The following is a 72,089-nucleotide window of genomic DNA, read 5'->3' as shown; positions in this document are numbered from 1 at the left end:
TTGATTCCCTCCTTCTCTTTCGGCCGGTCGCCTATTGTTTCTGAGGCGGGTGGAGGAAGGCAACCCGCCTCTGTCCTCAGACCCTTCTCCGGGGATGGCCTCGCTTCCCACGGAGGGGAGGAGAGAGACAGGGGTTTCTCTGGGGACAAACTTTTAAAGCCGACCCTGGATCGCGGTGGAATCGGCGTGGCTGCGCTTGACCCCACCTGGGGGGACGCGAGAGGCCTGTCCTGACCCCAGTGGGACCTGGGTGGTGGGGGCGCCAGGGGGCTGGCTGAGCTGGGCGACTCACGGCCGCTCTGGTTTAACCAGCGTTTCCCCTCTATGGAGGCCTCTCTCTGCAGGGGTCCTCACTCTTGCTTCATCTGTGCCTCCAGTCTTGGCGCCATCTACCCTCTCCCCCGATCTGGGAGTCCACCTGCCTGTCTAAGGTCTCCTCCTCCGGGAGCCTTCTCCCCTGCCCCTTACACCGCAGGGCTGTCCCCTTGTCCAGGGCTGGCTTGCACTGCAGGCTCTGCGCAGTGCCCCCTTCCTTTTACCCCAACCCAGGGTTATGGGCTGAAGGGCAGTCCCCACCTCTACCTGAACTTTGGAAGCCTTGGGGCCTGTCAGATCTGGGGGAGGGGCGCACGAGAGCCGCGCTCTCTCTCTGCGCGTCCTGAGTGCTCAGTGGCCAGTGTCTGGAGGGCAGAGCAGAGCCTGACAAGCAGGACTCTGCAAATGCCATTCTGAGATGAAAATGAGTTAGTCCACATCCTCTCCGTGCCGCTGAAAGCTGGAGTTTGTGAAGTAGCTGTGGCCCAGGGGAAGATAGGTGTGAGTGACTCTTCTGAAGCTCCTGCCGGGGTCAGGGCTGCTGACAGCTCACGCCTGGGAGCTTGGCTGGCTCCTCTACCTGGTCCCTGCTGTGTGGAGGGGACTGATGGGGGGGTCTGGGGGAGGCAGGGACCCACCTGGCCTGAGACCCATTTCTGAGTCTCCCTCCCCACCTGGACCACAGGACAGCTGTGAGGCCCACCCTCATCCCAGGTGGTCCCTTCCTCCACCTGCCTCAGGTTGTTGACAGGGCAGTGCCTGAACCAGTCAGGGTCAGGTCCAGCCAGCTTGGTGAGGTGTGGATGGGCATCATGTTATCCTGAGGGCATTGTCCCCTTTCTTCTATGTGGAAACTTCTCATAAAGGGACACACCTTTGGAAATTCCGGGGCGAAGGAAGGGTGACGTGAGAAGTGTCTGTTGGTGTGTCCAGCTCCAAATGGGACCTCATTCCAGATTCATATTATTTTTCTCTTCCCAGAAGGGGCCCTGGCCTAGCTAGTGTCGGGGGAGCTGCCTGGAAGGGCAGTGAATATCCCCTGGGGGGACAGCGGCCCTTTTGAGGGCAACATGGAACAGATGGGGGTGAACCCCCAGGACCATGGCGCTTGGGCCAGGGCACGGGGTGGTGAGGGAGGGTCTGTCCAGGGCCCAGCTGCCTCACAAAGCTGGGGGGTTTGTGGTCAGCACCCTCCACTCCATGCGAGGCTCTCAACCAGCTCGTGTCTCTCTGTCTCCAGCTCAGCTTGTCACCCCTCACGTAGTGTATGCCCCTCCACCGACTTCTCTGGGGGCCTCATGGGGGTGTGTTTCCCACTTGTGCCTCAGCTGTCCTTCTTGCCAGATAACGGCCTGCTCCTCCTGTCTCTGCCTGACTCTTTTTTTTTTTTTTTTTAACAGATTCTTCTGTTACTTTGGGCTGTTATTTAAGATTCACCCTCCTGATAGATTCAGGTTGGTGTGACATTTGGTTGATTTTTCTAATGGCAGCTTCTCTCCCTGACAGGCCCAGGGCCGTTAAGGGGCCTTGACCTGGGGTGGGAACATAGCAGTGGGGATGCTGGCACCTTTATGGAGAGGGCAGGGTGGCAGAGAGGGTCCCTGGGCTGCTGCTAGTGTGGGCTGCCTGTCCCAGTGGCCTCCAGGAGGGGGCTGGCCTGTCCTGGAGACTGGACCCTGGGAGGCATGGCCCCTCTGTTCCCCAGAGCCAGCAGCTGTGACCTGACTGGCCACGGTGCCTGCTCCCTGCTCTGTAGTGACCACCTGTCTCTCCAGATGGGAATGTTCTTCCATTCATTTTTCTCTTCCCTTCTTTAACCCCTTCCTCTACAGAGGAGTGTTTTGTGACCCAGGCCTAACTGGGCCCTGGCCGAGGGGTTCTGAGCAGCTAGTAGGCAACACCCCTCTGGGCACCACAAGAGGGATGAGGGTGCTCTTCCTGGCCACAGCATCAACTTCAGTTCTGTGGCTGCTGGGGGCAGGAGTGACGTTGTGGGTGGGGTGAACTGGGATACCCGCCTGGCTGAGGCCTGGGCTGTGGACAAGGTGGTCAGGAGAGGGGTCTGCTGCTGGCTCAAGCAGGCAGCAGAGCCTGGCAAGCACAGCACAGAGCCGCTGGCCCCGGGTGGTCAGCCTGCTTCTGTGCCCAGAACCAGCCCGACCAGCCTCTCAGGCAGCTTCTCATGGAATCCGTCAGCACCCACAGCAACTTTTCAGGCAAGTCTGGTTGTTGCCCCCATCTCTACAGATGAGGAAAGTGAGACTCTGGGAGGCCAGGCCAAGGCCACAAGGCCAGCTAGAGGAGGAGGCAGGCAGGGAACAGAGGGCTTTCTCTGCAAGGCAGGGAGAGGCTGTGCGTCAGATGAGGAGGCCCGGGGAAGGGGGCAGCCTGCACACCCTGGCTGCCCTGGGGCTGGGTAAGAGCCTCCTTGTGGGACTTTTGGCTTTTGGGTGACCAAGGCTTGGGACACTCCTTCCCTCCTCAGGCTGGTCCCTTGAGGCCCCCCTGGGCTGGGATCCCAAGGAGGAGGGTCTCCACCTCTGCCATATAAAAACAGTGGGGCTTCTAGGAATCAGAGTGCTATGTTCACTTCCCAGCTCTGTCCAACCAGCTATGTGACCCAGGGCAGGTTTCCTAACCTCTCTGAGCCTAGATTACTTCATAGGATTGTCATTAAGGAATAAGTGAACTAACATACATTAAGGGCTAAAGATCCCGGTAAACACTCCATTAAATACTGACCACCAGCTCCTCTCACATGCTGGCTTCCTCTGGACATTATCTTATTCAGTTCTCTCAGCTGCCCTATGGGCATCATTGTACCATGGCAGAGAGCGTCCCATCACAGATGGGAAAGTTGAGGCTGAACCAGTGTAAGCGCTTGGCCAAGGTTGCACTGTTCCCTTCCTGGTGAGAACTGTGGCTAAGGGTCCTGTCACTTTCCCAATTCTGGGCAGCCAGTCCTGGGAGAATTCAAGAACTTGGTTCTGGGTTGGGGTCCAGCCTTCCCCTCCCCCTGGGATGACCCAGCTCTCCCTGGCTTGGCAGGGTTTGGGACTTCCATGTTCCTACCCTGGGACTCCACTGACTGTGCCTCTAGTCTCTTGTTTCCCTCACACAGCCTCCATCGCTTCCTCATGGGAATAAGATGTTTTGAATATGTTAATACACCCATCTCATTTGCATCCTGTGGTCCTGACATCTCTCTCTTTTGCTGGAGGCATCCTCTTGCCTTGGGCAGTGTGGGCAGGAGGAATCTTCAGCTTCAGAATCCAAAGTGAGGCTTTCTGACTTTGCACCTGGCCAGTTGGCTTCATAGAGGAGAAAATGGCAACCCACTCCAGTATTCTTGGCCAGGAAATCCCAAGCACAGAGAGGCCTGGCTGGCTACCATCCTTGGGGTTGCAAAAGAGTAGGACACGACTTAGTGACTAAACAACAAACAAGTTGGCTTAAAAGGCAAACTTCACTGAGAGACACAGATGTTCTAAACCTTTTATCTTTAACATTTCAAGGTGAAAGGAGGTGTTTGTGAATACTGAGGTGTCTATGTGAGGGGCCAAGTTGCTTCAGAGCTGCTTGGTGGGGTAGTCTGCTCTGCAAGGCAGCCCGTGCCAACAGGGGCAGGCCCCCAGTGGGGTAGAATTTGTTCTCCCAAGGAGCCTTTGGTTTCTCTGTGGCTGAGATGGGGCCCAGAGGCTTCTGGTGCCCCTTCTAGGGTTATATAACTTGACTGTGTCCCAGAGCAGGGTAGCTTCCTGTGGGCCAAATGGGGCCAGGCTGTTTTGGTGACAGACAGGTCTGGGGCTGCAGCAAGGCCCATGACCATGCATGCGGGGTGCTCCACCAGCCTTCCGTTGGAGGACAATGGCCAGATCCACCCCAGCAGCTAGCCCACTTCCTGTGCATCTCATGTGCTCTCTTGCTCTGGGCCCTCCTAGACTCCTAAGAATTCAGAATTCTGAAAGAATTTACTTGACCCATGCCACGTAGAGATCAGGTTGTCCAAAGGGAGGGTTTGAGGGTCACAGTATGGTGAGAGACACAATTTGAATGACTTATGGAATTTGCTTTTAATATGCTGGAATATGCTTCTGTGGAGAGGGGGTGCCTATGAAACACGGTGGGTGTGGGCTGCTCTCTGTAGATGTTGCTAACTGATGAGCAGGTGCAAGTTCATTATACCATGCTCTCTACTTCCGTGTGAATTTCTACTTTTCAAAAACAAAAGCTAAAAATTAAAATAAAGACTTAACAATGATTGGATCAGACTAGAATGACCGGATGGGGCTAAATCAGGTGTTCTCTATTGTTACCCTGGCATGGGGCTGTCAAGCAGATTGGAGAAGATGGAGAAATCAAAAGCAATGCTTCATCCTCTGGTCTGGACCTGTTTCTTCCTACTGCTTCCTGCTAAGTACAGCTACAAACCCTGGAAAAGCACCGGAAACCACCTAAGGGAGATTCCGGAAGGTGGAAGGGGAGGGTAAGCTAGTGTGAGACCCCAGGACTGGAGGACAGCACAGGGGCAGGGCTGCATACAGACCCCATGTGATAGAGGAAGGGACCTGGGCTTGGTATTTCCTGCCCCAAGATTGGGAACATAGGAGCCTGGATGGGCTCATCCCGCCCCCAGAAGACTGGTGGTGCGGCTGAAATCACAGGTGAGCCAGGCAGCACCAGGAGGAGAGTTGGCAGGGAGGTCCCTGATGGTGAGTGGCCAGGTGAGATGCTCTCCTTTCCTGCTGGGCCTCAGCTCCCAGCTCCTCCCAGTCCTCCGCACCAGCCCCTAGTAAGGGAGAGCTCCACCCGCACACAAGACCCCGCCCTGGGGAAACCCCACCTGCCTGTCCAGCATCAGCAGGAACCAACGGGCGCTCCAGCAGCATGGGGTTTAACAGACCAAACTAGTCCCCTAAGTCTCTGAAAAGTAGATTCTTATTGGAAACCCAGGCCATAAAGGTAGACCAGAACCTCTAGGCTAAATCTAAATTGGTGACTGCTGTGGTGAAATGTAGGATCATATAGTTGCCAAACATAATAAGGGAAATGTCAAGAATATCATAAAAGTCAGGCATCATACAATGAATCAGGAAAATCACAACTTGAATATGAAAAAAAAAATCAAAGCCAACTCAGGATCAGATGTTGGAATTATCTGGCAAGGATTTTAAGGCAGTAACCGTAAGAATGCTTCAACAAGCAATTACCAAATTCTCTTGAAGCAAGTGAAAAAAATAGAAAATCTCAGCAAAGAAATCAGTTATAAAAGCTATACCTGGAAAGTACAATTACAGAAATTTTTTAAAAAGTCCACTGGTTGGGTCAATAGTATAGTTTGATGACAGAGGTTAGGAAATCAGTGAATGTGAGGACAGAACAATAGAATTCATCCAATCTGAGCAAAAGAGGGAAAATAGACTAAAATGAACAAACAAAACAGCCCAAACAAAAAGCCTCAGGGACTCATTGAACAGCAAGAGATCCAACCTTTGTATCATGCATCCTTGGAGTCCCACTGGAGAAGTACAGTAAGCTTCAGAGTACTTGGAGAAATAATGACTGAAACATCTCTTATTTGTCAAAATACAAAAACCTACAGGCTTATGAAGCTGAGTGAGCCCCAAATAAGAGAAACCCAAAGTAATTTGTGTCAAGATGTGTCATCATTAAACTTGTGAAAATAAAAGATAGTAAATTCTTTGTAGTGGTCAAAAAGAACCTTGCCTTTTTTTTCTTGGCATTTCCCTGAGACTCATTAAAAAAAAAAACACAAAAAAAACAATTTCCCTAGTTATTTTGGTGTGTCATTTGATTTTGAAACATTACTTCTAGACTACGTGAGTAATATATGGTGACTGCAAGAAAACTAAGCATGTTATTTACTAAAGAGATAACAATCACTATAACCCCACCACTCAGCAGACACCATTCGTGTTTTGATATTTGTATTTCCTGACACATGAACAAACATTTTAGCTAAAATATAATCATAAAATGCATATCATTCTATAATTTCCTTTTTTACCTTAAAAACATATTGTGAACATCTTTCCTTGTCAAGAAGCATGCAAGTATATTGTTCTTAATGTAGAATTTCATTGTATGAATAGACACAATTTCAATAACCACACATGTTGAAAGTGTAGGTTACCCTGTTTTATATTTTATAATATAAATATTAAGTATTTATATTATTTTCTCAACAGTAAATAATATTGTGATGAACATTTTTCTATGTATATCTTGGTGCATTCATCTGATTATTGCCTCAGGGTAAATTCAGAAATTTTGAATTTTAAAGTCAAAGGATACGTGTAGTTTAAGGCTTTTGATAAGTGTCATTAAGTTGTCCTCCAAAGAGTTTTGCCAATTAATTTTTCTGCCAACAGTGTGTGAGAAAACTAGTTCCAAGGAATTCAAGGTCTCTGACTTCATCATTGTTTGTTTCTCTTCAGTTCCAGACAGGATGGCTTTCCTACTGTTAGATTCTAAGTGTTCCTAGCACGTCCTGCCATCAGGGGCTGATCCCTGACTTGACTTGCTGATCCCTCTGCCTGAAATATTTTTTCCTCAGAAATCCAAACAGCCCTCACTGTCTTCAGTTCTCTCCTGAGATACTATTTGATTGGAAGTGCCTTCCCGATTCATCTTACGTAAAAGAGCCATCCCCTCTTCCCCATTATCTCCTTTCCTGCTCTATTATGTCTCCCTCTCTGTCACCTTGTCTTGCCCATACTAGGCCCTAAGTGCAGAGATTGTCAATTCACTCTTCAATTCCAGCTCCCAGGAGTACATACAGATGGTGTATGTAGAAGATGCTGATTTTTATTAAGATATTTATTAAATGAAGGACTCATTATTTTCAAACTGTAGTAGGTTGATAGGTGATAAATGGTATCTCACTGTTTTAATTTGTATTTATTTAACCACTATTTACAATGAGCTGTTTTCATTCTTTTTGGTCATATATTTTTTTCTTTTGCAAGTTGCCCATTCATTGAATAGCATTAAATACCGAAATAAAAAAACCCCAAAACAAAAATAAAAAACCTTTTCATCCCAGATCATACAAATATTAAAGTGATAATGAGAGAATATTGTGAACAACATTATGCCAGGAAATTCAACAACTTAGATGAAACTGACAAATTCCTTGAAAACTGCAAATTACTGAAACACACAAGAATAGAAAGTCTAAATAACCCTATGTCTATCATAGACATTAAACTTATAATCAAAAGCTTTCCTACAAAGAAAACTCTAGGCCCAATGGCTTCTTCAGGAAATTCTATCAAATATTTGTGGAAGCACTGTCAATCTGACAAAACTCTTTGGAGAAAATAAAGGAGGAGGGAATGTGTCTCAAATCATTTTATAAGGCCAGCTTGATCCTGATACCGAAACTTGACCAAAAATTATAATTAGACTAATATCCCTCATAAACATATATGCAAAAATTCTTAGCAGAATATTAGCAAGAAATCAACAATGGGTAGAAAGAATAACATATAATGAGCAAGTGGGATTTATGTCAGGGATAAAAAACTTTATCTCTTTAATATTAATTACAAAACAAATCAATGTGACTCACCACCATAAAGTGATGAATAAAGAAAACCAAATGACTAAAGGATAAACAATGTATCATTATTTTTAAAAATGCAGAAAAAATGTGATAAAATTCAACATATATTCATTATAAAAAAATCTCTGCTAGCTACAAATAGAAGAGACTGTCTTCAATCTTATAAAGGAGGCATTCTAAAGCTAAAAAAGTGAGATTAAAAATGCTCAAAAATAACATTAAAATACCTGTGAATAAATCTGATGAAAGATGAACGAGATCTTCATACTGAAAACTGCACAAACATTGTTGAGAGAAATTAAATAAGGGCCAAATTAATGGAGAGATACACCATGTTCATGGATCAGAGTTCACAGTATCAAGAAGATGCCAATTTTCTCCAAACTGGTTTATGGGCTTAGCACAATACCAAACAAAATTCCATGCAGTCATTTTGAAGAAAGCTGATTTGAAATTTATATGAAAAAGTAAAGGATATAGATGAGCCAAAATATCTTGTAAAAGAGTAACATGAAAGAGGTGCATACTTGGTTTTAGAACTTCCAACCGAGCTTCAGTAATCAGGGTGGTATAGGATGCCATAAGGATGGATGAATGGATACATGGAACAGAACAGAGAGCTGGGAAATATACCTACGTAATATGGTCAATTGATTTTTTAAAAAAAATTTACTCCTTTTCTCCATGCCCCAGACCTTAGTATTTGCTATTTCACTTTCTGTTACTATGAGTTTGGATTTTTAAAAGAATACACCAGATATAAGTGAGATCATACAATATTTATGTTTATGTGTCTGGCTTATTTCACTTAGCATAATGTCCTCCAGGTTCATATACAGTGTCACAAGTGACAGGATTTCCTTCTCTTTGAAGGTTGAGTAACATTCTATTTTATATGTGAAGCACATTTTCTTTATCCATTCATCTGTGGATGGATATTTAGGCTGTTTCCATATCTTGGCTGTTGTGAATAGTGCTGCAGTGAACATAGGAGGGCAAATGCCTTTGTCTTTCAATTGATTCTTTATCAAGGAGCTGAATTAATTCAAAGGGGAAAGGAAAACATTAAACATATGATGCTGAAACAAACTGGCTATTTGTAGAAAACAGTGCTGCTCAGAAAATAATTCAAAACTTCATCTAAATGTGGACTTAGAACCATCAGTCTTTTAGAAGGAAAACAGGAGAATATTTAAAACTTTGAGGAAGACGAAGACACTGACCGGATTAGCACAGAAAACATGAACCATAAATCAAAAAATAATAACTGGACATCATCAAGAGCATCTAAAGATCCTATTAAGAAAAAATTAGCAGGCAAGCTACAGATGAGGAAAACATTATCATGATATGGATATCTGATAAAGGATTCATAGTTATAATATGTGCTGAAGAATTCCTAAAAATCATTAATATTCAGACAACCCAAATTAAAATGGGCAAATAGTTGTAGACAATTCAGAAAAGAAGATATATAAATGGCCAGTAAGCACTTAAGAGATGCTCAATATTAGTAGTCATCCAGTAAAAGCAGATTAAAACCACACGGAGTTCCCACTATATACCTACTAGATTAGCTATACCTTCTAGATTAATATATAGTGGTAACTGAGGATATCAAGTGTGGAGTAACTGAAACTCTCATACATTATTCATGGGCATGTAAAATAGGATGGCAGTTCCTTATGAAGCTAAATAAACACTTATAATCCGGCAATTCCACTCCTAGGGACTTAAAAGCCTTGTACACAAATGTACCTTACAGTTTTATTCAAATTACCAAACACTGGAAACATACAAAATCCATTCACAGATGAATGAATTAAACAATTTTGTTATATAGTTTTGGAATGCTACTTACCAATAAAATGAACTATTGATATGCATATCTCTGTGGTTGAATATCAAAAATATGCTATGTGAAAGAGGCCAGATACAAAAAAGTTCATACGGTATATTTCATTTACATGAATGTCTATAGCAAGCAAAACTAATCTCTAGTGACAGAAATCAGAATGGTAATTGATTGTCAAAGTGTGTGTCAAAAATTGGCAGTAAAAGAGCATGAGGAAGCTTTCTGGGGTGATGGAAATATTCTGGAACTTGACTTCGTTGTTTGAAACTGTCAGAATTCTTGAACTGGAAGGTGAAGATCTGTGCATTTGATTGTATATAAAAGATACATCAATTAAAAGAACAGTACAGCCGAGAGAAATTTATATCTAGATACTTAATTTGTATTGCTGCTATAAATAGAATACTTGTTTTTTCTGTTGCAGTTTCTCATTGGTGCAGGCAATTTTATAGTCAAAATCTACCAAACTTTAGGTAAGTTGTTCCCATAGAATTTCCTTGATGTCAAAACTTGCTAAGGTCAGCACCTATGTGTACACGTGTGTGCATACACACACACACAGATGCACATGTGCATATAACTGTAGACGAAATTCACTTTTGAATGTAAGTGTAAAAACGATAAGTAGGAGAAAATTAAATCTAGTAATACTGAACCATGACAAAAAAGGATTTATACTAGGAATGCAAGGAGAAAAAGTTCATGATTCTCTTAAAACACAGTCAAAAACCTTCTGCAAAGGACATAATATAGGATGGTTAGGAGACAAGCTTGACATTTTGAGGTGAGTGAACAGGCACGGCCTCTCTGCTCACCGGGCGGGCTCCGTGGGACAGCACCTGGCATGTAGTAGATGCTCAGTCATCACTGATCAGACAAAGAAATAGTGTCAGCAATGGTCTCACTGTGACCACTAGGAATGCTGGGCCTCTGCAGCCTTTGTCTTCCCACCAGGTCATCTCTGTAGCCACATCCACCCTTTCCTCTTTCCTTTCTAAGAAAACTCTTAATCTTAGCCAACTGTGTTTGAAATCAGGCTGGTAAAGCAAAGGCTTTCCATGGTTCAGCTCGCTAGATCCATGTATGTGCCATCCCGCTGCTGGTGGTGTGGGCAATGCTGGGGTGGTCAGGGGTGCTGTGGTCACTCACCCTGGCTGTGTCTTTTTCACTGGCTGGAGGTGTTTCATGGAATGGAAACCCCACTCGCTGAGTGGTGGGGACCCTGGGGTAACTTGTCTAGAAGAGAACTAAGTATTTTAGGTGGTGAGACAGGTCATTGAGCACTTGCTCGGGTGGGCACTATGCCTAGCAGCCCTAGGAGCACCAGCCTTCACCATCCTCCCAATGGTGGCCCTTCTATTGTCCAGTTCAGAGAGGGGAACACCAAGGCTCTGGATGACCGGCCCACCTATGCAACTCTGACCACAGTACTGTTGCAAGGTCTTGGTTTTGTGTGAGGACGTGAGCTTGTACAATTGAGGACAGGATGTTGGGGTGAGGGGAGAGAGGGATCGTGGAAAAGTGGCCTTGATTCAGGCTTTCACAGGGCACATCCTGGGCTAGTGCCTGGGGTCAGGATGTCAGGACTTGTGGGGCCGCAGCCACTGAGCCTGCCACTCACCCTGCCTGTGTACCTTCTACATACCTGCCATGGACAAGCCTGGGGAGCAGGGTCATGGGACTCCCAGGGCACATGGGGTTCCCCCACCTATACTTCCACCACAGGGAAAGCAGCTCCCAGGCAGGGCTAACTGCTGATCTACCCCTCACTAGGTGAGTGGCCTGGGAGACATCCCTTAACCTCTTCTGTAAGTGGGGAAAACAGTAACAATCTAGTTACCATGTTTGGTGCTCACGTGTGCCAGCGATGATCTAAGTCTGAGCACAACCACACTCCTAAAATGTTGATATGGCCCACATGTTTCTTTCCTCTACCTAAATCACCAGAAGAAGAAATGGTGTGTGTGGTTAGCGGTCAGAGCTGAGGGCTGTGGGACCATGCCAGTTGCCTACTCAACAACCTCCTCCCATTTTACGGTCAGCAGTGATCAGTCAGCACTGATCAGACAAAGAAGCAGTGTCAGCAATGGTCTCACTGTGATCACTAGGCATGCTGGGCCTCTGCAGCCGTTGTCTTCCCACCGGCTCATCTCTGTAGCCAGGAATGCTTCCTGCATTGCTTTAGAAATAAGGGAACTGAGGCTCAAGGAGTCAGGGTGCCTGGCCAAGGTCACCCAACACAGCTGTTCCAGGACTCTCCGGGTTCCTCTACACCATCAGGTTGGGGAGCAGATCTCCACCCCTGTCCACCACCCTCACCATCTGAGCCTGTTGCCCGTCCCTCCAGGTTCTGATGACTACCTGGGCACCTGGGGCCAAACCCACGACCAGTTCGAAACTCAGGAAGGCCAGTGCCTGCATTTCCACCTGCACCTACTCCTTCTCTCCTTGCCAGCTCTACAGCCCTCTACCAGCCCCTCTCTGGAGCATGATCCCCCCTCTTGCCATCGGCAGGGAGATGCCTCTGCACCTCTTGTTTCACCCCCAGCGAATGGGGTCTTGCTGTACTCACCAGCCCTGGCACCACCCACTCTGGAAGAAATGCCCCAGCTCTTGGAGTTCCTCAGGCATACAGACTTGTAGCCATGGCCTCGAATAGCTGTGTTGATTGGTCTAAGTTGTTGGAAGTAAACGCAACACATCACCAACTGGAATACCACAAAATTTATGTTAAAAAATGGAAATAGTAAGGAACTGGAACATTAGTGGGTAAAAGCATGCAAATATATTTAAGTTGTAACATCTCTTTCTAACACAGACTTTCAGCATTTTCAGCCAGTGAGTTTTTCTCCTTGAACTTCATTTGCTCTGTCCTGCCTTTGATGGAGTTTATTCAGTCCTTTGTAAAAGAAAAAAAAAAATCAAACTGCTGTTTAATGACCCAATGGTTTTATCACTTAATTTCATAAAAATTCAGTGTTAAAGCTTTAGAGTCAGATTTCACCAAGGACTGTAGCCTAGACAAAAGGGTAGTGTGAACAGTTGCTCCTACCACCAATGATGCTTATGGATCATCAGCTTCTGGAACTTTCTCATGGTGGTTTTTAATATCAAACCTAGAATCAGCAAAAGCTTGTGACTTTGAGCCAATTCTGGTGGAATTTTTGACAAGTCTGAAGTATTAACTTTTTATAAAATTTTATTACTTTCAAATAAGGCCAACTTCCTTATATAAGCCAATGACCAACAGCAGACTTCTTACATGAAATTTTATATTAAGTTTGCCTTTCTACTAATTGTATAAATATTACATATGATTCATGCTTTCATGGTGATTGTGAACATGATTGAAGAGTGTGCCTTTATGAGCTGGTTAAATATTATCTCCCACTGTTTTACTTTTAATAATGCTTTTTATTTCTTTAGCAGGCCCCTAAATTCACCATTAGTCAAGAAACTTTCTGCCCATCCTCTGTTGTTACACACGAGTCTTCTGGAAGGAAGTTTCCCAGGGAGAAGAAGGATATCTGTAAGAGTCAGAGGAAATGAAGTGTGTGGGGATTATAGAAGACCTGTGATAGCCAGGAAAACTGCACATTGGCCTCTGGGGCCAACTGCAGGAGGGTGTGGCTTTATTTTCTATTTTTTAACTTTTTATTTTATACTGGACTGCAGTTGATTTATAACGTTGTGTTAGTTTCAGGTGTACAACAGAGTGTGGTGTCCTCTGCATATCTGAGGCTATTGATATTTCTCCTGGCAATCTTGATTCCAGCTTTTGCTTCAACCAGTCTGCCATTTCTCATGATGTACTCTGCATATAAGTTAAATAAGCAGGGTGACAATATACAGCCTTGACGTACTCCTTTTCCTATTTGGAACCAGTCTGTTGTTCCATGTCCAGTTCTAACTGCTGCTTCTTGACCTGCATACAGATTTCTCAGAGCCAGGTCAGGTGGTCTGGTATTCCCATCTCTTGAAGAGTTTTCCGCAGTTTGGTGTGATCCACACTGTCAAAGGCTTTGGCATAGTCAATAAAGCAGAAATAGATGTTTTTCTGGAACTCTCTTGCTTTTTCGATGATCCAACAGATGTTGGCAATTTGATCTCTGGTTCCTCTGCCTTTTCTAAATCCAGCTTGAATATCTGGAAGTTCACGGTTCACATACTGTTGAAGCCTGGCTTGGAGAATTTTGAGCATTACTTTACTAGCATGTGAGATGAGTGCAATTGTGCGGTAGTTTGAGCCTTCTTTGACATTGCCTTTCTTTGGGATTAGAATGAAAACTGACCTTTTCCAGTCCTGTGGCCACTTCTGAGTTTTCCAAATTTGCTGGCACATTGAGTGCAGCACTTTCACAGCATCATCTTTTAGAGTTTGAAATAGCTCAACTGGAATTCCATCACCTCCACTACTGTTTGTAGTGATGCTTCCTAAGGCCCACTTGACTTCGCATTCCAGGATGTCTGGCTCTAGGTGAGTGATCGATCACATCATCGTAATTATCTGGGTCATGAAGATCTTTTTTGTATAGTTCTTCAGTGTATTCTTGCCACTTCTTCTTCATACTTCTGCTTCTGTTAGGTCCCTACCATTTCTGTCCTTTATTGTGCCCATCTTTGCATGAAATGTTCCCTTGGTATCTCTAACTTTTTTGAAGAGATCTCTAGTTTTTCCCTCTCTATTGTTTTCCTCTATTTCTTTGCACTGATCACTAAGGAAGGCTTTCTTATCTCTCCTTGCTATTCTTTGGAACTCTGAATTCAAATGGATATATCTTTCTTTTTCTCCTTTGCCTTTAGCTTCTCTTCTTTTCTCAGCTATTTGTAAGGCATCCTCAGACAACCATTTTGCCTTTTTGCATTTCTTTTTCTTGGGGATGGTCTTGTCCCTGGTTCCTGTACAATATCATGAACTTCTGTCCATACTTCTTCAGGCACTCTGTCTATCAGATCTAATCCCTTGAATCTATTTGTCACTTCCACTGTATAATCCTAAGGGATTTGATTTAGGTCATAACTGAGTGGTCTAGTGCTTTTCCCTACTTTTTCAATTTAAGTCTGAATTTTGCAATAAGGAGTTCATGATCTGAGCCACAGTCATCTCCCGGTCTTGTTTTTGTTGACTGTATAGAGTTCCTCTATCTTTGGCTGCAAAGATTATAATCAATCTGATTTTGGTGTTAACCATCTGGTGATGTCTATGTGTAGAGTCTTCTCTTGTGTTGTTGGACGATAGTGTTTGCTATGACCAGTGCGTTCTCTTGGCAAAACTTTTGTTAGTCTTTTCCCTTCTTCATTTTGTACTCAAAGGCCAAATTTGCCTGTTATTCCAGGTATCTCTTAACTTCCTACTTTTGCATTCCAGTCCCCTATAATGAAAAGGACATCTCTTTTGGGTGTTAGTTCTAGAAGGTCTTGTAGGTATTCATAGAACCGTTCAACTTCAGCTTCTTCAGCATTACTGGTCAGGGCATAGACTTGGATTACTGTGATATTGAATGGTTTGCCTTGCAAACAAACAGAGATCATTCTGTCAGTTTTAAGACTTCATCTAAGTACTGCATTTCAGAATCTTTTGTTGACTCTTATGGCTACTCCATTTCTTCGAAGGGATTCCTGCCCACAGTAGTAGATATAACGGTCATCTGAGTTAAATTCACCCATTCCAGTCTCTTTTAGTCCACTGATTCCTAAAATGTTGATGTTTACTCTTGCCATCTGCTATTTGACCCCTTCCAGTTTGCCTTGATCATGGACCTAACATTCCAGGTTCCCACGCACTATTGCTCTTTACAGCCTCAGACTTTACTTCCATCAGCAGTCACATCCACAACTGGGTGTTGTTTTTGCTTTGGCTCCGTCTCTTCATTCTTTCTGGAGTTATTTCTCCACTGATCTCCAGTAGCATATTGGACAGCTACTGACCTGAGGAGTTCCTCTTTTAGTGTCCTACCTTTTTGCCTTTTCATACTGTTCATGGGTTTCTCAAGGCAAGAATACCGAAGTGGTTTGCCATTCTCTTCTCCAGTGGACCACATTTTGTCAGAACTCTCCATCATGACCTGTACTTCTTGGGTGGCCCTACAAGCCATGGCTCATAGTTTCACTGAGTTAGACAAGGCTGTGATCAGATTTGTTAGTTTTCCATGACTGTAGTTTTCATTCTATCTGCCCTCTGATGGAGAAGGATAAGAGGCTTATGGAAGCTTCCTCATGGAGAGACTGACTGAGGGGGAAACTGGGTCTTGTTGTGATGGGCAGGGCCATGCTCAGTAAATCTTTAATCCAATTTTCTCTTGATGGGAAGGGCTGTGTTCCCTCCCTGTTATTTGACCTGAGGCCAAACTATGGTAGGGGTAATGAACATAATGGCAACCTCCTTTGAAAGGTCCCATGCATGCATTTCTGCACTCAGTGCCCCCAACCCTGCAGCAGGCCACTGCCGACCCACGCCTCCACCAGAGACTCCTGGACACTCACGGGCAAGTCTGGGTCAGTCTCTTGTGGGGTCACTGCTCCTTTCTCCTTGGCCCTGGTGCACACAAGGTTCTGTTTGTGCCCTCCAAGAGTCTGTTTCCCAGTCCTGTGTAAGTTCTGGTGGGGTTAATGGTGACCTCCTCCAAGAGGGCTTATGCCATACCCAGGTCTACTGCACCCAGAGCCCCTGCTCCTGCAACAGCCCACTGCTGACCCATACCTCTGCAGAAGACACTCAAACACAGTTCTGTCTCAGTCTCTGTGGGGTCTCTTGGTCCTGGTGCACACAAAGTTTGTTTGAGCCCTCTGAGTGTCTCTGCGGGTATGGGGTTTGATTTTAAATGTGATTTCATCCCTCCTACTGTCTTTCTGGGACTTCTCTGCCCTTGGACATGGGGGTATCTCCTCAAAGTCGCTCCAGCTCCACGCAGCCACCACACCAGCGCCACTGTTTTTCAAATTCTTTTCCCATTTGAGTTGTTACAGAATATTGAGCAGAGCTCCCTGTGCTATATAGTATGTCCATGTTGGTTATCTATGTTATATACAGCAGTGTGTACATGCCAATCTCAAACTCTCTAAATGTCCCTTACCCACACCCTTCTCCTTTAGACTTCATTACAACCCTGGAACATCTGGGAGATGCCCCACATATTCAGGATGTCAGTGATTCAATATACAAGCTGTAGGGCTTGGAGACACACCTTGGGGGATATTGTGGAAGCTTGGATGTTGAGGGGGTAAGGAGAGTAGTTTGAAAACTCCCCCTTAAATGTTGATATGGCCCACGTGTTTCTTTCCTCTACCTAAATCACCAGAAGAAGAAATGGTGTGTGTGGTTAGCGGTCAGAGCTGAGGGCTGTGGGACCATGCCAGTTGCCTACTCAACAACATCCTCTTGTTTTATCTTTTCTTAAAGAGAAACTCAGTGTTGTTAGGGTCCAAGGCATGCTGGGCTCAGGTGACATACCCTTTCCCAGTCACCTTGGAGGTCAGTGATGAATGCAAATCGTGTTAATGCCAGTGGGGCACAAGCTATGACTTCTGTTAGGGGTAGTTGTGATGATGGTGGTGGTAAAGGTGATGGCAGTGGTGGTAATTGTAGTGGTGGTGGTGGTGGTTATGGTGATGATGTTGGTGTTGGAGGTGATGGTGGTTGGGGTGATAGTGCTGGAAGTGATGATGATGGTGGTGGTGGTGGTGGAGGTGGTGGTGGTGGTTGAGGTGATGGTGCTGGTGGAAGTGATGGTGGATGTGATGTGGAGGTGGAAGTGGTGGTGGCAGAGGTGATGGTGATGGTGGAGGTGGTGGTTGTGGTGGAGGTGATGGTGGTGGAGGTGGTGGTGGAGGTGATGACTGTGATGGTAATTTTAGTGGTTGTGATGGTGGAGTTGATGTTATGGTGATGAAGGTGGAAGTGATGGTGGCAGAGGTGATGGTGATGGTGGAGGTGGTGGTTGTGGTGGAGGTGATGGTAGCGGTTGTGGTGATGATTTTGGTGGTGATGGTGGAGGAGATAGTGGATGTGCTGGTGGTGGAGGTGATTGTGGTGGAGGTGGTGGTGGTGGAGGTAGTAGTTGTGGAGATGGTGGTGGTGATGATGGAGGTGGATGTCGTAGTTGTGGAAGTGGAGGCGGTGGTGGAGGCGGTGGTGGAGATGATGGCTGTGATGGTAATTTTAGTGGTTGTGATGGTGGAGGTGATGTTATGGTGGTGGTGGTGGAGGTGGAGGTGGTAGTTGTGGAAGTGGAGGCGGTGGTGGTGGTGGTGGTGATTGTGGTGGTGGTGGAAGTGATGGTGGTAAAGCCCACAGTGCCTTCTTGCCTGGGACAATCCCACAGGCCAGCAGCTGTGTGGACCTTATCACTGGCCCTTGTCTGCTGTGGTCCATCAGGGAAAGGGCTGCTGGAATCAATGCCAGGCCTCTCTTTGCCTGATTTGCTAGTGGTGACAGAGGGCCTAGGGGCAAAGGAGCCCTCCAAGCCGGTCCAGTGGGTGGAGGAAGGTGGCCAGGAGGGCAGACAGAAGAGGCTGGCACACTGGCCAACACATCGGGAGTTGTGGCTCTGGCTCAAGCCCATGTTTGCTCCTTTTTCTCTGCTTTCTCTTTAGGTCCTTTCCAGACTTGTTTTCTCTCAGTGTAGGGCCCATAGGCTGGACTCTTGGCTTCTGTATTTACATACAGAATGAGGCAGGTGTCCTAGCCAGTTGTCCAGCCTGCCCCATCTTGGGAAGTGACTGGAGCCCTTGATTATTGTGGTCCCTCCCACAGAGTGAGCCTTTTGTGGAGTTAGTCATCCTTGGCAGGTGTGGGCCAATCCAGGGGGCATTACTTGTGCCACTGACCCCTCACCTTGGTGCCTCTCCACCTGCCCCACGCCGGGCCATGCCTTGGGCCCTGGACTACAAGCCCTGGCCTCAGCTGGCCTGGGTGGAAGGCTGTGTGCTTTTAGGACCAGAAAGGCCCATCAGTGGGGTCTAGAGTCAAAGTCATAAAAAAAAGGTCCAAAGGCCAGGCTGTGGCCACCAGATTGCTGCCTCTTGACATTTTCTGTTTTCATTTTTCCCCAAGAACATCTTGACTTGAACATGCCATGTATGTGGGTCACCTCTGGCCTCTGTGTCAAGGCCACTTCCTTTGTGAGGGTTGGCCTCCTAGACCCCACGTTGCTCTGGTGTGGGATGTGAGGTGGGGTCCATGCAGACTGAAGCAGCCTTGGTGAAGAGGCTGGGGGATGGATCCTATATCAGCGTCCATAAATTATGTGGGGCCCTTCACACAAATTATTTCTTGAGTCCTCATCACTACTCCTTACTATAGATAAAACAACTATTGTTAAAAACTAACGGAGTTTTCCAGAGATCCAGCAGTCAAGTGGTGAAGCAGGTGTTGGACTCCACAGGTAGATTATGTCACGCTTGCCTCAGCCCTAATGGAGGGCCCTCAGATGCGTGTCCTGTTGCAAGACCCGGCTTCTCTGACAGGTACTGGGCCTGGTCTGCACACATGCATGTACCCAGATGTGCACATACTGGCAGGCACACTCACACGGACCTCTTGCACGTGTTCACACGTGCGCCCGTGGGCTCCCCATCTTGGCCTGCCTCTCCAGGGCTCTGTTCTCTGAGCACCTGTGCTCACTCCCAGTTGCCACCTCTGCCTCAGATGTTGCCTCAGAGCCCTTCCCCAGAGCCTGTTCCTTGCTCTGCCCCTTGGTGCCCAGCTTGGCTTTGGCAGGGAGTGGGGATTGAAAGTAGAGGGATAAAGAGAGATTTTTCCCAATTCGAACTGTGTCCAAGCCATTGTCTGCAGATGCAGCCCCATGGCCACCACATTTTCACAAAGTGTGCCAAGAAAAAGAGGTGTCTTGCCAGAAGCTGCAGGGCAGAGGAATACAAGGGAGGTTGTGCAACCTGGCAGGCCTGGCTTCTGCAGCCTCTAATGGGGACTCCAGCCAGAGCAGCATCTACAAGGGAAGAACTGCAGATATGGCAGCCTGGGCTGGTGGGCTGGTGGGATACAACCTCCTTCCAGGGTGGGCAACCCCACTCCTTAGGCCCCACAGTCCTGACTCAGCTGGGGGAGGTGCACCCTGCAGTGCCTCATTCCTTCTTTCCTTTCTTTCTTAAAACAATTGTTTTGGTTTTGTGACCAGGCAGGGTATTCATCGACTCAAATGCCAGGGACTGTGGAAGGCTCCAGTGAAGGGTCGCTCTGGTCTTATTCCTCCCACCCCATCTTCCTCCCTACTGGAACTGACGTCACACATTTCTGGGTCTTCTCCCAGAGATGTTCTTTGTATGTTTAAGCAAATATTGTGTAAATTTTTGTTTCTCCCAATTTTTGCAGAAAAGTCCGCCAGTCCACACACTGCCCTCTGTGTTGCTTTTATAGAGGAGTCTGCTCTGTGTCAGGACGTAATGTGGAGATTCCTTATTATTTTTGGAGTTCCATCCTTGTTCACAGTGTGGAAAATCATGATGAACTGAAACAGGCTTGTACCTAGTTTTCCAAACGCCTGTATGCAGCTCCCACCATGAGCCCAGCTGCTGTGGTGGGTCCAGAAGGAGGCGGGCGACCATAGGCCATTGGTGATATCATTTTGTGAAGAAGAGAGAATGCTGTGTGGGGAAGATCCCATGGTCATGTGGGCACAGGAAAGAAGGGAAGCAATGCTGGGTTAGGTGGGGGGTTGCTCTTACCTATTTTTGTTTTAAAAATGTTATTTATTTTTGTTTACACTGAGTCTTTGTTGTTGCATGCAGTCTTTCTCTACTTGTGGTGAGGGGGATGGGGGGCAGGGGGAGAGTGGGGGCTACTCTTGTTGTGCCACTTGGGCTTCTCATTGTGGTGGCTTTTGCTGCAGAGTGCAAGCTCTAGGCACGCGGGCTTCAGCAGTTGTGTTGCGTGGGCTCGGTAGCTGTGTTTCGTGCACTTGGTAGCTGCTGCTCACAGGCTGTAGATCACACACTCAGTAGTTGTGGCACTCGGGCTTTGTTGCTCTGTGACATGTGGGACTTTCCTAGACCAGGGGTTGACCCTGTGTCCCCTGCGTTGGTGGATGAATTCCTATCCACTGTACAACTGGAGAAATCCTCTTATCCACTTTCTTAAGAGCAATGTTGTCATGATGGCAAAGAAGTGTTTCCATAGGATGTTTGTAATTTTAACAAATTACATTTACAAATGTAAATGTAATTTACACCCTCTTGACCCCTCTGTCCCTGGAGCCTGGGGACTGTCCCTGCCCAGGCCCACGTGCCCAAGTCTGTGTGCTGGGCTTCTCTGCTAGGTCTCTTCATGCTCAGACATTCACTCCAACACCTGCCCCTCTGCCATCAGTGTCAGGGGGCTGACGGGTCCTTTTCACCCTTTGCACCCCTCACAAAACCCAGCCATCCTGTAGCTCAGTTCTTAGGCTCTTGGTTTTCCTAAGCAGAAGAAAGGGGGGAAACCAAGATTTAATAAGCACCTAACTGTGCACCAGCATGAAGGGAAAATAAGGACTGAATTACAGGGTGAAGTCAGTGCTAAATTGGTATCGGAAATCATGTCATAAAGTCTCATGCATTTTTAAAAGTGGGCAGCAAATTTGAAACTGAATTTCTTGCTGGCCAAAGCAGGTCAGATAAAAAAACACAGACCTGTGAGTGTATGTATTCTTGATTTGTGACAAAGCTAGCAAAGCAGTAGGAGAGGAAGTTTATTTAAATAAACAATGCTGACTATTGAGTATCTAAATGGAAAACAAACAAACAAGCAAAAAAAATCCTTGACCCCCATCTTGTATCATAAATACAAAAATCAACTCTATATGGTTTTACATGTCAAGAGGGAAGGCAAAATAATCTAGATGTGTCAGTCAGGACTCAACCAGAGAAGCAGAACCAGTAAGGGATCATATACATATGGATTGTATGGATTTAAAACACAGTTTATACAATTGTGGGGCGTAGCTGACAGGGGCTCATATCCAGCATATACAAAGAACTCTTACAGATCAGTAAGAAAACATGAACACCATAATAGGAAATTGGGAAAGGGACTTGAATAGATTCTTTGTAAAAGAGTTAATCCATATGGCCAGTAAGCACATGAAAATGTATTCAACCTCTTTAAGTCAGAGAAATGCAGGTTAAAACCACAATGAAATGCCTCTGGTAGTTTTAAAATCTGCCCACAAATTCTTGAATACTCCTCTTTTCAATAGGTAGAACTTAATTCCTCTGCCCTTGGGTGTAGGCTGGACCTAAGTGACTCACTTAAAAAAAATACACTACTATGTATAAAATGGATCCCTACATGGCTCAGTGGTAAAGAATCCGCCTGCCAGTGCAGGAGACATGGGTTCGATCCCTGGGTCTGGAAGATCCCCTGAGTAGGAAATGGCAACCCACTCCAGTATTCTTGCCTGGAAAATTCCATGGACAGAGGAGCCTGGGGGCTACAGTCCATGGGGTCACAAACAGTCGGACATGACTGAGCACAGCACAGCAACAGCAACGTGTATGAAATAGATAACTAGGGAGAACCTACTGCATAGCACAGGGAACTCCACTCAGTGCTCTGTGGTGACCTAAGTGGGAAGGAAATCTAAAGAAAGAGTGGATATATGCATAGGTACAACTGATTCACTTTGCTGTATAGCAGAAACTAACACAATATTGTAAAGCAACTGTATGCCAATAAAAATTAATTTAAAAAAATTTATTTTTTAAAATTTTATTGAAGTATAGTTGATTTACAATGTTGTTTTAATTTCTGCTGTACAGCAAAGAGATTCAGTTATACATATGTATATTGTTGTTCATATTCTTATCCATTATGGGGACTCACTTTTAATGGTAGGATATGGCGAAGTAATGGTATATTGCCTTCAATACCAGGTCATAAAAGACACTGTAGCCTCTCTCTGCCCGCCTCTCTCAGATCACTTGCTGGGGAAGCCTGATGCCATTTCCTGAGGACCATCAGGCAGCACTGAGGTAAAGGTGGTGGGGAACCAAGGCCTCCTGCTCTGACATGAAAGGACATCTTAGAAGCAGGTCCTCCAGCCCAGTCAAGACTTTGATGACCACAGCCCTGGCTGATGTTCTGATTGCAACCTCCTGAGAGACTCTAAACTAGAGCTACCTAGATAAGCCACTCCTGACACCCTGACCCAGGGAAACCTTGAGGTCATAAATGCTCACTGTTTTAGGGTGCTTTGTTATGTGGCAGTAGCTAACTAATATAACACCTTCACTCACCAAAATAGTTAACACTGAAAAGACTGACAATACCAAGTCCTGGTGAGAATGTGGAGTAGCTGGAACTCACACTGCTGATGGGAGTGTGAATGGGTGCAACTATTTTGGAAAATACTTTGGCATTATTTCTATTTCTATTATTTTCACATAATTGAAGGCCTCCATTTTCAATGACCTAGCAATTCTGTTTATAGGAATATACCCAACAAAAATGTATATGTATATGCTCATCAGGCTGCATGTCCAGAACATTCCTGACAGCACTCTTTGTAATAGCCCCCAGTGGGAAAAAGATCCAATAGTCAATTCATAGTTCATTCTCACAATGGAATACTTAAGCCATCAAAACACATGAATTATGGCTGCATGCAGTAACATGAATAGATCTCATAAGCATAATTTTAGGTGAAAGTAGCCTGACACAAAAGTACAAATTGTACAGGTCCACTTAAATGAAGTTATCTTTGGTGAGGTGAGGGCCTCAGGGACTTCGGGGAGTTGGCAATGTATTCTTTGCTTCTCTGGGTGGTTGTTACATGGGTGTTTACTTCACTGTCTGCACACTGTTTTTCTGTGCCTTTTTCTGGGTGAACGCGTACTTTAATAAAGATTGAAAACCCTCAACAAATCAACAGCATAATAACAACAGAATCTTATTCTCCTGGGGTCCTAACAGCCCTTAGCAGACAATGCTGATGGGCCAAACCACGCAGCCAGGCCTGCAGCTCTCTGATGGATGTGATCTCCAGGAGCCCACAGAATGTGTGTTCTCTGGGCAATCCTCCGTGAATAGTGCTCCTTTGACTGAAGCTGGAGAACAGAGAGTTTGAGGTCTGTCCTGACACACCGTCCATCGAAATGGCTGACCTGTGGTGTGACGATGGAATGGACATCAGCTTAAGGAGGCAGGGAACCTCACTTGTTCTCATCTGAGTCCACACCACTTCTCGCCTGTGATGGAAGCTGCCCAGGGTGTCCCAGGTTGTCAGCAGGGGCCTGAAAGCTTGCCACCATTGAGCATGGCTGTGGAGGATTTAGGCTGGACCATTCCAAAGCTAGAGTTACCACCTGCCTCAGAGAGACCTCTCAGCATGTGTAGACAGTATCAGTACTTCATTCCTTCTTATTGCTGAATAATAGTCCACTGCACAGATATGCCACACTTTGCTCATTCATTCATTGCTGATGGACATTTGGGATATTTCCACTTTTCAGCTATTAAGAATAATGCTGCTGTGAACATTTTTCTACAACTGATTGTGTAGACAAATTTTCATTTCTCTATTCATATGTACATACTATGAGTGGAATTTCTGGGTCAAATGGTGACCCTGTGTTTAGCTTTTTGAGGAACTGTCAGACTGTTTTTTAGAGCAGCTGAACCATTTTACATTTCCATCAGCAGTTCATGCAGGTTACAATTTCATCACATCCTCACCAATACTTGTTATTTTCTGGCTGTTTGGTTAGAGTCATCCTTGTTGGCATGACGTGGTATTTCACTGTGATTTGGGTTTGCGTTTCCCTTATGCCTAGTGATGCTGGGCATCTTCATGTACACTTACTGGCCATTTGTATATCTTCTTCAAAGAAATATCTATTTAAATCATTTACCCATTTTAAAATTAGTTTTTTAAAAAAAATGTTCTGAATATAAACTCTTACATGTTATATGAACTAAAACATTTTCCCTATTTTGTGGGTTTTCTTTTCACTCTCTCGATAGTGCCCTTTGATATACAGAAGATTTAACTTTGATGAAATCCAATTAACTTATTTCTAATTTTGGTCATGTGCTTTGGGTGTCATACCTAAGAAACTCTTGCCTAAGATCATGAAGATTTACTCCTGTTTACTTCTAAGATTTTTATAATTTTAACCCTAACATTTAGGATTTTAATCCACTTCAAGTAAATTTTTGTATATAGTGTGAGGTGAGTGTCCATATTGGGCCTTCCCAGTGGCTCAGCGGTAAAGAATCTGCTTGCAATGCAGAAGCCATGAGTTTGATCCCTGGGTTGGGAAGATCTCCTGGAGGAGGGCATGGCAACCTACTCCAGTATTCTTGCCTGGAGAATCCCATGAACAGTAGAGTCTGGCGGGCTACAGTCCAAAGGGTGGCAAAGAGTTGGACATGACTGAAGCAACTTAGCATGCATACGTGCCAGGGTCCATATTAATTCATTTTCCATGTGGATATTCTATTGTTCAAGTACCATTTGTTGAATTGTCTTGGCAACCTTGTTGAAACTCCATTGATCATATCTGCATGAGTTTATTTCTGAAATCTCAATTCTGTTACATTGATCTGTCTCTCTCTATAGAGCCTTATGCTCATACCATACAGTCCTGAATTACTGTAGCTTTGTGGTAAGTTTTGAAATTGGAAATTGTTACCCAATATGTTACCCAAATTTGTCCTTTTTTTCAGGATTGCTTTGGATATTCTAAGTCCCTTGCATTTCCATGTGAATTTTAGGATCAACTTGTCCATTTCTGTGAAAAAGATAGTTGGAATTTTGGTAAGGATTGTGTTGAATTCTGTAGAGCAATTTGGGGATATTAAGTCTTCCAATCCGTGAATGCCAAGTGTCTCCCTATTTGCCTAGCTCTAATTTTTCAACAATGTTTTGTAATTCTCAATGTACAATTCTTACATAATTGTTTTCTTATTTTCGTTTTTGGGTTATTCGTTGTTAGTATATAGAAATACAACTGACTTAGGTATATTTATCTTGTATCCTGCAAATTTTCTCAATTAGCTCAAAGAGGTTTTTTGTTTGTTTGTTTTAGCATGTATTCCTTAGGGTGTGTACAAGATAATGTCATTTGTAAGTAGATGGTTTTACTTCTTCCTTTCCAATTTGGATACCTTAAATTTCATTTTCTTGCTTAGTTGCCTGGCCTAGAACCTTCAGAACACTGTTTATTGGAAGGGCTTCATTTTGAAAGAAACTTTCTGGAAGCCCTGTCCAAGAACTTCTACCAATGTACCATTGGACAGAATTGGTCACATGGTCTCCTCTGGTGCAAGGGAGGTTGGGAAATGTAAATTTCCTTTTGGGCACATTGCTGTACAGAATCACATTTCTGTTTCTAAGAACAAGAGAGGAAGGAATGGATATTTTTGCGGGCATCCAGAGGTTCCTGCCCCATTGTCTCCTATAAGTAAAATTCAAGACCTCTGTTTTCATTTCTCTGTGATTCTCCTCTGTACTCAATTCTATGGCCAGTCTCCTCTCAGACTGATTTCCGTCACAGTAGCAAATGTCTGTTTCAATCCCAGGCCTTACTCCTACACAGTTACATGATCTAGAACTAGAGTAAGCCCCGTGTCTTAGAATTCATGCCCATGTACTACTCCTTCTAATCAGATGAACTTGGGGCACCTGCTCATACCTGAATCGATCACTGGGGCCCAGTGGGTGAAATGTGCTGTTTGGATCAGCCTAGGTCACATACTTTACCTCCTGGAGCTGCGGGCAAGCTGAGATGTAGGTCCTGCTGTGTTCACTCTGCTCCACTGCCCAGTGGACCCTCTCCTCTGCCTCCACCAGCCAGGGGTCTGCCATCCCTCTGACAGCCCCAGCCATCCTGCAGCTCTGGGACAATGGGGAAGGTTCACTGTGAATGAGGCAAGCCTTTATGGTTTTGCATGTACATCACGTATTTACTTGATGGAAATGGAATGGAATGCAATGGAAATCCCATTCTATTTTCCCCTTCTTCAGCTTTTTCAGAGGTGCATTAGTGTTGTTTCTGGTTGTGTGTCTGAAGCTAACAGGTTATCACACTTGATCTGCAGATCTTGGTGGCTGAGGGCTGTGGGGTCAGGTAGGCCTGAGGTGAATCCTGGCCCCACTATACCAGCTGGTGACTTTGGGCACATTTGTTTTACTTTGTTTTCAAACTTATACATATATCTATTATATACATCTAAAGCTGGGAAAGACCAAAGGCAAAAGGAGAAGGGGGTGGCAGAGGATGAGATGGTTAGTATCACTGACTCAATGGACATGAATTTGAGCAAATGAGAGAGTGAAGGACAGGGAAGCCTGGCGTGCTGTAGTCCATGGGGTGACAAAGAGTCGGACACAACTTAGCAACTGAACAACAACAAACGGGATGTGAGTCCTGCTTATCTTGTGGGGATTGGGAAAATTAGATGGGATGGTTTGTGTAAAAGGCACCTGACACATTTTAAAGTCAGTAGATGGGGAAGTGATGACAAAGATGAAGTGATGCTATGGCAAACATGTACTGTTTGTTCATCCATGCTTAGCTCTGAGCACTGCTAATTCCTCCTGTTCAATGATCTGATTCCTCATTTCCTCATTGCTGACTGTGCTTCTGCAAATGAAAATCTAATTTTTAATTATTGGTCACTAAAACCAAATCACCTTCACAGAGCTTGGGCCGAAAGGGCATTTACTGACGTTCGCCTGGGGCACCCAAGCTGGAGGGAGGGGAGGATGGCAGGGGAGAGGGCTCTGGAGTGGAGGATCTTCCATCCTAGAAGTGGGGGATGGGGAATTTTCTGGGCAGAGCATGTGAATAAAACAGGGACCAGTTCATCTGGCCCCTTGGGACCCAGGAAACCGGGCAGTTTGGAGTTTCTAGCTGGATGATCAAGAGGAATTTTTACTCTGTAGCCATTGCTTCCAGCACAGGGTTTCATCCTCAGTATTTCCTGTGATCTGGGGGCCCCGAGGCCCTGCCTCCCAGTCCCAGCTGGTTCATACCTCAGGGCACTTGTCCTTCCTCATGGACACCAGGTGTTTCTGCTGCTCTTTCATGGCCTGCAGAAACACCTGGTGTCCATGAGGAAGGGTAAGTGCCCTGGGGTATGAACCAGCCTTGGGACTGGGTGGCAGGGCTCTTTCATGGCCTGGGGCTTCCCTCATAGCTCAGTTGGTAAAGAATCTGCCTGCAGTGCAGGAGACCCCAGTTTGATTCCTGGGTCAGGAAGATCCCCTGGAGAAGGGATGGCTACCCACGCCAGTATTCTTGGGCTTCCCTTATGGCTCAGCTGGTAAAGAATCCGCCTGCAATGAGGGAGACCTGGGTTCAATCCCTGGGTTGGGAAGATCCCCTGGAGAAGGGAAAAGCTACCCACTCCAGTATTGTGGCCTGGAGAATTCCATGGACTGTATAGTCTATGGGGTTGCAAAGAGTCAGACACGACTAAGCGACTTTCACTTTCATGTCCTGGCACCTGGTCCTTCTTCCCTTACTGACCAGTGTGCTGGCTGAAGCCTCCCCTGGGCCTCCCGCTGTCTGTATCCTGTGACCCTTTCACTCCCAAGTTTTCCCTGTCTGTCTCCCACCAGATAGGGCAGGACAGCCTTGTTCTTCTTGGAGGTCCTAGTTCCTTGAGCGGAGCTGGGTTGGTGGGGGAGCTGGGTAAAAGCATGGTGAGCTGACCAGGTCAGGGAGGTCATGGGCCCACTGGGCTTCAGCCAGGCGGCTCCTCCTTCTACTGACTGGTCTCAGGGTTAGCGCCAAAACTCATGTCTAGCCTATCTGGCTTAGTTTGTTGCCTTCCAGAGAGGACTTCTCCGTTTAAATCATTCTTCCAGCTGCCAGCCTCCTGCTGCTCCATTTGAGGGGTCCTGTGGAGGACAGAGGCTCAGAGCAGACCAGGGCAGCTAGACCAACAGGCTGATCAGAGCAGATTCTGGAGGTACCAGGTCCCCTGACAGTTGAGCCCAGGCTCTTCAGCTGCTCCGGCCTCTGGCCAAGGGCCTGCTCCTCCTGCCTTTGCAGACCTGTGGTCACTTCACCCTCAGTCCTCCTGCTGCACTTTCTCTGCCCCGCTAGTGAAGTCCCCCTTGCTTGAGTCTCCACCAGGCACTCCCCTGGCAGGCTTGCCTGTCAGGGAACCAGGTCGTCAATTTCCTGTGTTCCGACTGTGTCCAGGCTGTCCTTTGCACATCTTTTGGTCAAGGTGATGTAGAGCAGCGGTTCTCAAACTTTTTGATCTCAGGACCCCTTTACACTCTTAAAAATTGTTGAAGACCCTAAAGAGCTCCTATTTATTGTGTTTTTTCCAAGACTGTGCTGTAATGGAGCTGTCTCTGACCAGCTGACTGGTGGTTGTAATCTCTTTTTCTGACTCTGTTCAGTGACATTACTTTGGTGGCTTCAAATGGGCCATGGTGAGAATATTTACAATATGGAAATGGCAAATGCTACATATCAGGGCTTTATTGTTCGGATACCTGGTTGTTTACCACTTATCAGCAATGCAGTTATATTTACCTGCATTCACCATCTCATAATTCAAAATTGGGAAATTTGTAAAACATAGAAATACACAGTATACATTTCACTAGGTATCAGAGTGGGGATGTTTTACATGTCATCAGGCTCTGAAAAACTCCTGGATGTATTTGTGAGAGAATGACAGTGAAAAAGGCAAATAATGTCTCAGTATTATTATGAAAATAATTTGACATTTCAACTCCCCTGGAAAGGTCAGCCCAGGGGTTCCCAGACAGCATCATAAATTTTACAATATCATGAATATCTGTCTCTTTTATGAATTGAATATTTGTATTTCCCCAAATTCATAACCTTCAATGTGATGGTATTAGGAGGTAAAGATGATTAGGGATTAAGGGTGGAGCCTTCACAAACAGGATTAGTGCCCCTTATAAAATGATGCAAGAGAAAGATGACACCAGGCTTCCCATCCCACTCAGCAATGTGAGGACATAGTGATGAGATAACCATCAATACAAGGAATTGGAGCTGCCCATTAGGAGAGCCCTGGGGGAGAAAGAGGGTCCTCCCTGGAACTTAGAGGGCCCTGCATGAGGAAGATGGGCCTTCCAGGCCTTGGCTGAGCAGGCTGATGCGTGCTCTGGCCTGAGCTTTGCTGAATAGGGAGAGGACTAATGAGGGACCATCCCCTGGAGTTTGCCCATCTTGTGAGTCACTGTGCCCCACCAGACACGGTGGCTTTGAGCCCTGTTGTGAACTCCCACCAGGAATGCTGGGCTCTGGGTGGGAGACTGCAGGAGCAGTTAGGGCACAAGTGGGTAGGGGCCTGTAGGACCACTCCTCTGACAAGTGCCCACACATCCCAGCAAGGCACCTTGTCTGGGCACCTCCTCAGAAGGGGAGGTGACACCTTGCCAGGGAGGCCCTTTCCCTCAGCTCTAATCTTCCAACCAGTCTGGGTGAGGGAAGCATGGCTAGTAGGATGAATTTTAAGAGACCAGATATATGGACACTTTTCTTTTAGATTGGGTTTTTTGGTACCAGAACGTGCTCAGAGGGAGATTTGACACATGTCTGAAAGTAGTGATTGGAGGAGAAATAAATGCTATTTGTACTCAAACCACTGACATCAGACTCATAGGTCAGCTCAGTGCAAGAACTTCCCCTCCTACACTTTCAAGCACAAATGAAGAATGTAAGGAGGGTCTCTAGTACAGGCGAGGATGCTAGAAAGAAGGCTATTGTCCAGTCAGCCATCTCCTCTCTGCACTCCGTCTGCTGTCCCCCATCTGCTGTGTCCTGTCTGTTGTCCCCTGTCTGCTGTGTCTCGTCTGCTGTCTCCTGTCCCTTGTCTACTGTCCCCCACCTGTTGTCACCCACCTGCTGTCCGCCATCTGCTGTCTCCTGTCTGCTGTCCCCTACCTGCTGTCCCCTGTCTGCTGTCCCCCACCTGCTGTCTCCTGTCTGCTGTCCCCATCTGCTGTCTCCTGTCTGCTGTCCCCCACCTGCTGTCCCCCCATCTGATGTCCCCCACCTGCTGTCTCCCATCTGCTGTCCCCCGTCTGCTGTCCCCCACTTGCTGTCCCCCATCTGATGTCCCCCACCTGCTGTCCCCGTCTGCTGTCTCCTGTCTGCTGTCCCCCACCTGCTGTCTCCTGTCTGCTGTCCCCTGCCTGCTGTCCCCCGTCTGCTGTCTCCTGTCTGCTGTCCCCTGCCTGCTGTCCCCCACCTGCTGTCTCCCGTCTGCTGTCCCCTACATGCTGTCCCCCATCTGCTGTCCCCCACCTGCTGTCCCCCATCTACTGTCTCCCGTCTGCTGTCCCCCGTCTGCTGTCTCCCATCTGCTGTCTCCTGTATGCTATCCCCCACCTGCTGTCCACCGTCTGCTGTCTCCTGTCTGCTGTCCGCCATCTGCTGTCTCCTGTCTGCTGTCCCCCCTGCTGTCCCCCACCTGCTGTCCGCCGTTTGCTGTCTCCTGTCTGCTGTCCCCAACCTGCTGTCCACCGTCTGCTGTCCCCCATCTGCTGTCCCCCCTGCTGTCCCCCACCTGCTGTCCGCCGTTTGCTGTCTCCTGTCTGCTGTCCCCCACCTGCTGTCCCCTGTCAGCTGTCCCCCACCTGCTGTCCACCATCTGCTGTTTCCTGTCTGCTGTCCCCCATCTGCTGTCCCCCCTGCTGTCCCCTGTCTGCTGTCCCCCACCTGCTGTCCCCTGTCAGCTGTCCCCCACCTGCTGTCCCCCCATCCGCTGTCCGCCGTCTGCTGTCGCCCGTTAGCTGTCCCCCACCTGCTGTCCCCTGTCTGCTGTGTGCTCTCTGCTGTACCTGCCTGCCATCCCATCTACTGTTGTGAGCCCACACTTGCTTGCTGGAGGTTGTCTAGCCCGGTCTCAGGGACATAATCTTTTCTTCAAAGTGGGCTCCTCTAAGAATGCCCCCAATGTCAGACCAGTTTCTGGGGGTTCATCAGGGGTGTGTTTCTTTTAGTGAGTTTGCCCTCTCTTTCCATTGGCCCCTAACTTCTCAGGGCCAGTGTCAGGAAGGATATTCTGTATGAGCTGAATTCAAAGATCTTAAGGGAAAACAGTTTGCCAGGTATCAGGAGGAGGGTGTCTGACTAGGGTTTCCACCCTCCCAACTTATGTCTGCTCCTTGGCCCCTCCTGACATTTCAGTGTGAAAGGGGTCACTGAAGACTGCATTATAGGGGTGACAGGGTCAGCATTCATCTTTGAAGCTGGCCCACTGGGCACGCAGGCAGCTTTGGGGGTCTGCGTGGGAAATCCTGAACTCAGTGGGGGTGGGGGGTGGGCACAAATTCCACCCTGTCTCTGGGAGGACTGGTGATTGGGGTAATTTTCCAGGCCCCATTCCCTACTCTCGGAGTCCCAGGAGGCCCGAGGAGCAGGCAGAGGCCTGAGACAGGGGTGCATTTTTGGAATTCCAAGCATGTCTGCTTCCTTTCCAGGCCTCTCTCAGCCTGGAAGTCAAGAGCTGTGCAAGCTTAGCTCCAGGCTCCTGGTTAGTCCCACCCCAAGGGCTGGGGGAAGGGGGCGTGGCCATTCCACACTGTTGTTTAATGGAACCTGTCCAGCCAGGCCTTCCCAGGTCATCCAGCAGCTTCTGCTCAGGTGCAGGCCAGTTCACCCATCTCTCCAGTGCAGAATGGTGGCCCAGGACCTGCCCCTACGGCATGGTGTACTAGAAAAAGGCTATGGAAAATGTTATCTCACTTCAGGCACCAAAATATGGTTTTAAAAAGAGATTTACATGGGACGTCACACTGAGATGTTTAATGTAAACATTTTTAAAGAGTGTAATTTTATCTTATTCTTATATTTTGGTTATGATTACTCTTGTGCAAAGATGATGATGATGTGTGTGTGTCTGTGTGTGTGTGTCTGTGTGTGTGTGTGTGATGTCACTGACAAAGCTGGCTCTCTGATACGATCACAGAAAGGGTCACTTTTGAAAGAAAACACTGCCAGCTCACCAGTTCACTTGGGCGTCTTGTTGGCTGGGTGCTGGATATTGTCTGGGGCCCCTACTTCTTGCTACGGAGGAGGGGTTCTCTTTCTTCAGCGGCTCACCTGTCCACCCTGCTGATCCCTCCTTACCAGAGTTTGGTGTGTGAGAACAGCAGCTTTTTCCTTCACTTTACCACATCCTGCCTTTCTTTTGGGCTCCCCAGGTGGCTTAGTGGGTAAAGAACCCACCTGCCAATGCAGGAGATGTAAGAGGGGCAGGTTTGATCCCTGGGCTGGGAAGATTCCCTTGGAGGAGGGCATGGCAACCCACTCCAGTGTTCTTGCCTGGAGAAATCCCAAGGACAGAGGAGCCTGGTGGGCTACAGTCCCTAGGGTCTCAAAGAGTCGGACATGACTGAGCCACTGACACACACACATAAGCATTTTTTCTCGCAAGATGTGCCACTTTCATCTGCAAAGTCTCTGTAGGGTGTGTACATGACTGAGACAGGGGGTTAAGACCGAAGACGCCTGCACTCGATCAGAAGGCATTCTCTTGTAGGGACTTCCCTGGCGGTCCAGTGGTTAAGATTCTGCACTCCCAAGGTAGAGGGTGCACGTTTGATCCCTGGTTGGAGAATGAAGATCCCACACACTACATGGCATGGCCTAAAAAAATAAAAATATAGAAAGGTCTTCTTGTGCAAGAGTTTTCCTGAAATGTGATCTTGGCTTCCTCATCCACCTATGGGGAAGTGGGGGCTGGAGACTTGGATGAAGAGGGCCACGGACCTGCAGGATTCCATGATCTCCATCCTCTGTGCCTGGTGAGGCTAGCGCCTGGGCTTGAATGCTGCTCCAAAGCCCTCCTCCGTCTCTCCCTCAGGTCAGCCAGGGAGTGGAGTCTCACTGGCTCAGTCCCAGATTCATGGGGCTGCTCTCCAGCTTAGCCGTTCTTGACAGCACCTTGTGTGGGGACTCTGATGTCCCCCTGCCTGCTGGAGGATCTGGGAATGGCTTACTGTGACTGAGATTGACCTTGCATTCCTGGCCAGGAACATGTCTTTAAGGGAGCTGTCCTGAGTTCTGCACAGTGGCCAGTCTGCTGTCTGGCCCTCCCCTGGGCTTCAGACTCTGCTCCTGTGAGCCTGCCCCACCTGTCCTGGGGTTCCCAGACTCTGGGTGGTGGCTCATCTGTACTCTTTTCTTGGACTCAGCCTGGGACCTGTGGGACAGCAGATGGCCACTCTTTCCTGGCCTTGTCCATGAGTTCTTCCTGCCAGCTTTGGCCTGGGTGTGGTAGACTGGGGGTCTCTCAGGTTCATCCCTTCACTGAGAAGGGACATTTGGAACTGTATTGGTTATCACTGGACAACAAGTCACCCCAAGATTAAGTAGTTTAAGAATAACAATAATCTGTCTTCTTCATAAATTTTCAATTTGGGCTGCTCATGGCACAAGCTGAGGGGTCTTGTCCAAGATGGTATATATGCATGGCACGTAGGTGCTGGCTATCAGCTGGGAGTTTGGCTTGGACTGTGGGCCTGGGGTCTTGATGCCTGTCCACAGGCTGCATGGGCTTCTTTAAAGCAGGGCAGCTTGTTTCCAAAAGTGAGTGTTTCTATAAAACAGGGTAGAAGCCTTAAAAGTCACACACAATCACTTCTGTCATTTGATATGGATTGAGAGTCTCAAGACTTCACCCAGGTGCCAGGAGAGAGGGCATTGACTCCGCCTCTTGGCAGGTGAACAGCAAGGTCTAGAAGAGCACCTGGGGTGGGAGATGCTGCTGTAGGAAGCTGAGATCTGCCACAAGGATGAGAATCTGGTGGGCAGCCTCTGAGATGGCCCCATGGATTCTTTCCTCCTGGGATCTGTGCCCTTGTGGAATCTCCTTTTGTATGTGGGTTGATTTTTTTGACTCACTTCTTTAAATTAGTAAAAAATCTTAATTTATTTACTTTTGGCTGTGCTGAGTCTTCATTGCTGCTTGCCAGTTTTCTCTAGTTGCACGAGCTTAGTTGCTCTGTGCCATGTGGAATCTTCCTGGACTAGAGATCGAACCCATGTCCCCTGCTTCAGCAGGTGGATTCTTTACTGCTGGACCACCAGGGATGTCTTCTTGGCTCACTTCTAATGAACACAAGACACAGCAGAAGTGATGGGATGTTACTTCTGAGATCAGATTACAAAAGGCTCTGTCTTGTGTGCTTTCTCTTTCTCTCTGCTGGGATATGGGCTGTCATGTCATGAAGAAATCCCATGGAGAAGCCCATGTGACAAGGGCCCGAGTGTGTCAAAAAACTGTGTGAGAGAGCTTGAAAACATAGCTCCCCAGTCAAGCCCTCAGATGAGACGGCAGCCCCCGCTGAGAGCTTGAGTGTGTGCACGTGAGAGACCCCCTCAGCAGAGGCCAAGCCAAGTCCAGATTCTGGCCCACAGAAACTGTGGGATAATACATGTATTCTGATTTAAGATGCTTGTTTTTGTGTAATCTGTTACATAGCAGTAGATAACACAAATTTTGCCTGTCCCATGGCTCCAAATAAACCATGGGTCAGATTGACAACAGCTTAAAATTGTTTGAAAAGTGAAGGAAGAACAATATTTTGGTGACAAGATTTCTGCATCAGGAAGGAGGTGTTTTTGCCAAGCCCCTGGCTCTCTACCAATTCCCTGGTTCATATGATCCTCCCAACATCTGCTGGGCACCATCCCTTGGCTGTGTAGTGCTGGGAATGAACCCATATTTCCCCAGTGCCGGTAGTGAGACAGATGGATGAGCATCCTGTGTGGATCAGGCAAGGTTGAGGGAGAATCCTGCCTGGCGAAAGTCACTGAAAGGAAAATGGGGTTGTCTTGGTGGGCCTGCGAGGAGTACAGATGTGCGTGGAGGTTGGGGGAGGAGAGTCAGTCTTGGGGCTGGTAAAAGACTCCCCACTCACTACTTGGCTGAGGCAGGTGGCTGAGATTTTCCCCACAGCTACTTTGCCTTAGCAGAGGAGCAGCTGGTGAGAGCTGGAGGCACGTTTTCTGGTGTACAGTAGAGGTGATGATTTTGGAGAGTTTTGGCGGCCAGACCTGGGTATTGTGTCAGAGGTTGTCATGGGTGAGAGAGGAGGCAGAGGTGCCAGGGCTACAGCTCCTGTTCATGGGCCAGAGGATGCTCTGCATGCTGTGGGGGGCACTGTGGGAGGAAGGCCAGTCCTGGAATTCCTCCCTGTCAGGAGAAGCCCAGACCCCAGTCTTGGCTAGGATGTCCTGACTCCCTACCCTGTGACAGCCTCTCCCCAGCCTCCAACACTCACTACCTGTCAGTCATCATGAAACTCCTGCAGTTCTTGGAGCAGTCAGGTGCTCTTTGTGGATGCTTCTCCATTCCTTGGGGAGTTCCTTCCCCAATTGTTACTGTGACCTGTCCAAGTGACTCCTCCCTTCTGAGGCAGAGGGGATGTCACCCCACTCCTCCCTGCCTGGCAGCATCTCCACCTCCTCCTACATCGCTAGGTCCTCCCTCCAAACTCCCAGCACTTCAGCTGGTGCTGAGACACCATGACAAGGCCCTCCTCAGCCCACTTCCCTGTGTCCGGATGTCTTACCTCTGCTCTGCAGACCCCCTGACCAGAGGGCTGATCACTGACTCATTTTGAGGCCCTTCTTTGCATGAACACAGTGTTCTGGAAATGGAAGCTGGCCAGAACTGAAATAGGCCTCTGGGTCCCCTGACTCCCTCCCCAACAGACCTGGAAAACAAACTCCTCTCTACTGTTGACATGTTTACTTTGTACCTTCCCTTTCGTGGTTTGGACCTTGAACCAGTGTCTGCATACTTCCGTATATGAGTCACACCTGTTTTGCTGACAGAGACTCCAAATTTTGTCCATCACCAAAGTTCACAGGAAATGGCAACCACTCTAGTATTCTTGCCTGGAAAATTCCATGGACAGAAGAGCCTGGTGGGCAACAGTCCACGAGGTTGCAAAAGAGTCGGACATGATGGGGTACGCACGCACAGCAAAGTTCACATGCCTGGAATCTCCCAAAGGGACGTTAATTCACGTTTGGAAAGATTCTAGGGGCCACTTGTGGAAGGTGCTACATGTAGGAGATATTCTTTTAAAAACTGATTATAGACCCCCCTCTTGAGACCTTGTAATTAGGCAACTGTTGATGAACTTGAGTAGCTGCAACTTTAATATCCAACTAGACTGTAATTAAGTCGAGCCTCCTGAAATCGGAGGCTCACAGCTTAGCAGTGGAGGAGAGGCGAATTCTACTCATTACAGGAATGTACTTGGATTCCAGGAACTTCGCCAATTATTTATTCTGTAATTCAAATGTGGTTTTAATCTCCCTCCTAGGTGAAAGGAAACGTCTTCATGTCTCTTTATACTTCTCTGGTTTTTAATTGGTCACAAATCCTGTAGCTGAAGAGTGGGGGTTCAGTTTGAACAGTCTTGGTTCAGTCTGTGTCCCAGAAGTAGACTCAGAGAGGACTTGTGTGGGGAACTCCTATGGGAGGATGGGTTGGTGGGTGAGGGGAGCCAGGGCCCAGGCATCTAGGTCCTGGGGCTGGCAGGACCTAGGCTTGATGCCCCAGCCCCAGTTCCTCTTCCTGGGCACACTTGGACTATACCTTTCAGCCTCTCTGGCAGTAAAGCTGGGGTCATATGACTATGATTTGGTCAATAGGACTTGGGCTGAAGCCAGGGGCATGCCAACCTTCAGGCCTGAAGAACCACATCCTGTGTGGTTCTCCACACTTTCCTGGATTGACCAGCAGATTGCAGGGAGTCCTGGGGAGGACCCCAAAGGCCCCCCAAAGACAGAACCCTCCCAAAATGGCTGGATCTGGCCACAGAGCAGAGCATCTGCACTGGGTTTGAATGAATAAGAAATGGTTTTTTTTTTTTGTATTAAGCAAGACTTTCTGGTTATTACAGCAGTCAGCCATAATAACCCTGACTCATACATGGAGACTTCATTTTCCCACCTGCAAAATGGATAGAATGGTACTTTCTCCAAACCACCTTACAGGGCTGTTGAAAGGGCAGACAATGGATGAGAAAATCCTCAAAGGAGGAATTGCTTTGAACTCTCAGAATTTGCATATACATGTTATACTTTATGTTCAAAATGGCGCTTCATGTATGGTTCACAGACTGGTCAGACAATGATCTGAGGCTTGAGGTTGGGGTTGGGGAGGGAAGAGGCCTGGGCAGCTGAAGCTCTAGGGTGTGTGGAGATAGAAGTGATGGCCACATGTCCCCTGGGGTGGGGGGACAGGGCTCTTCCACTCCCCTGATCTCTTTATCCATGAACCATGGTGTTAGCTGCTGATTGTCCATGAACCATGGCATCAGCTGCTTGGGGAGATCTGGCTCTCCCTTTTCCAGAAAGACCTAGAAGGCTTGTGGTCAGTGTCACAGAAGAGGGCAGGAGCCCCTGGGGGGGCTGAGTCCAGTCTTGAAGCCAACAGCTGTGTTTCTGATTGGAGGGCTGTGTGGTAACTTTGTTGAGGAGAATGTGAAAAAAGCCTGGTAACCAAGACTGTCTCTCTCTCCCTTTTCCCTCTGCTACTGCCTGGAGGTTCCATGTGAGTGATGAGGGCTGCTCCTGAACCCAGCACCCTCCTCAGCCAGGTGCCCAGATTCCCTGTAAGGGAACTTTCCCTGGCTCCTAGTCTTCACTGCATCCCTCCTTTGCTCCTGTTTGGCCCTGGCCATGTTCCCTTCCCTGGGCCCGCGGGTAGCACACACCCACAGTCAAGGTATGGGAGGGTGGGTCCTGTGGCTAGTGCTCCACTTCTGTCTCCCCCACCCTGCACCATCTAGGATCACTGCCCACTGGGCTCTGGAAATAGGGGTTCATGTCTGGTTCTTGGATTGCCTGATGGCCTTGGCTTCCTGGAGCCCCAGTTTCCTCACTTCCTGGGTTAATATCACTTCACAGAGTTTGAAACTGAGGCGGATGCTGTGGGGCCCTCCTGGGTACAAACGCTTTCTATGTCTCCTGTTTCTTTTTTGTAGGAAAAAGGCTTCAACCTTCTAGACCTTCCCTGAATACCAATAGGCAGGTTCAAACCGTTGCTAATCAAGGAAAGGAGGGGATGCAGAAACAAAAGAGGAATAGCCAAGAAACAATAGTGCAGCCTTGGAATAGTGTCTTGGTTCCCCCTCAAGAGATACTCATACCAATATCTTTGAGTTCTTCTGCAGGAACTAAGACTCCTACCCAGGTGGAAGATGGAACTGTATGCCGAGACCCCAGATTTCAGCCAGAAATCTCAATCTACCATGACTGAGATTTGTGGAAGCACTACCCTGTCATCTTACCACCAACCGATCAGAAGAAAGTCATATACCCTGCAGCCCTCACCCCAAATGTAGCCTATAAAATCTCCCTGAAACCATCAGGAATTGAGTACAAGCCACCTGTACTCCTTGCTTGGCCCTGCAACAAACCTTTCTTTGCTTCAAACTCCCACATTTCAGTTTATTTGGCCTCACTGTGCATGGGGCACACAGACTTGCATTTGGTGACAGGATCACAGGACTCTTCGGTGAGGCCACATGTGAAAAGTACTGGTACAGGAGCAGCATGACACGTACAATAGCAGCTAACAGTGTGCAGTGCCCATCTACACTGGTGCTGTCCTATGTGTGTGTTTTTTATATCCTCTGTGACCCTATGAATAGTACCCACCACCTCTGGCCCCATTCCAGACAAGGACCCAGAGGCACACAGCAGCAGTCACTGAGCTGGCTTTAGTCACCTTTACTCATTGATTGCTGCTGGTCACAGTCAGCACCATATAGGCTATGGCTGAGGCACCAGGGACTCACACAGGCCTGGGTCCTCCATTGGTGCCCCTAATCTTTGCACCCATCCAGGACACCAGGAGTTCCATCCCTCCATGGTGGGACAGAGGTGGGTGCCTTCAGGGCTAACGGCTCTTCTATGGACTGGATATGAGGGGTGGGAGACGGGCCTGGGTCTGGGAGCCCAAGGGCTTTTCTGAGAATGAAGAGATGAATTGGAGGCTCTTCTGAAGCCTCTGAGCATCTCTTACCTCCTCATACATTCTCAAGAATGAAGCTGTCCATCCTGCTGAGAGAGGTCATGGGCAGAATGAAGTTATCCATCCTGCTGAGAAAGGTCATGGGCAGGAGGAAGAGGCATGGTGTGGTAGGAGGCTGGGACTTCCCTTGGCTGCCAGAAAGGGAGTGACTACTCACATCTGCAAGGATGTTACAATGAGCAGTAGGAGCAGAGCTGTGGACACAGGGCATCCATTTCCTGGTTCTGATTGTCCAGTAATACATGCCCATCTACCCTACTTAGGCTAACCAAACACCATAGACTGGGTGTCTTAAACCACAGATGTTTACTTTCTAACAGTTCTGGAGTAGCAAAGTCTGAGCTCAGGGTGCCAGCACAGTGGGGTTCTGGGAGGTGTGTCTCCCTGGCTTGCAGATGGTGGCCTTCTTACTATGTGCTCACATAGCAGAAGAGAACAGAAGACAGGGAGGGAAGAGGGGAATGAGAGAGGGAGAAAAAGAGGGAGAGAGAGGGAGAGAGAGGGAAGAGCCCTTGTATGTCTCTTCTTATAAGGGCACTAATCGTATCAGACCAAGGCACCATCCTAATGACCTCATTTAACCTAAATTACCTCCTTATAAGCCCTATGCCCAAATACAGTCAAATGCAGGGTTACAGCTTCAACATATGAAGTTTGGGAGAAACCAATTTAATTCATAGCAAATGGTAACATTTTCATTAAAATAGGAATTAAAAACGTTACAAATAATTTCTAGACACTGTGGTGGTACCATGCCTGTGATCACTACATTCAGGTAAGGATCTGGGATCTGATTCTGAATCCATTGTAAACCACCACCTGTTTCTGACCCACTACTATAGACCCCTCCTGTGCCCATGACCCATCACTAATCCACCACAGAGCAATTTCAACCTGAACTGACAGGCAACCTTGGAATCCTCAACACTGTGCTCCAGGTAGCTCTGATTAACCAGCTTCAAGTGATCTCTGACTTAAAAACAACCTATTTCTCTTGTGTTAAAGAATGAGGTTTTTCAAGGCAGAGCAGGGTCTAACACTCTTCCTGGTGTGGGGCAGGCCCTGCAGAGGCTCTGGTGAATGATAACCTGGGGTGGAGTGGGTGGATACAGTCAGGTTTCTTACCTTTCACATGGTGAGGATAATTCTTGTCTTGTTGCACCAGATTGTGGGCAGAATCTAAGGTGGCAATGAAGCAGCAAATGCTCATAGTGGTAGCTGCTTCAAGCAAAGACTCAGGTGGGGCTCGATTCTGGTTTGCTGCAGGATGAAATGTGAATATTGAGAGCAAATGCATGGGCACTGACCATGAGACAGATGCTGCCTGAGCTCTTTTCTCCTTCATTCCTCTCTATGAGAGGGATTCTCTCGGTACATTATTTAGAGATTGGGATACTGAGGCCAGGAACTTGCCAAGGTCGAGCCGATTGGTAGGAGGGCTGGGACACTGGTGGTTGTGGAGACACCAAGGTTTGCCTCCTCCGAGGCCATCAAGGGCTCTCCCAAGTACCCGGACTTTTTTGAGCCAAGTGGTATGGATGCTGGCCTACCACTTAGCCCAGAGTCCAGGGACCAGGTCCAGGCTGTTTGGAGCTTTGAGGGGCAGAGGAGACTGCAAGAGGGTGCAGCTCTGGGTATTGGGGGGTTGGCAACGAGAGGATGGCTGAATGGGGGCAGCCAGCTGGGCCCTGCATTCAGGGCTGTGATTGGAATACTGCTTGGTTTCTTTGGGGGAGGTTTGTGCCTGCTCTTAGCACAGCATTTGTTCCTTAACAAGAAGGGCTTTTGATGTGGGTTCCCTGGGAAATCAGACACATTGAGGCTCCCTGCTGTGGGTCCATGTTCCCTGCAGGCTGTCAGGAGATGCCTGTCCGGTCTTAGTACTTGAGAACAACTCACAAACAAAACAACACAACAAAACAACCGTATTGTTTTCTGTCCTCACTGGAGTTGAACAGTAATGCACACTTTTTCTTCTTCCCCGCAGAACCTTTGGACACATACAGAAGAGAATAAAAAGCAAGTTAAGTGGTTGGTGAGCCCACCAGCCTGAGGAGCCTGTGCTGGCCTTTCTGGCCCTTTCCTCAGGGACAGCAGTGCTGACCGTGGGAAAACGCTGCTGGTGGGGCCTGGGTAGGGTGGCATTGTCCCGTGTCCTCCCCGCCCGTAAATCCTCCTCAGCCAGAGCCTGAAGTGTCTGGTGGGAAGATTGATGGGAACTCCATGACTGTCAGCCATCCCTGCCCTGGGACATTTGTGATTCAAGTCCCCCTACAGAGCCTCTGAAACTGTTCCTTGTAGAACCAATGACATTCCTGATCTGGAGAGGGAGGGATGTGGAGGATTTGGGGTCACCTCCAAGGGGACTGGTGAGGTCAGGGGTGGCCAGAGCCCGGAGCCTGCCCTGGATTTGCTTGGTAGGAAGCGCCTCTGAATAATGAAACATTTATCTTCTCGCAGTCATCCCTGTGGAGAAGGTCAAGGGGCAGGGAGGGACCCCCTCCCCTGCCATACATGTCTGAGCAGAATGAGCACCACTTCTCATCACACCCTGGCCTCCTGTATGTGCTGCTGCAGTTTTGGAAGAATTGCCTAGAATTTCAAGGAGTGAAAATTTGGAGATTAATAGTGACCCTGCCTTTTATCTCTGCAGGGGGAGAGCTGAGGAAGAGGCTTGTGCTGAAGAAGTGGCTGCTATAAGAGAAAGAGCCTTGTCTTTGGAGCCAGGAGACCCTCTTTGTGGGCCTGTCATTTTCCTGCCCTGTGGGTTTGCCTGATGCCTTCTCTCTCTGAGCCTCAGTTCTCTCACCTGTAAAATGGAAATAACTGTCATGCTGCCTGCGTGTAGGAGGCCATCGGAGAAGGCCTTTAGTAACCAGAGCTGCGATATTATCTGAGTCTCATGTGCAAACACAGGACCTGGCTTCCTCCCACCAGTGTTTATTCAGGATAGGAATTCTCATTTCCACCACCTGGATGGGGAGAACCAGTCTTGGAGGGGTTGAGCAGCTTGCCCGGGATTCCACGGTCAGTCTTGAACTGGGGTCTGGTCACTCAAGTCTCCTCCGGCCTCCTCATGATGTAATCTTACCTCCCTGCCTTCAGGTCCAGCCTGCCTGTGCTCAGAGCAGCAGCTGCCTCTGGCCAGTCTGGCCTCCATGACCTCAAGGGACCACCTCCTCCAGACTGACCCTGAAGAACCTTTGCCTGCTCAGATACTCCCAGCAGCCTGGCCACCTGCCGCCTTTCTTCAGTGACAGTCCAGCAGCCGTGCTGCCGGGTGTGTGCACTAGATCAAGACCACTGTCCTCATTTCTTCTCCCTCCGCCTGAATGTCCTTGCTGGCAGTGACTGGGGCCACTTCTCACCAGCTCCAGGCCTATCTGAGTGCAGGTGCTGGAAGGGCTCCCCAAACCCTGGTGGCCAGGGGCCGTGGACAAGCTCACAGCCTGCCCTGGTGAGATTCCTTCTCAGGCCTCTGGCTGAGTGTGTCTGCCTATATATGTGAAAAGTATATGGAGAGGAATCCTCTGCTTTCTGCTGGCTCTGAGACCTTTTCTTTATTATCTTTTAAAGTAAAATATTTGGTGTGTGCAACAGAATATACAAGGTGTGACCGTGACACAAACATGTTGCCAAGTACCATCACCTGATTGGTACCCAGTGAAGGGAGGAGCAGTTGGTGGAGGGTGTGGGGGTTATACAATCAGGTATGGATTTGAAACTCATCTTGACCACTTACCACTTGTGTGACCTTGGAAAGGTCACAGCCACTGAGACCTCAGCATGTTCAGCTGAAAATGGGGAGGCAGATGTCCAGGGTCCTGGAGGACCGTGTTCTGAAATGCCTGCAGACCTCTGACTTTACTTTTCCTCCAGCTTCCTGTGCCAAGGCTGACTGTGGATGCCCAGAGTCTGACCTGCAGACTCTGGGAGTGAGCCCTACCGTGCAGCACGAGGGGTAGCGGGTCACCCAGGTATCCACGGCTGCCCCGGCCATCAGTCCAACCTTGGTGACATCCCTGCCTCAGGGCCCTTAGGTTTCTGCTGCAGCGAGAAGGGTCTTGCTGAATCCCAGGGGCTTCTTGTGCTGGATGCCGTCACTCACTCGGTGGGCCCTGGGGCTGCTCGATGTCCCAAGGCTCCCACCTGTGCAGATGCGCATGTGTGACATTCACAGACCTCCTCGCACAAGAAGTGCATGTAGCACTGCCCCTGCCTGTCTCTCCTGACTCTGCCCCTGGGCCCATGTCTCTGTCACTGGCCGCTCCCCACTCTCCTTCAGAGCCTGTGGCTGCGTGGCCGCATCCTCACCAGGTGACGCCTCCTCGCAGCCACCTCTTAGCTCCTCACGGGCTTGACTCATCTTGCTTTGGCCATAAATTACACACATCTGGTAATCTGAGGAAAATTTATGAACTCCTCTTTTGGCTGTGAATACGCAACTTCTTTTCTCCTTCTTTTGAGCTGTGAGTGTGATGGGCTGCACTGGGCTGGGTGAATTCCTGGGATGACGTCAGCAGAAGCTGTCAAGATAATTGAAGATCCCAACGTGTAGATGAAAAATGGGGGAAATGTGGCCAAGGGCTGTTTGGTGGCCTTTCTCTGGCAGGGAGTGTGTGGGGAGGGGAGGGTGCAGTGGGCCTGGGGACACACCTGCTGCACAGGCTGCAGGGGAGCCCTGAGCAGAGCAGGCTTGTGGGGCTGCGGGGACAGATGGGTGGATCCAGCTGGACCCTGATGTCCCCAGCTGTGTGTCCTCCCCCATATGCCCCACCTCTCTGGGTGTCTCCCCTCACCTGTGGGCTTCTCACATGCAAGGCTGTCTTGAGACTGATGACAGCATCTGGGCAGGATTCTTGTCCTCTGGTGCAGGGCTGGGAGAGCCACTTGGTGATGATGCAAGGATCGGGACCCCTCAGACTCCTCCTCCCTGCCCATCTGAGTCACTCACACCCTTTTATCCTCAAGGCATCATGGCTCACTTTGGCTGCACACCCCGAGCTGGAGTTGTGTAATTCTCCCATTCCTGTGCGAGGGGGAGCTCTGGCCAGTGGGCAGAATGGTAGTTCTCTCTCTACGTGCCTGTGCATGGTAGCTGCCCAATGAACAGTTGTTTCCCTGGCGGGCTAAGATGTCAGACCCAGGTCCTCACCAACAGTGTCGTCTGGGGACCCTGCTGAGTCAGAGAACTCCCTTCCCCCTCTGCCAGTCTACACAATGCTGGCTGGCTAACTCTGCGTGCTTGAGACCCGGCTTGTGGGGCCACACAGACTGAAGGTGCATGGCAGGCCTTTGTTTGGAGACAGTCTTTCAGACCCTTCCTCAGTCTGCTTTTTCCCACTCTCTTTTGCATTTCCTCCTAGGCTGGGTTCCTCCAACTCTCCATGTCCCCTACAGGGATGTGTCTCAGTTTCAAATTGGAGCGTGTTCCTCCCCCAGGCTAAAGCCAACCTTGGCTCCACATTGCCCTCAGGCTAATGTCTGTACTTTCTTCCTAGCTGTAGGTCTTGGCTTTCCCTGTTTGCTCCTCACACCTTCTATACCATCAGGTGAGCCGTGTGGCCTCTGACCCTTTCCTTACACCATCCTCTCCTCCTGGATCCCATCTAACCTGCAGGTTCCTCTCTTGTCCTCTAATGAGGCTGTACTGAGCACAGACTCCGGGACACAGAGCCACATCTCTTCACTTGCTGGTCTCTCTCCCCATGGGGCTCTGGGTACGTCGAGGTGTCTGGCCTCCCTGGAGCAAGTCATGGGGCTGACAGGCCAGCTTGCTGGACAAAGAAATGGCCTGGACTTCCATCCCCTCTGGATTCTTCTCAGGGCTGAGCTCCTAGATGGTGCCCCCTCCCCTTTCCAGTTGGGTCTTCAATGGAAGATGCTAAGGGCTCACCATGCTGCTGGAGCCTGTGGGGAGGGGAGCCAGGAGGAGCAGGTGGGGAGAAGACTGAGGGGACTGGGGCCACACATCCGGACACGTGCATGAGGAGGTTTGCGGCTCCCTTGGCTTTGTGTGGTGACATGGGAGGAATTGTAAGTATGTGTGCCTTGTAAACACCAGGTACATTTAAGCACATGGCAGGTGTGCAAGAGCCCAGCAGGGCTGTGTGGCCTCCCTCTCTGGTCTCCTCAACTGGGGGATGAAATGTCTAACCTCTATCCTGGGCTCAGAGAGTGGTAGCTCAGGTGACAGCCTTCCTCCCCAGAGACACTGGGCATCTGGCAAATGGGGCAACCTTGCCCTGGCCTCCTGGGCCCCTGTATTGGCCAGATGGATATAGTCTGAACCCGATAGGGAACTCCATCTCTCACTCAACTGATGGGGAGGTGCCACGCTCCACAGCTTTGATGGGATGGAGATTTGAAGCCAGTGCAGGCCTTTGTCCTGCTCAAGGACTTGACTTCCGGTGGTGCTTTATCTGTCTCATGGAGAGATGCCCTCAGAGCTGGGGTTTGAGCCGCACCCCCAATGCTAAAGCAAACCCTCAAGAGGAAGGTGAGTCAGAGCTCTGAGCTGTTGGCCCAGCCAGACCCTGCCTCATGCAGACCACCAGGGCCAGCTGTGCATGGGTGCTGCCCCTTCTCTCTGAGCCTAGCCAGGCAGGAAGGGGGTTCTCCATGTCAGGGCAGGGCTGGGGGGAGTGGGGCAGGGATGGGGAGCAGGGCTCAGTACACCCAGGACTGCAGAGGACTGCTGGTGTGGGGGCAAGGGGCGGGGAATAGTGGGCTTTTACACTTCAGCCAGGCTCACCCTATTTCTCTCTGAGATGCAGATTCTCTCATTTTCACTCCAGGCCATTTCCTCCTTTACCTCTCACCCTGTGACCTGCTACAAAGTGTCGCATCAGCAGCCCTAGCTCAGGGGATGGGAGAGGGCTGAGAGCAGATGCCATGGGGCCCGGGAAACCTCATAAATAAATGATGGCAGCACACCCTCCATCTTGAGGAATTTGGAGGAAAAACAGATGGTTGTAGCTGGGCGACATTTACTTTACTATCTGTCAATATTTGAGAGGTTTTATTACTTTGCAGTTGCCAGGTTTTAGAATAAATTAAATGGCTAATGGAAATATTAACATAGAATTAACTTAACTAAACAAATAAAACAGGGTGGGTTGGTGTGCTTTGTTTAGAAGTTACTAAATATATTTTCAAGAGGAAGCCTCCGGAAAGGGGGTAATTCCTTACTCATTTGGAGGAGCCCAGCCAGTAGATTTCACCAGCGCTTTCTGGGTACCAGGACTGGGGCTGGTGTTGGCACAGAAGCCAGGCTGGCCTGGGCACGCCCGCCATCCAGAGCTCCCGGCCCACAGACCTAGGCGTGGAAGACAGACGTGGGCTGTGGCAACCATGCCCAGTGATTCCATTGTGTACATGGGGCTGGGAAGGAGGCCCAGGGGCGCTGGACTCTGTCTGCCATTTCTGTCCCTTCTTCCAATTCTGAGGTGCTTGTTTAGTGCCTGCATGCGTGCATGTGTGTAGTTGTGGCCAACTCTTTGTGACCTCATGGACTATATATAGTCCCGGAGGCTCCTTTGTTCATGAGACTCTCCAGGCAAGAATACTGGAGTGGATTGCCATTTCCTCCTCCAGGGGATCTTCCCAACCCAGGGACTGAACTCATGTCTCCTGTATCTCCTGCATTGCAGGTGGATTCTTTACCACTTGAGCCATTGGGGAAGCCCCTGCTCAGTGCCTAGTTGGAGGTTAAAGATTTAGGGAATAATCAGTCATACAGCTGCCGGCAGCAAGCTCCCAATTAGGAAGGGGAGCAGGAAAAGAGACAGGTAACACTGGCTTCTCCACTGCTCTCAGGGAGCCTGATTCTGCAGCAGCATCTCCTGCTGTTAGGCCTGAGTGGACAGCCAGCACTGAGGTCCTCAGCACTGCTGGCGCTGCTGGCCCAGTCAGAAGCTTTTAAATAACATGGTGCTAGAAATATGCACAGGGTGCCGGAAAAGTGTAAGGCAAAAGTTTTTCTTTCCTTCCCAAACGTTGATTTGGTGCGCATTGGAAGAAATGTGGAAGCAATTCTTTGCTCAACAGCACTTGACTCCCTCATGGCTCTGTCTCTTTGCATGAAATCGACCATTAGAAAGTCTTTTCTTGGACTAGAATGTTGCCTTCCTTGTGTGTCTTTTACAATTCAGAGATGACTAGTAATGCCCATATCCTAATGGCTTTCCTTAGAAACAGAAAAGTGAGTCTCTGAGGCTTTGGTTCTTGAGAAGAAGAAGGAAGCAGAGAGGCACGGGGCAGTCCAGGACATGGAAGAGAACTGGCCTTTATCAAGGACAGTTCACAGAATCTTTATTTAGCACTCATAACTTTCTGGATTGGGAAGCCAGGCAGGATGCAAGCCAGGCAGAACTTTGAAAGCCATACCCTGCCTTTGGATCTCATTCCACAAGGACGGGGCCCCAGGGAAAGATAAGGTCTGGCCTGTGCTTTAAGACGACGGCCTTGGTTGCGGTGGGTGGATGGAGGGGTCTGTGTGGGTGTAGAGAGCCTCTGTGTCTGTCCTGGTCAGGGGAGCCTGATTTAGGCAGGCAGGTGGAGCTGAGATGAGGTAAATGAGTGGGCAGTGTGTGTGGCCTGGGTGGAGGAAGGAAGGGTTTGTACGTTACCTCTGAGAGGTGCAGAGAGGCCCAGTGAGGTGGAGAAGAGTCTGGAGACAGGCCTGGGCTGCGGATGTATTTGAGAATCATCACATAGAGAGGACTGGCTGGCAGCAGGGAGCGTTTGGAGAGAAAGACAAGGGTGTGGCCTATGTCCTGGGGCCCCAAAGCTTGGAGGTGGAGACCAATAGGCCAGTCCAGGGACCCTGTGGACCCACTGTGAGCTGTGCTGGGATGGGACTCTGCTGGTCCCACACAGCCCACTCTGACAGTGGGACACATTCCTAGAATCAATGTCAAACAGTCCCAGAGTGCCTGGCTTTCTATCTCCCCAGTACACAGTGAGTGTCTCTAGGTCCCCTGGGAAAGGACAGAGGGAGATGGCTGACTGTCCTTGCTATGGGCTTCAGGAGACTTCCTCCCAGAGGTGTGTTCTCTCCTCCAGGCAGTGGTTCTGGATTAACGCTGGTTTAGACCTGACACTGGGCCTGGGATTGGAGCTTGTTAGTGGAGCCTCTGTCCTCAGCCTTTGATCTTCCAACCCTGATTTATTCTGATTGTATAAACTGAGCAGTCTCTAGGCCTGTCTCTCTTGCCTCTGAGAACTCTGTGTCCTTTAACTGTCTCCATAACTCTGCTTTGGGTGCTGTGGGCCACCGCTTGGATCTTGTGGCACCTATGTGCACACCTGGCTTCTGATGTTGGGTGCTGACTCACGGCCTCTGTCGGGTGGACTCCTGTTTATCTGCGGCTCCCAGGGAGCCTGATTCTGCAGCAGCCCCTCCTGTAGTCAGACTGCATGGACAGCCCACCCTTAGTTCCTCCGTGGTCCTGGCCACTTGCATCTCAGTCCTTCTCTGTCATGGGCCGGGTACCCAAGCCATCCAGGTGACCCAGGCACCCAGCAGACTCCCCCTGGCAGGGGAGTGCAGGCAGAGATGGGTGTAAGAGAGGATGTGGGCAGAAACCTGGCTGCAGTGGAGGCCTCATCTCACCCTCTGGGTGAGGCAGCTCTCTGTGGCTGGGAGCAGTGACTGGTGGGGAGGCAGCTCCAAGCCCATCCTCCCAGCAGCTGTCTAGTCATGCTGGCTCTGGGGAGGAGCTCCGCTCTCCGGATGCTGGGAGAGTTGTGAGCTTCCGGGAGGAGGCAGGGGTGTGTTTGGTTTAATGCTGCTGAGGGCCAAGTGACAGTGTGGACAGGGATCTGTCCCTTGCTGTCGGGGAGTGGTGGGAACAGGCTCCCAAGTAGGGAGGAGTGAAAACTTGCCTTTTGAGTAAAAACCCCACTGGAGTCTGGGAGTAGCCATCGCACGCCCTGGGGAGAGCTCCCTGGGCCAAAGGGAGGCGGGAAGTCTAGTGGTGCGGTGTGCCTTAAGCAGGGCCTTTCTTTGAGCTTGGGCTTCAGGAGACATGACAGCTGTTCCCTTTCATCTCTGTGCTCCTTTCTGTCCACGCCAACATGCTCCGAGAAGGTCAGAGAGGAGAAAAGGAAGAGGAAATCACAGCACCAAGGGAGAGCTCAGTGGGTTTCCTCACGGCCTTCAGGGAGGTGCCATCTGGGGAGGGGTGACTGAGGATCCATGGCCTAGTTTGTGAGTGCAGGCAGCTCACTCTCCCTTCATGGAGCTGGTTCCCAGCCTGTCTACCAAGGATGGCACTGCTCCAGCTTTTATTAAATCAAGAGAGGAAAACATTTTTGCAAGAGGCTAAATAGAACTTAATTGGCCATGTGGTTGGAATCAACAGAGGACACTTCCCGCCAGCCTCTGAAGGCTTTGGTGGTGGACAAGGCCTGGCTGTCTCCACCATGACCCACAGCTTGGTTCAAAGTCTCGACACTGAGATCTGCGGACTGTCCCTGACTGGGTTGGAGCCTGCACAGCACATCCTGGGTAGATGTTCAACTTCAGGGGCTGCACTGAGGGCTCTGTGGAGCCCCGGAGAGCCTTCCTCTTCTCATTCCCTCCTGGAACTCAGTGGAAGGTGCCCTGAAGTTCACAGTGCAGGGGCCCAGGGAAGGGTGGCGATCTGGCTGGGAGAACTCGCTGGGGGCTCAGCCAGCTTCTCTGCTCCCTTCCTCCACATTCTCAGGTCTTGTGCCCAAATATCTGGTAGCCATGTGAAGTAGAGCTTGTAGTGTGGAGAAGGGGCATGCTTAGTGGAGAGCACTGCACTAGTGTTAAAATTCTTCAAATACATTAGAAATGTCCATGGTGGTCCAGTGGCTAAGACTCTGCACTCCCAATGTAGGGGTCCTGGGTTTGATCCTGGTCAGGGAACTAGATCCTACGTACCGCAACTAAGTACAGAGTAGGAAACGGCAACCCACTCCAGTATTCTTGCCTGGAGAATCTCATGGACAGAGGAGCCTGGAGGGCTCCAGTCCATGGGGTCGCAGAAGCATTGGACACAGAGTGACTAACATAACATTACCGCATCTAGAGATTCCCCATGCTGCAACCGAGACTCCATGCAGCCAAATAAATAAATATTAAAAAAGCTAAATGACTAGAATTCTTTAAGTATTCTAAAGCTGCACGGTATTTCCCCTGGGGACGTACTATAACACACAGATCAACCTCTATTGTTGGGCGTTCTAGTTGCTTTAGTGCCCGATCTTGTCACCTCTCAGGCCAAGTCCTTGCTGGAGGCAGACACGATGGTCACTCCCTGTGCGTCCCTGTGCAGGCTCGTGCCCTGGCTTTGCACTCTCCACTGCGGCTGCAGGGCCCCATCTCCAGCCCCCCTTCTGCACCTCCCCACCCGCAGGAGCCCCTGGGGACCTCTTGTGTACCCGTGCAGGTCCTATTCCTGTCCTTGCCAGACGACTGCTGCTGGCACAGGCTGTGTGGAACTGTGGACCTTGGTGAACTGCGGGCCCTGGAGTGTGGGCGCCATCAGCAAACTCCCCTGCTCCCAGCTACTTTGTCACACAGGAGAGCCACACCGTGCCTCTGGGGCACAGCCGTCCTGGGGAGGGGGCTCCATGAGCTCCAGAGTCGTGACAGCTGGTGTCTTCATGGTGAGGATGCGGCCACAGCCCAGCCAGCCTTGCGAGCTCCTGCCTGCACAGCACTTCTCACTCTGGCTTTGAAAGCTCAGCGGTTCAGCTTCTCATCTGTAAAATGGGTAAGGGAGTCACAGGAGGATTAAAAAACAAGGGACAAGTGTGACTTCCCCTCTCTCCTCCCTCTGGTGATGCTCTGGGTCCCTGGCAACGCACCCCACCCCCGATCCTTTCCCCCCTTCCTGGTTCCTAGGGCTCTCACGATGCTGCTGCCCTATTCTGCAGAGGCTGAGCTTCCTCATGGCTCTGCACAAGGGTCCCCAATGGCTCTGAGTGTGTAGGCCTCTCTGGGTGGGGGGGGGAACCTCTTAGACACAGATGGTAGATCTTGTTTGAAACTGGTAAGGACCCTCTAAGGTAAGGCTTCCCAGGTGGGAACCCACTTGCCAATACATGAGAGGTAAGAGACTTGGATTCTATCCCTGGCTCAGGAAGATCCCCTGGAGGAGGAAACGACAACTCGCTCCAGTGTCCTTGTCTGGAGAACCCCATGGACAGAGGAAACTGGGCAGCTACAGTCCATGGGGTCCTGAAGAGTTGGGCGCTACTGAAGTGAGTTAGCATGCATGCACGCAAGCATCACTCGAGATAACCCTTCCTTAAACACCGGCTGTGTGCAGCACCAGCTGACTAATTTAAAGCGTGGCTTTGTCTGACTTAGTTCCCACAATGATATGACCAGGTACCTATTATCCTTCCCATTTCATGGATGAGAAAACCAAAGTCCAGAGAGGTTGAGGGACTTGCCTAAGGCTGCACAGCTACTCACAGGTAGGGATGAGATTTAAATAGAGCTGGTTGTTGTTGAACAGGATGCTCCATGGTGAGATTCAGGAGCTTCTCAGGAGCTCCCAGGGCATGTCCAGCCTGTATTTCATTTAAGAACACATCTTTGAACTTTGTCATCGTGATGCCATCATGATGTCATCAGTGCCAGGCCGCCTTCAGAGTGTGGGCCCTGGGCTGGACCAGGGTTTGGAGCTGGATCATCCTGACACTAGCTGTGTGCTCTTGGGTATGTGACTAAACCTTTCTGTGTCTCAGTTTCCTACCCCAGGGGTTACGTGACTTAATACATATGAAGTGCTTACAGGAGGACCTGGTACATGAAAAGCCACTGTTAACACTAGTCCTTCTTAGGTTTATCCTTTAGCTCCAGAAACTTACGATGTTTTTTCAATAAGCAAAAGGGCTTCTGGCTATACTAATGGAGCTCCTGATGGTTTGAGTTGAACAAACAGGTGGGCAAAGCTGGGTAACAGGTGTGCTCTGTGAGTAGCTGATCACATATGGAGGGTTTAGGTGCAGCATCCTCATGGGCTGGTGGGGAGTGCCTGGGTGGAGGCTCTTCCAGATGTGTGCCAGGAGGGCCAGATGTGGCGAAGCCTTCTCTTCAGTTGCCCTTTTATTTTTAAAATGTTTGATTTGCTTTATTGAACAATATATTGTACAGTTTTCTCATATGCTAAATCTTCTTATTGTTGAAAAAATTTCTGTTGATAAATATTTTTTACACATTTTATACGTTTATATTAAATTTTTTGGCTTAAAAATATTGTTTTTAAAAATTTCTTTGTTCTATTTTGAATAGGGAATACTTAGATGTTGTGAAAACAATTGCATGACAGTCAGAAGATGGTAAGTCTCCCTCTCACCCTGACTGGCAGTTCCTCCCGTCTGATGCATCACTGTTGCCAACTTCTGTGTTATTCCAGAAGTATTCTATTCCTATGTAATCCAACATGTTCTTCTTTCCCATTTTCCATATGCAAGGGGCTGCACCTTGCTTTTTTCACTCATCAATAGATCTTGGGGACAGACACAGATAAGCACCCAAGGAATGACTCCTATTGTAGTGGCTGCCAGCTTCCCAGTGTTGAGATGACTATATAATTCAATTTGCCTGCCCTTCACAATGGTGTTTGGATTGATGAGTAGTTAAGGATAGCATCTCTGATTCAATGAACATGAGTCTGAGCAAACTCTAGGAAATAGTGAAGGACAGGGAACCTTGGCTTGCTGCGGTCCATGGGGTTGCAAAGAGTCAGACAGGACTTAGTGACTGAACAGTAACAGTAAGGAAACATGATGGTAAAGATACATCCCGAATCACAGTGGCCTAATACAGGGGCAGTTATTTTTCAGTCACCGAGGGTCCCAAACAGCGATTTGATCAGCTGTTGGCTCCTGGCTCAGATGGTGAAGGATTTGCTTACAATGCAGGAGACTCAGTTTCGATCCCTGGGTGGGAAGATCACCAGAGGAGAGAATGGCTACCTACTTGAGTATTCTTGCCTGAAGAATCTCCTGGACAGAAGAGCCTGGTGGGCTACAGTCCATGGGATTGGAAAAAGTAGGACACGACTGAGCAACTAACACTTTCACTTTCACTCAGCTCCTCTCCAAGGGAGGGGCTTGGGGCCTTCCATCAGTGCTCTGCCAGCATGTCCATGTGGCAGCTTCCACAGAGTCATGGGGGGACAGAGTTGGGAGGGTCAGAGCAGGGGTGTTTGGGGCTGCCCACATGGTCCTGCCAGGGTTTGCTATCTGCCAAGAAGCAGACTTGAATCTGGTTGCATGCTCAGAGCAAAGAGAAAGGTGTTTGGGGATCAGCTACCTCTCTGACCAGTGGTTCTTGTTCTTTTCTCTAAAACCAAGGCTACGGAGTAAGATGGAAACACCCCAACTTCACAAAAATATGTTGCTGTCATGTTTTTTAGGCCATGGTGTGGATCTGAGCTGACATGCTTGCATTCCTCTGCTGTGGGGGTTGCTGGGGTCCGAGGGTAGGTACACGGACATCAAAGGGCCTGGGAAGCCTAGTTTTAAGCAACGATCCATGAGAAACCAAGGTGTGCCCCCAATAGAGAGGAGGTGGGAGGTACATTCTGTCTCTCTCTGTTCTGCTCTCACCCGACCTCATCTCAACTCTTTTTACACATGGTGCAAAGCTCTTGCCTAGGTGTAGAGGCCCTGAAGGTGAATAAAATAGGTACCTGTGCTCCACAGGTGCATACCTTAGGGCCACTCTGGGGGCACAGTAAAATCACCTGGGTGTTTTTTAAACACTCCTTTAGACATGTTGATTCCTTTGATCTGGGTGGGCCTAGGTGCTGGCATTTTTCTAGGAGCCTCTAGGAGAGCCCGTGATGATCCTAACATGGGCCCAGGCTGGGGACCACTCTAGGAAGAGAGGTGACCACCAGCGGCTCCATGTCAAAGTGGGTGACAGTAACCGTCATAGTGGCAAGGCCACTAAAAACCCACAGGGACCTGCAAGAGGGGGAGGGGACCCTGATACCTGCCAGGCATTTTCTCCATGCCAGGAAGTTTATACATCATCTCATTTGATGGGCACCCTGAGAGGATCGTCCCAGTGTACAGACTGAGGAGACTGAGGTCCAAGAAGCCTAAGGGCGTGCAGGTTGGATTTGAACTTAAGCTGGCCTGACTTCAGCGTTGGGCTGTCATCATGCCAACCTGTCCCAGGTGAACTCTTTGGTCTGGGATTGGGCTGTATTGCAGTGGCCCTGGTGCAGTGGGATTTTGACACAGCTGAGCCCACCTAGCTTTGGATGAAGGGTAGATTGGAGATTGTGTGTCTGAGTCAGTGTGTGTATGTCTTTGTGTGTGTGTATGTGTGTTTGTGTGTAAATGTATGTGTGTGTGTGTGTGTGTGTGTGTGTGATGTCTCTGTCTGTGTGTGTCTGTGCATGTGTGTATGTGCTCACCCAGGGTGTCCGTGCATGTGTGTATGTGCTTGCCCAGGAATCCTGTGGAAAATCCAGATTCCCGAGCCCTCCTATGGTTCTGATTCTGAGGTCTGGGCAGGAGAATCTGTATTCTGAGGCAGATGGTCTGCTGAGCCACGTGGAGATCCCTGAGATCTTCCTGTCTCTGAAAGACAAGGGTTTATTATTAACCAGACCAGGGCGGAACAGTCTGAATCATGTCCTGGGACAAAATCATTTTTTCAGTCAAGCCTGATGGAACACAGGGATGGCAGATCGTGGGAGTCCTGGGGTGGAGGGGTTGGGGGGGAACTCATGTTTGCTGAGCACTTGCCAGGAGCCAGCTGCTGGGCTTGGCACTGACTGTACCTTACCTTATGGATCCCCACAGCAACCTTATGAGGAAGGTACTATTATTTCTCCCCAATTTCCTGACAAAGAATATTATTCTAGTTATATCTTGCTACTTAACAGCCCATTTCAAACCTTAGTGACTGAAACAAAACCATTATTCATTTTACTCAGGAATCATCCATTTGGGCAGGCTTCCCTGATGGCTCAGATGGTAAAGAATCTACCTACAATGCAGGAGACCCAGGTTTGATCCCTGGGTCAGGAAAATCCCCTGGAGAAGGAAACGGCAACCCACTCCAATATTCTTGCCTGGAGAATCCCATGGACAGAGGAGCCTGGCAGGCTACAGTCTATGGGGTTGCAAAGAGTTAGACATGACTGAGTGACTAACACATTTTTACTTTCAGCCCTTTGGGCAGGGCTCAGCTGGGGTGGCTGATCTCTGCTCCCTATAGCTCTGGCTGGAGTGGCTCGGCTTGGGAATACTTGCAGATGGCTCAGCCTCATGGCTGGTGAGGTTGATGCTGACGCTTGGCTGGGGTAGGGGTTGATGGTCCTGCTTCTTCTCTATGTAGGCCTCTCTCTCCCTGCAGCATGGTGGCTGGGCCCAGAGGGCAGGACCTTCTAGTGACTGGCATTTTCCTGACACAGCCTTGGAAGTCACACAGTGTAAGGTTCACCACTGCTTGTGGCAGTCCCAGAGATCTGCCCAGAGTTTATGGGAGGGTGATGGAGACTCACCACGATCTGATGGGAGGAGTGTCAGGATCACAAGCCAAGATGAGCATATGGGGCCAGGGATAGGTTTGCAGTGTTTTGGAAAAGACAACCTGCCACATGAGAAAATGTGGATGAGTTCCTGACTGTCTAAAGACACTGGCTTAGGGAAGGCAGGTCCAATGACATGGGAAGGTTTCCATGCTGGGCTTCTTGTTAGAGGAGGTCCCAGATTCACCGGTCAGAATTCATGTTTTATAATCCATTTCTTTCTTTCTTTCTTTTTCTAAAGATTTTTTGATGTGGACCATTTTTAAAGTCTTTATTGACTTTTCTTACAACATTGCTTCTGTTTTATGTTTTGTGTTTTTGACTCTGAGGCATGTGGGATCTTAACTCCCCTACCAAGGATCAGACTTGCACCCTCTGCATTGGAAGGCGAAGTTTTAATCACTGGACTGCCAAGCAAGTCCCTATAATCTATTTCTATCCTACAACATGCCTGGGTTGGTATTCCACAGTTAATATTCTCATTGGAAAGTGGGTTGATAATGCCTGTTCTTCTCAAATGTTTAATTCTCCCAGAAAAGCCAAGGCATGGGAAAGACACAGCATGATGGGGTGGGGCTGGGGGTGGGGAGATGTCCGCTGTATCATTTGCAGCTTTCGGCAGTTTCTGAATTCAACCATGACTGATTTCAAGCAATCAAAGGTTTTACAACAGGCTTACAAGATTCCTGAATATTTAACATCACCAATAAACCCCTGGCTTTTATCACTATGAAATGAGGATAAGAGAGCAACCAGATGCAGGTGGGAGCTGCCCATGAGCAGGCTGTGTCCTCCGGTCTTTGTCCTTCCTGTTCTCTCCGCTGGGATCTTTGTCCTTCCTGTTCTCTCTGCTGGGAATGCCTCCCCCACTTGTCCGGCCGCCCTTGCAGCCCAGCTTACAGGCTGCCTCCATGGGAGGCTGGCTTGGGTCATGCTCCCCACATCCAAGTGCACTTCCCTTAAAGAACCAGGGATACCCTCCTCAGTGCCTGAAGTACTTTGGGTGGAAAGTGTTCTAGTGCATCCAGGTGAACTTTTCGGGTGTTTAGCGTATTAGGGCTATGCTGGGTTCTGGGAAACAGTGAACTCCTTGGGTGGGTATCCATTGAGTGAATGTTGGATGACAGGCATCATCAATGACTGGGTTGGCCAGGGCAGGGCCATGTAGGGAGGCCTTTGCAAGTCCTGAGGGTCAGCCAGTAGGAAAGAGAAGCTCCTTGTGGGGAATGAAGCTGGGAAGTCGGAGTCCCTGGAGCCCCAAGGGCACAAAGAGGGCCTAGCTGGGAGCCAGAAGAGGCCACAGAGGGGGCTCGGATCAGCTTTGGTTTCAGCGGAAGGACCCTGCAGCTCTGAGCAGGGAGTCTTGGCTCCACTGCAGCCTGTGGTGAGAGATCCCCTTCCTGGGGCTCAGGATGCAGATGAAGGGGATGGGGCAGTGGGCCTGGGTGTCCACTGCAGAGGTAGATACAGCTATCAGAGGAGGGGCAGTCCTGGGAGAAGGGGCTGTGGGCAGGTGACATCTGTCCCCGCACTGTGGCTCCCCAGTGTTCTGAGGCGTCTTCCCAGGATTACTCATTCATACTTTTCCTGGTCTATTAACAACAGCAGCAACAACAACAGTGGACTTCCCTGGTGGCCCAGCTGTTAAGATTTCACTCTGTCACTGCAGGGAGCACGGGTTTGATCCCGTTGGGGATGCCTCGTGGTGTGGCCAAAATGTAACAACAATAACAAAAATAAACACTTGTTTGGATGTTGTGGTCCCATTGAGCAGCACAGTCCTTCAGTCTCCTTTATCCCTGATGGGAAGGTCTGGATCTGCAGGGCCACCCGGCCAGGCTGCCTCATTCCTAGCTCTAGCAATGTCCCCCACTTTTGATCTATTCCTACTTTGTCTGTATGTGATTTCATATTATTTTACGTCTCTTTGTAAATTGACTTAAACCCTTTAGGGTGTAAGATGATGAAATAAAACTAGTTGAATGTCAGCTATTTGGTTGTACTTACTGGTACTGGGAAGTACTGACGTGTGTGTATATTTGCATGTGTGTGTTTGTGTGTGCCCACCCACACTCATACATGTGCTGAGGTCATTCTCTTGGGCCCAGGGTGTCTAAGGGTAGAGGAAACAAGGCTCTGTCCTCAGCTACTCCTGGACTGGGTGGTGGATTCCAGTGAAGTTCATTTCCAAAGAATCTAGGTCACAGAAGGCCTGGGTGACTGTCAGGGGGTATCTTTCTGGTACCAGACTATCAGACATCACACCTGCCCCCAGGCATGTGGAGAGCAGAGATAGGGATGACCCAGGGCAGTCCTCTACACCCTGTCTGAGAACAAGCCTCAAGCGTAGAGCCTCACCTTCCAAACTCACTTTCTCTATCCCACATGCTACTACGGACAAGAGAAATACTTTGCATTTAATACAGTACAATGCATATGACAGTACTTGGGATCAACTAGGGATAACATCTTTGCATTTTATAACGTGTTCACATATGTCTTATGTCTAAATTTAGTCTGCCTTGGGCTAAGTCTCCCTGGGAAAATAATTTCCAACTTGTGTTTCAAAATGGTGGACTAGGCATGAGATTTACCCTCTAGATTGCTGGGCTTCCCTGGTGGCTCAGAGGTTAAAGCGTCTGCCTTCAGTGTGGGAGACCTGGGTTCGATCCCTGGGTCAGGAAGATCCCCTGGAGAAGGAAATGGCAACTCACTCCAGTATTCTTGCCTGGAAAATCCCATGGATGGAGGAGCTCGGTAGGCTACAGTCCACGGGGTCGCAGAGTCAGACACGACTGAGTGACTTCACAGAGAACATTCATTACCCTCCAGAAAGTATAGAAAAAGATATTTTAAAAGGAGACTAACTAAATGTGTAGCTGTGTTAAAAAAGAATGAGAACTCTCAGGGGACAAGAAATTGTGAGAAATCTGTGCAAAGAGGAAGCAGACAGGAGGATTGAGTAGGATCCATGAGCCTGTGGTCTGGTGATTCTAGTGTGCAGTCAGGACTGAGGGAGTGTGATCACAGGTACACATGACAGGGGAGAGGGATCAGTGCAACCTCTAGGGAATTGGGAGCACCTACTGGGAACACTCATCTCACAAAGTAATGGCAGCAAAGTAATGCTCCAAGATAGGCTTGAACAGTACGTGAACCAAGACCCTCCAGATGTTCAAACTGGATATAGAAAAGGCAGAGGAAGCAGAGCTCAAATTGCCAACATCCGCTGGATCATTGAAAAAGCAAGAGAGTTCCAGAAAAACATCTACTTCTGCTTTATTGACTATGCCAAAGCCTTTGACAGTGTTGATCACAACAAACTGGAAAATTATTCAAGAGATGGGAATACCAGACCACCTGACCTGCCTCCTGAGAAATCTGTATGTGGGTCAAGAAGCAACAGTTAGAATCTGACATGGAACAATGGACTGGTTCCAAATTAGGAAAGGAGTACGTCAAGGCTGTGTATTGTCACCCTGCTTATTTAACTTATATGCAGAGTACATCATGAGAAATGCTGGGCTGGATGAAGCATAAGCTGGAATCAAGATTTCTGGGAGAAATATCAATAACCTCAGATATGCAGATGACACCAATCTTATGGCAGAAAGTGAAGAGGAACTGAAGAGCCTCTTGACGAAAGTGATAGCGGAGAGTGAAAAAACTGGTTTAAAACTCAACATTCCAAAAAAGAAGATCATGGCATCTGGTCCCATTACTTCAAGGCAAATAGATGGGCAAACAATGGAAACATTGACAGACTTTATTTTTTTGGTCTCCAAAATCACTGCAGATGGTGACTGCATGAAATTAAAAGACACTTGCTTTTTGGAACAAAAGCTATAACAAACCTAGACAGCAGGTTAAAAAGCAGAGACATTACTTTGCTGACAAAGGTCCGTCTAGTCAAAGCTATGATTTTTCTAGCAGCCATGTATGGATGTGAGAGCTGGACCATAAAGAGCACCGAGGAACTAATGCTTTTGAGTTGTGGTCCTAGAGAAGACTCTTGAGAGTCCCTTGGACCACAAGGAAATCAGACAAGTCAATCCTAAAGGAAATCAGTCCTGAATATTCATTGGAAGGACTGATGCTGAAGCTGAAGTTCCAATACTTTGGCCACCGGATACCAAGAACTGACTCATTGGAAAAGACCCTGATGTTGGGAAAGATTGAAGGCAGGAGGAGAAGGGGATGACAGAGGATGAGATGGTTGGATGGCATCACTGACTCAATGGACATAAGTTTGAGCAAGCTCTGGGAATTGGTGATGGACAGGGAGGCCTGGCGTGCTGCAGTCCATGGGGTCACAAAGAGTTGGACAGGACTGAACGACTGAACTGAACTGAACTGGGAACAGCTGGAAGGTCTGAGCTCTGTGTTTTGCCCTCCTCTTGATCCAAATAACAGTGATGGAGGGGCGGAGTCTGACACCAACTGAGAACAGGAAATGAAGGTCTTGGGTTAGAGACAAGTTATGCCCCAGGCGCATGAAGGAGCCTGGGCAGAACAGTGTATTAGTCTGTTTGAAAAGTGAAAGTGAAAGTGAAGTTCCTCAGTTGTGTCTGACTCTTTGGGACCTTATGGCCTGCCAGGCTCCTCGGTCCATGGGATTTTCCACTCCAGAGTGGGTTGCCATTTCCTTCTCCAATTCATCTGCTTGGGCTGCCTGAATAAAGGGCCACAGATTGAGTGGCTACAACAGCAGAAATGTATTGTCACTCAGTTCTGGAGGCTAGAAGTCTGAGATCAAGGTGTCAGAAGGGTTGGTGGGAGAGCTCATGCTCCATGCCTCTCTCCTGGCTTCTGATGGCTTGCTGGCAATCTTTGGTGTCCCTTGGTTTGCAGAAACATCACCTGATTTCTGCTTTCATCTTCACATGTCTTTGTCCTTGTGTGTGTGTCTGTGTTTAAATTTCCCCTTTTCATCAGGAAGCCAGTCATATTAGATTGGGGCCCACTCAACTCTAGTATGCCCCCACTTTAACTAATTACATGTATAACAATTCTATTTCCAAATAAGGTCATAGTCCCAGGCACTGGGGTAGAACTCCAATATACAAATTCTGGGGAGGGGGACAAAATTTAACCCATAATAAATAGGGATACCCAAATTTAGAAAATGAGCTGTACAACTATGGAAGACAGTATGGAGAATCCTTAAAAAACTAGGAATATATCTATCATATGACCCAACAATTCTACTACTGGGCGTATACCCTGAGAAAAATATAATTGAAAAAGACACATGTACCCCAATATTCACTGCAGCACTGTTTGTAATAGCCAGGACATGGAAGCAACCTAGATGTCCATCAACAGATGAATCGATAAAGATATATACAATGGAATATTACTCAGACGTAAAAAGGAATGCATTTGTATTAGTTCTAATGAGGTGGATGAACCTAGAGCCTGTTATACAGAGTGAGGTAAGCCAGAAGGAGAAAAATATCATATATTAACGACACATATATATGGAATCTAGAAAGATGGTACTGATGAGACTATTTGCAGGGCAGCAATGGAGATGCAGACATAGAAAGCAGACTGTGGACACAGAGCGGGAAGGAGAGGGTGGGACAAATGGAAAGAGTAGCACAGAAACATATACACTACCAAAGGTAAAATAGACAGCCAGTGGGAATTTGCTGTATGACTCAGAGAGCTCCAACCAGTGCTCTGTGATATCCTAGAGAGGGGGATGGAGGGAGGCTCAAAGGGAGGGGATGTATATATATACCTGTGGCTGATTCATGTTGGTGTACGGCAGAAACCAACACAATACTGGGAAGCAATCATCCTACAATTAAAATTAAATAAATTAAAAAAGAAAAAAGAAAATGAACGGTAGGGACATCCCCACCTGATGGTATTTCCTGCTCCTCCCCTCTCACTGCAAAACCTCTGTATCTTCCCCAAGGCAGGTTTATAAACTATAAAGCAGACAGAATAATTATGCATCAACTACAAGCTAAACAGACAATTAGCATTAATTCAATATCAAAGGTACATTAGCATCAGAAATGGGTATATAAATGAAAAAGCTTACACCCAGAGAAATAAAGTAGTAAAGAAAGTAGAACTTTAAAAGTCAAAGGAGATGAGGGAGACTATCACATCCACAAAACAAGAACAGGTGGTTATGAAAAAAATGAATGAAGAGACTTTGGCAGTGGGAAATTCAGTATATGGTTGGACAATAAATAGGCAAAGCTGAAGAGTGTCTCATGATCAGAAGACTAAGTGAAGAAAATGTGCTAGAACCTTACTGCTCAAAGTGTGGTACACAGGCTGGCAGCATTAGCATCACTTGGAAGCTTGTCAGAGATGCAGTTGGTCTCAGAATCAGAATCTGCATTGAACAAGATTCCCAGGCAATGTGTATGGCTATTACAGTTTAAGAAGCACTGGACTAGAACACAAAGGGATAATGAGATGGAAAAATTAAAGAAAAGTTGACACATAAGGTATATTCTGAAATGCAAACATTCCTCTACACAGATGTTCCAGAAGGAAAGAATAGAGAGAAATAAGGGGAGGCAGTGTGGGACAGCTAAGAAATTTCCATAGTTGGTCACCAATATAAAAATTTCAGAAAAGAGTCATAAGAGTTTCTAAAAAGTCAAAACCAAAACTAAAGCAAAGAAAAAAATAAACTTTTTGTCTGCAAAGGAATGAGAACCAGACATTGTCTTCTCATCAACAAAATTTGTATAAGAAATGGACCAAAGCCTTCGAAAATAACAGCAATAAAATAATAACGCTGAGTCTAAGATTTTCTATCCAGCTAATATATATCAATTTTGTGTGAAAACAGATAAGGATATTTTGAATACAGAAGGACTCAAGAAATCTATTGTACACAGTGCCTCTCTGGGAGAATTAGTAAAAGATTACTTCCAGCAAGAAGAACGAATCCAAGATTGCCTTTCTCCTAATGCAACACAGGTGTGAGGCTCAAACTGAGGCTCAGGAAATTTGCATAATCTGCCTAAGATTTCACAGCTCATAAGTGTCAGGGCTGGGACTTAAAGTCAGGCCTTTGTGGTTCTAATGGCTTTAGAACTTCCGTCCCCTCAGCAGTTCCTCACCAGAAGCCTCTGTGGCCTTTGCCCCAAATGCAGAGCTACAGGATCAGCCTTTGGGGGTTAGGCTCAGGCCTTGTGTTGTTGGGGATCCAGAGAATGGAGTCTCTGGAGAATGGAGAAAGGAGTCTCCAGGTATAGTCTGGGGAAGCCATCTGTCATTCTGAAAAGAGATCAAGTGGTTTGGGTTCCTGGAAGATGTGTAAAGGTGCTGTGGCCTTAGGTTCTGGGTAGGCTGAGCTGGGGGGTGGGAAGACATGCTCACTGAATCAGTGACAAAGGCATGACAACAAGCAGATTGCAACTCATGTGTCCACTCAGCAGCCTTCTGCCCAACATAGTTGGTAGATTTCATTCTTGGGTGTTCTGGCAGCTTGCTTGGAAACTCTAGGACTTTGGGGCATCCTTGGAGGGAGTAAAACTCTCAGACTAAACCTCTTATCTGCTTGGGCTGCCATAACAAGATACCACAGACTGGGAGGCTTAAGAAACAGAGATTTACTTTCTCACAGTCTGGAGGCTGGAAGTCTGAGATCAGGGTGCCAGCAATGGTGGGGTTGTGGTGCTGGCCCCCTCCCGGCCTGCAGACAGTGAAGTGCCTTCTCACTGCGTGCTCACAATGGCCCTTTGTCTGGGTGTGTTGGAGAGAGACTAAGTGAGCTCTCGGAGTCTCTCCTCATAAGGGCACTAATCCCACTATGAGGGCCCTGCCCCTATGACCTCATCTAACCCCAATTACCTCACCAAGGCCCCATCTCCAAATACCAGACACTGGAGGTTGGGGCTTCACCATATGAATTTTCAGTTCAGTTCAGTTCAGTCGCTCAGTCGTGTCCGACTCTCTGCGACCCCATGAATTGCAGCACGCCAGGCCTCTCTGTCCATCACCAACTCCCAGAGTCTACCCAAACTCATGTTCATCGAGTCGGTGATGCCATCCAACCATCTCATCCTCTGTCGTCCTCTTCTCCTCCTGCCCCCAATCCTACCCAGCATTAGGGTCTTTTCCAATGAGTCAACCCTTCGCATGAGGTGCCCAAAGTATTGGAGCTTCAGCTTCAACATCAGACCTTCCAATGAACACCCAGGATTGATCTCTTTTAGGATGGATTGATTGGATCTCCTTGCAGTCCAAGGGACTCTCAAGAGTCTTCTCCAACACCACACTTCAAAAGCATCAATTCTGCGGTGCTCAGCTTTCTTCACCGTCCAACTCTCACATCCATACATGACCACTGGAAAAACCATAGCCTTGACTAGACGGACTTTTGTTGGCAAAGTAATGTCTCTGCTTTTAAATATGCTATCTAGGTTGGCCATAACCTTCCTTCCAAGGAGTAAGCGTCTTTTAATTTCATGGCTGCAGTCACCATCAGCAGTGATTCTGGAGCCCAAAAAAGTAAAGTCTGACACTGTTTCCACTGTTTCCCCATCTATTTCCCATGGAGTGATGGGACCAGATGCCATGATCTTAGTTTTCTGAACGTTGAGCTTTAAGCCAACTTTTTCACTCTCCTCCTTCACCTTCATCAAGAGGCTCTTTAGCTCTTCTTCACTTTCTGCCATAAGGGTGGTGTCATCCGCATATCTGAGGTTATTGATATTTCTCCCAGCAATCTTGATTCCAGCTTGTGTTTCTTCCAGCCCAGCATTTCTCATGATGTACTCTGCATATAAGTTAAATAAGCAGGGATATATGAATTTTAGGGGAACACAAACATTCAGTTCATAACACTAAGTGTCCCTGAATTGTCAGTCATCACTGCAGTTGTGACACCCAACTGCACCAGCAAAATTGCCCTCCTTTCTTCCACCTGCCCTTCAGTTGTCTTTTGGTGCTGCCTCTCCCTGTGTGTGATTTGCTGCATGGCCAAGCTCTCTCATCTGGGCACAGAGTTCTCCTTGCTACACACATGCATAGTCTTCCTCTGGTGCCTGCCTGGTGCCATGTTGCTGCCACCTCTTAAAGGACTCAGAGAGCTCAGGTCCCAGTGAGCAGGATGGCCTGATTGTGCATCTTCCATGCACAGGGTATTGCTCAAGACTGCATCTCCCAGTGGAGGTCTCGTAGCTGTCCAGGGTGTGAAGAGCCTCAGCTGAAAAACTCCATCTAGATTCCCAAGCATGGCTCTGTTGGGGAGAGGGTATACTGGATGTGACTAGATGACCAGCTTGCAGAGGTCTGTCTAGTCTTTATTCTATTGTTTTCTTTGGCTCTGTGTCTCCGTGTGTCTGTGTGTGAAAGTCCTGCTGGTTACAAACTTGGGCTATTATTTGGAGCTTTGAGTCTGGGGAGGAATTTCCTTTCTCAATCTTGTTGGGAGCCTTGTTGGGAGTATATGAGCCTGAGACTAAATGTTGAACTGAAATGAAATCGAGGAGTTTATTCTTGGCAAAAATTCATTTGCCTCTTCCTTGAGAAAGAAGTACTAGATGAATTAGAAGAGGTTAAAAACAGAGCTTTGTGGATGCTAAAAATTCTTGTAAAACCTGTTTTTAATGATACAAGTGTAAACTAATGAGAAACAAATGCATAATATTTTCTTTCTTAGACTATGAAAAGAAAAATAAACTGTAAGAAAGGTCTATGGGGAAATGAAATTGTGTGTGTGGTGCTGGCTTTTTTCTGTATGGACCCTGAGGGTGTCCCACCCACCCTGAACCCAAGTTAGTTGGGATCTGGGTAGCTCGGGGACTCTGCCCCAGGCTGCTCTTGTCTCGCTCAGCAGAGGCTTGTTGTGGGCTGCTAAGGCTCCCTTCCCAGGGTAGCAGGGCTCTCTGCTTCTATGGCCCTTCCGCATCAGTAGATTTTGCTGCTTGTTTGTGCCAGAGATGACCATGGACATATGGTGATGGACAGCATTTTGGTGTCCTCCATGACCTTACAGGAAGTTACTTTTCCAAGGAGATGTACAATCTTAATGAGCCTCAGACTTGAAACCTGGACTCAGACAAAAGGCAAGGACCCTGCCATGAGGCTTTTTCACCCTGTGAATTGGGAGCTAGAGACATTCCTGATGTTTTCCCTCTGGGCCTGGCAGTGTGTGATGTTCACCCCAATCTTCCCACAGGGTGATTGCCCTTCCCTCTGAGACCCCAAAGCCTTCTCTTGCTGGTGTTTGAAGCCTTCTGTGTCAGCCTCTCTGTTTTTCTGATCTGGTCTTTCCTGTACCTGCTACCTTGATTTCCCGGATACCTGTTGGGTATTGTTTACCTGAAAAGGATAGCTGCAGAGGCTCCCCAGGAAGAGTTCATGCCAGAGCAGCAATTAGAAAAGAGATTTACCTGAGGGCCCCTTTTGATAAACTGTCAGTATTCTAACGAGACTAATCAGAAGAGAGGATTTGACCTTGTCAATGAATCTCTCCTTTGCCCTTTGCAACCTAGAATTTGGGAGCCTGAAATCCAACATTTAGTTAGTTTAGCTTTTTAAAAACAATTAATTTTTTTATTGAAGTAAAGATCCATATAGTCAAAGCTATGGTTTTCCCAGTAGTAATGCACAGATGTGAGATGGACCATAAAGAAGACTGAAGGCTGAAGAATTGATGCTTTTGAATTGTGATGCTGGAGAAGACTCTTGAGAGTCCCTTGGACTGAAAGGAGATCAAACCAGTCAATCCTAAAGGAAATCAACCCTGAATATTCATTGGAAGGACTGATGCTGAAGCTGAAGCTCCAATACTTTGGCCACCTGATATGACGAGCCGACTCTTTGGAAAGACCCTGGTGCTGGGATAGATTGAAGGCAAAAGGAGAAGGGGATGACAGAGGATGAGATGGTTGGATGGCATCACTGACTTGATGGACATGAGTTTGAACAAGCTCTGGGAATTGGTGATGGACAGGGAAGCCTGGGGTGCTGTAGTCCATGGGGTTGCAAAGAGTCCATCATGACTTAGTGACTGAACAACAATAATAACAAAATAGTTGATTTACAATATGGCATTAATTTCTGCAGTATAGCAAAGTGATTCAGTTATACATACATACATATATATATATACATTCTTTTTTTGTTTCATATGTATATATATACATTCTATGTTTGTTTTAATTATTTTTAATTGAAGATTAATTGCTTTAGAGAATTTTATTGTTTCCTATCAAACTTCAACATGAATCAGCCATAGGTATACATATGGCTCCTTCTATATATACATTCTTCTTTTTAAAAAAATATTCTTTTCCATTGTAGTTGAAATTTAATTTTTGTTCTCTGTGTCTCTGTCAGGGCTCCAGTATCTATTATAACTGAACTGAAATGTTGGCTCACCAGTAGCCAACTCAGAAAGAAAGCAGCTGGTTCTGAGGACAGGATGTTAAGGAGCCGGGAAGAGGTTGGCCTTGTGGGAGTGGGACCAGCACTGCATGGGGGCAGACATTGGTCCCAAGACTGCTACTTTGTTGTGTGATCTTGGACATTTCACCACTCTCTGAGCCTTGATACCCTCCTGTCAGGAAGGCTTTGTAGCACCTGCCTTGCAAAGTTAAGAGTAAAATAAAGTAACACACAAGAAAGAGTTTTTAGGGGGGGATCAGTTTTAATATTGCAAAATGTAAAAGACTATAAAGGGAACCTGATTTGATTTGAGGACATTTTGGAATGACAACAGTTTCAACAAAGGAGAGAGATGACAAATTATCTTCTTTCTTTGTTAGGATTTTCTCTGAAGCCTGGTGCTCCTTGTCTTGAGAGTTTCTGCCCTCTCCTAAAGGACAGATTTTAAGCTACTTAATTTCAGTTGTAGATGTACTGAAGGTACACTGGATATGTTTCAGTTAAGCTGAGAGAATATACGATCACCCTCTCCCCTTGTACTGGGAGCTGAGTGTGGCTGACATTGTCGCCTGCAGGCAAGAGGCTTTAGGAAGCTGGGCTGGGTTCACCTACCCAGGAAGTGAGTGTTTCTCTTGGGGTAACAGCAATATCAAAGAAAGGTAATGCCAAGAATGTTCAAACCACTGTACAGTTGTGCTCATTTCACATGCTAGCAAGGTAATGTTCAAAATCCTTCAAGCTAGGCTTCAGCAGTATGTGAACCCAGGAATTCCAGATGTACAAGCTGGATTTAGAAAAGGCAGAGGAAACAGAAATCAAATTGCCAATATTTCTTGGATCGTAAAGAAAACAAGGGAATTCCAGAAAAACATTTTCTTCCATTTCATTGACTATGCTAAAGCCTTTGACTGTGTAGATCACAACCAACTGTGGAAAATTCTTCAGGAAATAATAATACTAGATCACCTTACCTGTCTCCTGAGAAACCTGTATAATGGACAAAAAGCAACAGTTAGAACCATACATGGAACAATGGACTGGTTCAAAATTGGGAAAGGAGTATGTCAAGGCTGTATATTGTCACCTGGTTCATTTAACTTCTACACAGGGTACATCACATGAAATGCCAGGTTGGATGAATCAAAGCTGAAATCCAGATTGTCAGGAGAAATATCAACAACCTCAGACATGCAGATAATACCACTCTAATGGCAGAAATTGAGAGGAACTAAACAGCACAATTGTACAGTAGTTTAAACTTTCTTTGGCATTGCCCTTCTTTGAGATTGCTGCTATCCCTAGAGAAACCATAACTTCCTGGGCAGTCAAACCCAGCCCAACTAAAGAGCTTTTTGATGAAGGTGAAAGAGGAGAGTGTAAAAGCCAACTTGATACCCAACATGCAAAAAACTAAGATTATGGCATCCAGTCCCATCGCTTCATGGCAAACAGAAGGGGAAAAAGTGGAAACAGCGACAGATTTTATTTTCTTGGGCTCCAAAATTACTGCAGATGGTGACTGCAGCCATGAAATTAAAAGATGCTTGCTTCTTGAAAGAAAAGCTATGACAAACCTAGGCAGTGTATTAAAAAGCAGAGATGTCATTTTGCTGACAAAGGTCCATCTAGTCAAAGCTATGGTTTTTCCAGTAGTCATGTATAGATGTGAGAGCTGGACTATAAAGAAAGCTGAGTACTGAAGAAATGATGCTTTCAAATTGTGGTGTTGGAGAAGACTCTTGAGAGAGCCTTGGACAGCAAGGAGATCAAACCAGTCAATCCTGAAGGAAATCAACTGTGAGAATCAACCCAACTGATGCTGAAGCTGAAGCTCCAGTATTTTGGCCACTTAATGCGAAGAGCCAACTCACTGGAAAAGAACCTGATGCTGGGAAAGATTGAAGGCAGGAGGAGAAGAGGGCAACAGAGGATGAGATGATTGGATGGCATCATCAACTCAATACACATGGATTTGAGCAATGCTACACATGAATTTGAGCAAGCACCGGGAGATATGGAAGGACAGGGAAGCCTGGTAGGCTGCAGTCCATGGGGCTGCAAAGAGTTGGAGACAACTAAGCGACTAAACAACAAGTGGTCACAGCACCAATGCAGCCTCTTGGTCTGATCCCCACTGGGAGTTTTCCTTCCTGGGACCTCAGGAGGTGGGCCACTGGGCAGAGCTCCTTGCTGTAGCTCCAAGGAGCTACAACCTTGGTTCATACAAGCTTTTGGAGAGCTTGGCACAGAAATAAGAATTTAGGACTTTGGTTCAAAGTTTAAGTGCATTAGAGGAACACCTTTGTTACAAAAAGAATTTTGAAAGCCAAGAATCCTTTTATGCTGCCAGTGATTTCGTTAAAGGTTTTGGTTGGAAAGTGCATATTTTCATCTTTTGAATATTCTTAAATGGGTCCCCACAAAGGATGAAGTTGATAAGAGTTCCTGTAGAGGGGAAAGTGCCAGAGGCATTTTGAAGGTCCTGGGAGTGGGTGGGTTCTGACTGTATCCATCCTTTCCTGCTTTTTTTCACAAGGCCAAGGCCACTGGATAGGCTTTGGGAGGCTCAGGATCCAGTCCCAGTTCTGCCTTTTCCAGCCCTGGGATAAGCTTGTGGGCTGTGCTCTCAGACCTCAGTATTCTCATCTTTAAAACCATGGGATTAAAATACCAGACAGAGGGGGTGCCTCAGTGCCTGACAAATGCTGTTGAACATAAAGAATGCAGAAGTACATTCCAGGAAGTTTTTACTGCCTGTCCACGACCACCTCCAGCTTGTTTTGGGGATGCACTAAGCCCAAGGGTTTTTTCATCATTGCTGCTTCCCAGGAAGGAAGGAGGGACCCCTAGGTCACATGGCAGTGAAGTGTGTCTGACAGAAACTGGGCTCAGACATCTTCTTCTCCCACCAGGCTCCCAGGCTCTGGGCCTCAGGTCAGTATGATCACCCTCCCCCCACCATGGGGGAACATTTTATATTTTGATTTCTTTTATCAGCATTTTATAGTTTTCATGTATAAGTCAGTTACAATTTTAAAAATATATATTTATTTATTTACTTGGCTACATCAGGTCCCAGTTGCAGCACGTGGGATCTTTCATTGTGGGCCCAGGCTATTCGTGGCGTTGCTTGGGCTCTAGAGCGCGGGCTTCTGTAGTTGTGGCATGAGGGCTTAGTTACCCAGCGCAAATGGGATGTTAGTTCCCTTACCAGGGGTCGAACCCATGTCCCTTGCATTGAAAGGAGGACTCCCAATCATTGGACCACCAAGGAAGTCCCCAAGTACATGTTTTATACATTGGCATGTATTTCATTTTTTGCATAGTTGTAAACAATATTGTATTTTTAGTTTTGATTTCCATGTGTTCATTACTAGTGTCTAGAAATGTAGTTGGTTTTGTAGGTTGAACTTCTACCCTGCAGCCTTGCAGAAATCACTTATGAGTTCTACTAGTGGTTCTGTACATTCCCTGGGCTTTTCTGCCTAGACCATTATGCCACCTGAAAGTAGCTCACTTCTTTGAGAAACAGACAATCCCAATATTATACCAACTATTCAAATGGATAGAAAAAGTGCTCCTCAGCTCATTTTATGAGGCTAGTGCAACCTTGATATAAAAATCAAACAAAGATAATACAAATAGGAAAAAATTATAGGGCAGTTAAGAACATAGATATCAATATCATAAACAGAATATTAGGAATCAAATCCAGTACTGAATAAAACAGCAACATATCATGACCAATTTGCCCCCAGAAAAGTAAGATTGATTTAATATTAGAAAGCATATCAGTATAATTCACCACATTAAAAGATTGAAAAGGGAGGACAAATTATAATTTTACTATGGATGGATTTTTAAAAAATCAATGAAAAACACCTCTTAACATACTAGAAGTAGGAGGGAACTTTCTTAGCTTGATGAAGTCTATCTTTATAAATCGAGGGCAAACATCATACTGATTAGCATAATTTATTTAAAGTCATATATAAGACAAAGAGTTGGACACGACTTAGTGACTGAACAACAATAACAAAGAAAACAAAAATACCTATTATAATTGCTTCACTCGTCATTATGCCAGTACAATAAAACTTTAAAAACATTTATGTAAGAATTAGACAAGAAAAAACAAATATTATTTGCAGATATTATGGTTGTCTACAGAGAAGAATCTAAAAGAATCTACAAACTGTTAGAACTGCTAACAGAGTTCAGCAGGTTCACTGGATACAAGATGGTATGTGTATGAGGGTGCACACACACACATGCGCGCGCGCGCGTGTGCAACATTAAACTAGAAAATGACCTGTTTCCCTTCCGTCTCCTACCCTCCTCTCCCCGCCGCCCCCCCCCCCCCCCCCGCGCTCCTCTTCCTCCCTCCTCCTCCTCCCCTTCCCTTCTTTTGTTGCATTA

This window comes from Giraffa tippelskirchi, chromosome 3 (assembly GCF_054371585.1).
Source record: "Giraffa tippelskirchi isolate mGirTip1 chromosome 3, T2T-mGirTip1v1.2.pri, whole genome shotgun sequence".
Classification (NCBI taxonomy): Eukaryota; Metazoa; Chordata; class Mammalia; order Artiodactyla; family Giraffidae; genus Giraffa; species Giraffa tippelskirchi.
This window is presented reverse-complemented; position numbering follows the sequence as displayed.